Source organism: Melanostigma gelatinosum (genome assembly GCF_949748355.1).
Source record: "Melanostigma gelatinosum genome assembly, chromosome: 6".
NCBI classification, from domain to species: domain Eukaryota; kingdom Metazoa; phylum Chordata; class Actinopteri; order Perciformes; family Zoarcidae; genus Melanostigma; species Melanostigma gelatinosum.
In genome coordinates, this window is record NC_136639.1 from 28,404,711 (window position 1) to 28,476,799 (window position 72,089).

Here is a 72,089-nt window from a genome sequence, read left to right on the forward strand (position 1 = left end):
CTCTCTCTGTCTGTGTCTCTCTCATACAATCATTCAGGTCTTAGAGACTTTTAGAGGACCCCCCCACACACACACCTACACACACACACACACACACACACACACACACACACACCCCATTTCAAAATAAAAGCCCCAAAGAGTGAATTCTAATTGAACTGCTTGTGATGAAGCCAGGCATTTAATAACCTCTGTTTATGTGTGTCAGACATTATGATTATGTCTCCTCTCCCCCCCACCCAGCACCACCCTTTCAAAATAAAAGCCCCATGGATTAACTGTATTTAAACAAGCTCAAAATTAGGCTTTTTTGTTAAAAAAATAAATGCTCTTACTAATACTGCGACAACTACTACTGCTGCTGCTAATATAGTATTACTACTACTGCTACTACTACTATAACTTTTGCTGTTGCTACTATTACTACTACTGCTACTGCTACTCCTGCTACCATCAATATTATTACTACCACGACTGCTATTACTTATACGACAACTGCTACTACTACTACTGCTATTCATGCTACTAAAAGTAGTAATACTACTACAGCTATTAGTACGACTGCTACTAGTACTACTACTACTGCTACATCTTCTACTGCCATTACTATTACTACTACTGTCATATTAAATACTACGACCAATACTATAGCAATTTTCAGCAATGTTTTTGCGATTAATTTCAGTTTTCAGCATTCCAACGCATTTTCAGCAGGAAATGCTTTTTCTAGTTATTTATCACATCCTTTCAGAAGAACTGAGCAGCTGTGCTTTCTGTGGGACCTCTGACCAGGAAGAACTGTCGTAAAACAGCAGCAGGGATTCCCAGCCTGCTTAGAGACGTCTAGAAGGGCACCACACGCACAAAAAGGTCTGAGGTCCACTCAGTGGCTGTTGTGGAGCTTTTGATCATATCGCATCGTCTTCCTCAGCAGATGGAGTTGCCCTGTTGTCAAGGGAACGTCAATGAAGTAAGGGCGTCATGTCCATGTTGGCTCAGCAGCTGGTCTGCAGAGGCACAGCTTAGACTTCTGAAAAGAAGTCCTTCAAATTTCCAGAAAGCAATGGAGATTTCAAAGTCTACATTATCTCACTTGTGTCACTCGATCGATTGAGGAAGATCATGTGATGAGATGGACTTTGTGGCAACATGGTTTTAAACAAGAGTCAAGGTCAAGAATGAATTTCCAGTGGCAGAATGATATTGATATTGATTATGTTGTGACTGGATCCTCCCTAAAGTCTGTCATAACCCATCGCATGAAACGACCCCAAGCTGGTTGAACTGCTCACAACTCTGAAGAAGCAGAATCAATCAAACTGAATTCACAACATATTTGTGTTCAGCAAGTGACGTGTCTGTCCCACCAACACCATCTCCAGTCAACATAGAAGCTGCAACATAGAACATGCAGATGCAGAACCTGTACAGCTGCATCGATCATTCGTCCCTGTTCATCCTGGATGTAGCTCAGCTGTTTGCGAAGATGACCTCATTACAAATGCTGTCCAGTGCTTCAAGTGGAAGACAATCAGTGGCAGTCCTGCTCTTAATCACATCTTTGCATGTGTATCATTATTAGCCTACGTTCTACAGATATTTCTATAGTAAAACATACTAAGAGATGTTGGGGTCAAAGGTTTTTGGACCGATATTACTCGGCCTAAATAATGGAAGAAAGCTTCAAGACAAAATCATTATTCTACTACACATACCACAGCCTTCATCGGAACATTTCATTCTTCTGGAAATACAGAATACAGGAGATACAGAAAACTTCTCAATAAAGTTTCATTGCAGCCTTCTGGTTCATAGATGGGACAAACAGTATAATAATTATTTCACAAAAAGGACGTGAGCACATTTCTTATGTTCATACGGCTTGTGAGGTTCTGCGCGTATGATTATGAATCGCCCACAGAAGCTGATATGGAGAGACAGAGAGGACGAGCACTGATGCGGTCTACTGAGCTCTAATTGGTCAGTTGCTCCCCTGACTTGGAGGTCTGAAACCAGCCTATGAGGAGTCACACGGACACATCAGGAAGTTAGCATCAGGCTGTTCTTCAAGCCCCAAGTCATCCATGCTGGGTGAGGTCAAAGTGTGCTCTGATGTACCATGACCACACCCAACAGTGACGTCACGGTGCACTGACACACCTTTGAGTGCACATCTACATCGTGCAGCTTTCATTTGCTGTTAAGTTGCTCTTTAAACCTGAAATCAGTTCTTTTTGGGCTGCTTCGTGGCAGCGAAAGACATATTATCACTTTTTAAGTTGATTTGGAGAACTTCTTGCTGAGGGGCCACAAACCACAATGTGTTGTGACTATTATCACCATCAAAATATGTTGCAGGTAGTAATATCTTTGTGTATTTCAATAAAGAATTTGAATGCCCTATATTTCACAAGCACTGCCACAGTCACTGGTATTAAAGAGGTCACATTTAGAGATGGAGGAAGACCGGCCTCCGACCCCACAGCACACCCTGAGACCTTCATCAAAGCTGTGCATGGCCTTGAGGTTGAGTTGGTACAACTACACACAGCTCACTTCCTGAGGGCAGGTGTTGTTGTAGCTCCAGACTGTAACTCTGATGTTACTGTGCAGCAAAAACACAACATCAAACCACATGCAGGCAGCCAGACACCAGGCCGGCTCGGCTGTAAAACCACTGGGACGCTGGGGTGAGACGGGATGAGAGGGAGGTGAGGGGAGAGCACCTTGTTGGGCAGCAGTCTGGATTCTTGGAATTCCTGGCCTACAAAGGCAGGATGTGTGCACACTGATGGAGGAGCGGGAGGAGGAGGGAGTCGCAGAGGGGTGGAGGGGTTGCCAGTTTGGCAGCCTCCTGCCTGGCCATGTGCCAGCCATTGTTTGTCAGCCGGGCAAACATTTACAAAACACATGGAGGTCAGGAGGCGGTGGCGATTCATCACGCAGCTCTCAGCTATCCGACACCATCCACCAGTCCACTGATGAACATTTTCATACAAAACACAAACAAGGAAACTTGTTGCTGCAAGAACCAATCCTCAATGATTCTGTACCCATGGACGCGACGAGACTCTTTCCACTCTCGGGTTTCCTTGAAATGTAAGAACGGAAATGGCAAATCCTGCTGAACTACTCAGATTCAAACTTCCATAGAACAAGAAGTGTTTGCAGCAGGAGGAGGTGCTGACGCTATAAAGAGCTCACAGACATCCAGGCCGGTGTTTCATCACTGAGCAGCCAGTTCAACACTGAAGAAGGCCATTTGGATTTTGCACTTTTCAACTTGTTAAAGGATTTTAGAAGTTTAAGGAAGTTTAGAAGATCTTTTTTCGCAGCATAGATGCCTTTTTAATGAAATCACAGATCGTTCACTGATTGTTAAGTGACTGCAGTTTCAAGATAGTGTCATAACCAATACTGCGTGATCAGTAGCAGGGAACACTATCTTTCTACTGTATTGTCTTAAAAAGCCTTGCATCTTATTGAGTTCATGATTCATACAAACCCTAACCGCCTGAACACGGCCGCTTCTGAGTCACTTTGTAATCTTACTTCCGTTATAGAGTGGAAGCGTGATTACTCTGCCCTCATACAGCCAGAGTCCACCTCTGTGCAGTCAGGTACATGTACATGTGTTCAGCGTGGAATCAGCTGTGTGAGAGCATGTGAGGTGTGTGTGTGTGTGTGCCTGTGCTGTGAGGTGTGTGTGTGTGTGTGTGTGTGAGGTGTGTGTGTGTGTGTGTGTGCCTGTGTGTGTGTGTGCGCCTGTGCTGTGAGGTGTGTGTGTGTGTGTGTGTGCGCCTGTGCTGTGAGGTGTGTGTGTGTGCCTGTGCTGTGAGGTGTGTGTGTGTGTGTGTGTGTGTGTGTGTGCCTGTGTGTGTGTGTGCGCCTGTGCTGTGAGGTGTGTGTGTGTGTGTGTGTGCGCCTGTGCTGTGAGGTGTGTGTGTGTGTGTGTGTGCGCCTGTGCTGTGAGGTGTGTGTGTGTGCCTGTGCTGTGAGGTGTGTGTGTGTGTGTGTGTGTGTGTGTGAGGTGTGTGTGTGTGTGTGTGCCTGTGTGTGTGTGTGTGTGCCTGTGCTGTGAGGTGTGTGTGTGAGGTGTGTGTGTGTGCCTGTGCTGTGAGGTGTGTGTGTATGTGTGTGTGTGTGTGTGTGCCTGTGCTGTGAGGTGTGTGTGTGTGTGTGTGTGCCTGTGCTGTGAGGTGTGTGTGTGTGTGTGTGTGTGTGCCTGTGCTGTGAGGTGTGTGTGTGTGTGTGTGCGTGTGTGCCTGTGCTGTGAGGTGTGTGTGTGTGCCTGTGCTGTGAGGTGTGTGTGTGTGTGTGTGTGTGTGTGTGTGCCTGTGCTGTGAGGTGTGTGTGTGTGTGTGTGTGTGTGTGTGCCTGTGCTGTGAGGTGTGTGTGTGTGTGTGTGTGTGTGTGTGTGCCTGTGCTGTGAGGTGTGTGTGTGTGCCTGTGCTGTGAGGTGTGTGTGTGTGTGTGCCTGTGCTGTGAGGTGTGTGTGTGTGTGTGTGCCTGTGCTGTGAGGTGTGTGTGTGTGTGTGTGTGTGTGTGTGTGTGCCTGTGCTGTGAGGTGTGTGTGTGTGTGTGCCTGTGCTGTGAGGTGTGTGTGTGTGTGTGTGCCTGTGCTGTGAGGTGTGTGTGTGTGTGTGTGCCTGTGCTGTGAGGTGTGTGTGTGTGTGTGTGTGTGTGTGCCTGTGCTGTGAGGTGTGTGTGTGTGTGTGCCTGTGCTGTGAGGTGTGTGTGTGTGTGTGTGTGTGTGTGTGTGTGTGTGCCACCACCATTACATATCTGCTACATTCCTCATGCTGGTGTCCTTAAAAAGCTCCTGGTACACTGCAGTCATCACTCATCCCACGTATCCCGAATGGGCTCCATTTTCCTTCAAACACTTCCTGACCACAGTGTACACACTGGTCACCAGCTGAGAATGAGAACTCATAGATGAGTGTGAGCAGATTATGTCATGAGCTGTGGTGCGTTTGGATGCCCATGACTGTCAGCAGGCCATGTCTGCCCATCAGCCCATCAGCCGTCTGACATGAAGCTCAGCTTTCCGTCATCGTGGGCATTTTCAACGACCCCTGAATAACAGGGCTGCTGTGTTGACATGTAGCCCCACTGTGGGCTCACGTTACATGCACCTGAGGCATGACTATGTTAGCTCAGGTTAGCTACACATGTATGACACAATCTAAAACACATCCCATGTCGTTCTTAAAAAGAGACTCCACGACACTAACAACATGAGAACAAAGTGAAGTGCTGCTATATTTAAAATCATTTTGACAACAGAGCAGTCAACTTACCTCCATGTCACCGTAACACCGTCCGTGTTGAGATGACGCAGATACCGAGAGACAAGTCAAACCGACCAATAGAAACTCCTGGCACATTCAGCAGCGTATGCCCCGCCCACTACACCCAACTCAGCTTTTCGTTTTGAAGTTGTTTTTTTTAACCAAAGATTTTTTTTTTTAACCAAAAATTCTAGTTTCATCAGCAAAACTAACAAATAAATTATTCTCAGTTTATATATTTTCACTTACAAACTTGATTTTTGATTGCAGTGCGAGAAATTTGCTATTAAAACGTTTTATACCTTATAAATATACCTTCATATCTCTGTGCTATGACGCTTTCTCTCATGAAGCATCACTTTGTCTTTGTCGTTTTTACAACAAATGCAGTCATCTCTGCTGTCTAAAACCTTCTCCAGCGTTCACTTTTCTCTGTCCTGCTGTTTTTACACACATGGAAATGGGGGTTTGTTAAAGGCCTCTAAAAATACACACGACTGAATAAACATCATCATTTATTTAAAAAAACTATCACCCTTACTAGAGAAGCAAAACAGTCTCCACTCAATTGATTTATTTTATGAACATTCACATTTTTTTAAAAGTTCAATGTGGGGCCCAGTCCCAATCTCCACACTCACGGAATTTGAGGAGTCCGTGAGGGTTCAGGGATGTCCCACAGTCAAATCATCGAGTGTTTGAGGCTCTCTAGCAGACGTCTTGAGCCCGTTATGAACACTTTCTATAAGGCAGCATTCAATGCAAACTTTGATTTCATTTACTTTTCCCAAATCAAGCATTAGGGTTCACGCCTTCATTAAGTAATTGCAGTAGTAGTAAGTTGCAGTTTAATATTTGAGCTTCTGTGTGTTGACAATAAAGAGAGGACCCTCTTTAGATCAAATGTTGGTATTAGTTTGTGCATCTCTAGGATGTAGAAGCTGTTGGACCAGAATAATATTCTACAACTGCAATGTGTGAAAATGGAAGATGGATACTTGCTCAAATGTAAAAGCACCCGTTTGGACGAGTTTGTTACAAAGAACTATTCCCATGATCTTGAACAAGGCTTTGATTGGCTGGGTTTTCATGAGCAGTCCCACAAACTCCTGGTGAATAAAAGCCAACGATGAAGGAGGCTGGTCGTGTGTGTGGTGGATGCAGAAGGGAGCCATGAGGTGAGCTGGCAGCTGCCCGAGCAGCAGGCAGAGGGAAGCTGTGGCCTGCACATTCCTCCAGGCAGCACCGAGCAGCAATAACCTGGCCGCTGTGTGTCTGGCATGAGCAGGTGTGCTGCAGCTACTGATGGACACATCCCTTCCACAGAGACGCTGAGCTGTGCATCAAGTGGGTTTAAAGGTGCCCTGTGGAGCCTTCTAGTGAACAAACTAAAATAATGTTCAGCTAGTGTTTCTCACCAAAACCCATCGTGTGTATCCTTGAGGTCCGATAGTAGTAGTGGTAAAGTAGTATTTGTACTTGAGCATTGTTTACATGTTTACAAGCTCCAGGTCTTCTTCTTCTCTTCCTGCCTTTGTCGGCACATTGCAGCCATCTTGGCGTGTTACCGCCACCTGTGGATCGGTGGAACAGTGAGACACCAGACTGTGTCAGTCCAGTCCATTTAGCAAAGCACGAATACTGACACGTGGTAGCCCAGGGGTCGGCAACCTTTTCTAACCAAAGAGCCATTTTGTTCTATTTTCCACCAAATAAAATTAGTCTGGAGCCGCAAAAGCTATTTGATATCACAGCTTATAAAGTTGTATATATCTAGTTATATTATATGTACAAAAACTATAGTTTGTTGTATTTATGAAAATATAGAACAAGAATAAAGACAATTCTTGACATTTTTTTGCAATTTTACCTGATACAACAATATCAAGCTCTTATGAAGAGGAGAGTTTTCTGCAGCAGCTGAGAGTTCACTCTTTGTCGCTCATCTCCAGCGTGACACTTTTCAGCACATGCTGTGTTTGTTCTGGAAGCACGCAGTAAACCAGCATCGTTGGCAGTGAAAGCAAATTAAGACGTCCACGCAGAGTTAAACTCTCTATTTTCCTCTGTGACTTTTCTTTTTTTGGATTTATCCATTGATAGTGTACAGAGGCCGGGTCTGAACATCATGATCAGCCACGTGCATGGGAAAGCGCTTGACAGGGGTAGAGGATTTAACTGCCTGTGGGAATAATTAACATAGAAGATTCTGTTCATTCATGCTTATAAATTATATTCTCTCTGAACACGTTTCCCTTTTTGGAGAGATTCATGTGAGATAACTTCTTCGATCAGCGCAATGTTCCTGCTCTTCTTTCTATTTCCTCGTCTCAGCCCCGTGTGTCAGGAAACTTGTCAGAATACTCATGTTTGATTGGCTGAGCTGCATCACGTGATGTGATTTGCAACGCATTGGTCGGTGTGTTTCCTGCACCGCCGAACAAGTGCTGTAACGGCTGAATAAGAGTCGCCGGTTAAAGTTTAAACTCGGTGCCCAATATGTAGAATTCCGAATTATCGATCGGTTTTTAGTTCCTGGGTCCAGATCCGGTGTGCCAGTTGGGGACCTCAGGGAGCCGCAACAGAGGCTAAAGAGCTCTTTAGCCTAAATAATCAACTCATGAGGATCCTCCACAGGTGTGCTCTCAGCAGGAGCCCACTGACGACATATCACACAGGTGTGCACCTCCTCCTGTGGAAGCTGTCACACAGAGACAGAGAAACAAGGCACACAGCATTCATTCTATGAGGAAACTTAAAAAGTGAATAAAACACAGTGACTCAGGGCAACCGTGACTGATCCATTGAATGAGGACGTGATCGATTTGTTAGGTTTCGACAACACCACACAAAAAACACAAGATTAAAACATGGTTTAAAAGCAGATCTAGGACACGAGTTTTACCCAAACGCCAGTCTAAAGAGGTGAGTTTTGAGCTGGTTTCTGAAAGTGTTCACAGAATCTGCGAAGCGTAGAGGTGCAGGCAGAGCATTCCACAGCCTCGGTGCTGACCTGACCTGAGAGCGTGGGCGGGTGAATTTGGGTGAAGTAGATCAGCTACATATGTAGTCTGACTGTGTAGTGCTCTGTAAGTGATGGTGAGTATTTTAAAGTGTATCCTAAATGCTACAGGGAGCCAGTGGAGAGACCGGAGTACGGGGGTGATGTGAGACCGTCGGTTTGTCCTGGTGAGTAATCTGGCGGCAGCATTTTGGATGACCAGCAGACGGTTAAGAGCAGATGCACTGAGTGATGAGAAAAGTGAGTTACAGTAGTCAATGCGTGAAGAGATAAATGTGTGTATGATCATCTCTAGTTCAGGTGTTGATACTACAGATCTCAGTTTACTGATATTTCTTATCATGGAAGAAACATGATCTGGACAGCTGCTTAACATGTTGGTCAAACGACATGGATCGATCACAGAAAATCCCAAGATTACGCAGGTTGCAATGGGCCGCAGAGGAGAGTGGACTAATACTCTGCCTGATCATGGGGACAAACTCCTCTGGAGCAATAACTAGGACCTCCGTCTTAGAGTCGTTGAGTTGTGAGCAGTTTTCTGCCGTCCAGTCTCTGATGGCATTGACACAGTCCAGGAGCCGAGTTAATGTGAATGCCTCGCTGGGTTTGAATGTCAGATGGAGTTGGATATCATCTGCATATAAATGATAGGACACATGCTAACTTTTTATAATCGGTCCCAAAGGTAACAGATGAAGGGAAAATAACCCCAGAACCGAGCCCTGCGGTACACCACAAGACAGTGGAGAGGTAACAGACACAAAATCACCCACAGAGACATTGAAACTTCTGTCACTGAGGTAAGATGTAAACCAGTCTAACGCTATGCCAGTTATGCCAACCCAATCACGAAGCCTCTTAATCAGGATGGCATGGTCTACAGTGTCAAATGCAGAACTGAGGTCCAGAAGAACTAACACCTGCATCAGAAGATGTACACTTTACATAGACCACAATAGAATGCAGACCATGTGGCCTTCGACAGTTGGGCAGAAATTGGAGAAGCTCTTCTCGTTGAGTCGGAGAGTTTGTTTCGTTTTTTATTGGCGTGTGTGGCTGAAGGCCTAAAGCTGAGGTCATCCGAGTTAAAAAGGTGGCCGATGGGTGGAGTCACCCTCTATAATAATATCCCACTGGATGGAAATTAAGAAACAGAAAGACAAAACGGAGAAAGGAAAACAGTGTTTGGAGATACAGAACCAACAAGAATGTTTGTATGAAAATACAACAGAAAACAGCAAGAATGAGCTGATGACAGAGGCCCGAGCATCAGCACAGATGCTGCCTGTCCCTCCAGGCAATCTGAGGGTTCTTAAACAGCACACTGCATATTTAGTACACAAGAATAAACAAACTGGTATTTCAAAGAGACTTTAGTGTGGGAGCTGGCGGTGTAGCCGACTGACAGAGAGTGTCCTGTTCGTGGACAGGGGAGGTGGCACCTCCACACAGCGCTGCCTGTGATTCAGAGGCAGATGTTATCACAGCAAGGCCGTCAACAGAAAATGTTCCAGCACTCCCCGACAGCAACTGGGACACAAACACATGAAGCTCACCGAGTCTGAGGCTGCTGGAAAAGCAATATACAGTCAATGGAAATGAAGTCACTCTTGAAATGACAGCACAGAAGGGATAGTATGTGTGAGTGAACTCCACCTTGATGTTGCTCACTGATAAATTTGGCGCCTGCAGCAAACTAGCAAGATCATTCGTTAGCTCAGCAGCTAGCGGGCTGCGCTAACACCCAAGGGCAGCTGTCCTGTTACTGGAGTCCAGAATGAGTGTTTGTGCTGATATTCAACTGGGGATCAGGTCATTGATTCAAAGAACTCTTTCTTGAATCGTCTTCAGGTGAACAAAACAAACCAACCTGAGCAGACAATATACAGCATCTAAAAGTGACAAATAAAGTTCCATAAGAAACACATTAATGTAGCAAGAGTCACCGGATACTTAATGTATGAGGGTCATTGACGAATAAGGCTTCTAAAAAGGTCATTTTAAAAATGATCTTCAAAATGGATGTAATGCATATTTTTGTGTCTGGAACAATGTGGTGAAACAAGTCTAAGTTGTGAACCAACTTTTCATAGTGTTTTAAATTGTTTTTAACAGTATTTTTTAACTTCACAGGCTAAAAAATGTCAGGTGGCGCAACCACGTATTTATAAATAAAATATATATTTCCCAAATATTTATTCAAACTGAAATTTCTGACAAGTATCCTAGAGTGTCTAACACATCGTATTTTGTGGTTGTGTTTTATATACACCCTACAGCTCTTAACTAAACCTGACCCACAGCAGTGACAGTCAACCCTAACCCTGACCCCCCCCCCCCAACCCTGACCCACAGCAGTGACAGTCAACCCTAACCCTGACCCCCCCCCCCAACCCTAACCCAAAGCAGTGAGACAGTCAACCCTAACCCTGACCCCCCCCCCAACCCTGACCCACAGCAGTGACAGTCAACCCTAACCCTGACCCCCCCCCCCAACCCTGACCCACAGCAGTGACAGTCAACCCTAACCCTGACCCCCCCCCCAACCCTGACCCACAGCAGTGACAGTCAACCCTAACCCTGACCCCCCCCCCAACCCTAACCCAAAGCAGTGAGACAGTCAACCCTAACCCTGACCCCCCCCCCAACCCTGACCCACAGCAGTGACAGTCAACCCTAACCCTGACCCCCCCCCCAACCCTAACCCAAAGCAGTGAGACAGTCAACCCTAACCCTGACCCCCCCCCCAACCCTGACCCACAGCAGTGACAGTCAACCCTAACCCTGACCCCCCCCCCAACCCTAACCCAAAGCAGTGAGACAGTCAACCCTAACCCTGACCCCCCCCCCCCCAACCCTGACCCAAAGCAGTGAGACAGTCAACCCTAACCCCCCCCCCAACCCTGACCCACAGCAGTGACAGTCAACCCTAACCCCGGTGAGGCCCACATGACACAGGAAGCTGACTCTCAGTGGTGTCACTCCAATGATGTATGACGAGAGGGCCGTCTCTTAACCCATCCTAAAGAGTTTCACATTAAGATTGTGAATACAGTATTTACTGTCAGCTCAATCCACCAGCTCATCTGAAACCCTCGCCGTACCTTTCACGTGTCTGTAGTTACAAATGTCCCCTTAACAGTCAGTCCGCTGTACGTAACGGTACTGGTCATGGCTGGAGCGGTTGTATTAGGGTTTGGAACACCCTGCTGGTCTCTGGCAGTCATCCCCAACATAAAGAATGCTTTGACCAACGGACACATTTCACTTAAGACCCTCATCAAACCCCATCTCCAGTATTTAAGGACACTTACATAATAAAGGATTTCAGCTTTCTGAGATGCTAACCTTGATACAAATGTTAAACCACCACACACACACACACACACACACACACACACACACACACACACACACACACACACACACACACACACACACACACACACACACACACACACACACACACACACACACACACACACACACACACACACACACACACACACACACACACACAGCCAAGAGCACAATCTACATGTCATTTATTTCATGGAAGGAATTTCAGGTTAGCAAAATAGTGTAAAAGTTCTATTCTTAAAGCAGCAAGCTAATCATTAAAATAACAGGATTCCTGCTGATTCGACAGACTCATCTGCTGCAGTGCAATGTAAAACACCAACAGATATCACATGACGAAAGAAACACTTGTTGGGATTCCTCTGTGAACTACAGGCTTGTTCCTGTACAGTCGACCAGAGGTGGACCGTCAGTCAGCAGGACAGCACACACCGTCCAACCAGGCTCCTCTCTGTTGGTCCTGACTGCTCCACCACACACAGTGTGTGTATTATGTCAGTTTAGCCAGTCCAGGTCATTATCCTCCTCATCATCACCAAAGAGAGGGGCGGGGGGGGGGCGCCCTTTCAAGCTCTGGACACAAAGGAAAGAGACGAGAACATTGATGCTGTCATACAGAACAGGCAGCCATCTTCTTAAAGCAGGATGATGTCGTGATGAAACATCCCCGAATGACTGAACACAAACTAAACACAAGGAACGGGAGGAGATCCTTCCTCACCATCTCATCCTCCTCTTCCTCCTCGCTGGGTGCTGCAGGGGGTTTGGCGGGAGTTGTGCCCTGGAAAAATGTCTCCTCTCCATTTTCCTCACCCATTCTCCCAGTCGGACTGAGAGAATGGCCGAAAAAGGGCGGGGTGGTACAGAAGGACAGCAAAGAGGAAGATGGGGATGAAGCAAGCGAGAAAGAGCAGCAGAGAGACAGGCAGTGAGTCTGTATGCTTCAGTAGAGACATGTTACAGTGAAACCTGGCCACTTGGAATGAAGTTGGATTGGCCTTCAAGACAACATGGGACCAGGTCAGCAGGCCAAAATGAATTATTTTTCTTCAGATTCACGTAGTTCTTTGTCACATGAATCAAACCTCACACTCCACACTCAAACTGGAGTGATTCTCAACTGGTGGGTGACCCGTTTTCAGTGGGTCGCAGACCTTTGCCTGACAAAAACAAAAAAAAGTGATTTTATTTTGAAGGGCATTTTTTATGCAGCGGAATTATTCCAGCATTTACGGCACTTGTTCAGCGGTGCAGGAAAAACACCGACCAATGCGTTGTGAATCACATCACGTGACGCAGCTCAGCCAATCAAATATGAGTATTCTGACAAGTTTCCTGACTCAGTGAGACGTACACACACCGTGACACACGGGGAGAGACGAGGACACAGAGACAGAGCAGGACTGTTGAGCTGTGGAAGTCAAATCATAGGACGATCTCCAAAAGAGAGAAATGTCCAGAGAGACCAGAGTCATTCGACTCTGACTGGACAGACTCATAGAGGTGAATTCTTCAAACACTAATTTCTCTTTTTAGAAGATGAGAAAAATATAATATCCTGGCTTTTTCACTTCACCCTGAATGAACTGAATTTAAAGCTACAGGACAATTCAGTGAAAATCATTTTCTAAAATGAAATTCGTTACGTAATTTATTTTTTAATCCAGCCGTTATTTTACTTGAAATGAGAAGAACATTTATTTATGTATTTATAATCCATCCAGTTAAATTTAAAAATGAGAATAATATTTGTTAAAATATAATGTGTTCTTAAATTAGATTTGACAGTTTACTACACAAACCTCCTATGTGGAAGTAGGGCCATGAATACGGCCGTAGACCGTAGGAGATGAGCACACTGCAGCACTGACTGCTCCTGTTGCCTTTATGAGACGTCACTGACAGACACCGTTGCTGGCCAGGTATAATGACATCAGAAGCGCTGATGCCAGGACTCACCTTGTGTCCTCTCTTGGGCTGCTTGGTGGTGGAGGTGGGTTGGCTGGGGGTCCGAAGGCTTCCTGAGAAGCCCCATGCATTTCTTCTCCATGTCTTCCTGACACAGCTTCCTGTCCGTCCTCAGGCGGTGGACTCTCATCTGGTTCCTCATCGAGATCTGCAGACTGACCGCTGTGCTTCTCCTCTGGAGAGATCTCAGGAACAGAGTGTCCTGCCGTCTCCTGCTGCACTTCACAATCTGCTGTCTCTGTGGGTTTCGGTTCAGTGGCCTCTACTGCTCCTGTGTGACTCAGTGTCTTTGACTCCATCACTGTCTCTGTCTCCTCGTCTGCTGCTGCTTCCTGATCCATCTGGGTCTCACAGACTTTGAGAGAGTCTGAATCAGCCTCATAATCGCTTTCCTCTCCGACTTCTCGGTCACCATTCACATGTACAGTCTCCTGTCTTTGTTTCACGTCGTCACTTCCTTCCTCCTCTTCCTCTTTGTCCTCACTCGGTCTCAGTGAAGCTCTGTCTCTGCCCCCCAGAAGCTGCATGGTGACATTCTGGAAGAGAAACATCCAGGTGATTGAGGACAGGCACTAGTGTTTTATAGAATATCAGACAGTAAGTATCATCTGCCTCGATTATAGTGAATACAGTGACGTACGTGTGTGTGTGTGTACAGTAGCTGGTATTGCTGCTGCCAGGCTTTTACACCCTGAGAAGTGACCACAGCATCTCTTCTCTGGTGACCTGGGCCTTCTAGAGCAGCTGGTTGTTAGAGGTTGGAGGAGTCAGGTCCTGCCTGTTTCAGTGATCCTCTTACTCCCTAGGGTTCTTCTAAGTCTCTCCTGAAACTCACTTGTTTATGTATTTCTCTGAATGTAATCATCTTGAAGATTGTCATTGAAATCAATGAGTCCCTATGTGGTGCTGGTCCACTGATGAAAGCCCGTGAGACGGATGGATAAGAGGATGATGAGCTGGATGTCTGTGGCTACATCCCCTGTTTGGAAAGACGCTCACCTTAATAGTGGTGACGATCACCCCCAGCACAGCCTGGCCACTGTAAGACTCCCCGAGCTCAAACTCCCCCCGCAGGGAGTGAAACACTCCGTTCATCACACGCTTCACCTGCAGGTACACACAGAGATGATGAGCACGACCACACTATCCATTACATCATCACATCCGTAACACTAGAATCCCATTCAGATTGAGTTCTGACTGGATCATAAAGGTGCTGGTTCAAGTGTGTGTGTGTGTGTTCATGGAGGACTCCTCACCTCTGCTGAAGTGTCTCCTGAGCTCTCCTCCTCTGCCAGCTTCTTCTCCAGTTCCTCCCTTACAGCTAGTCCTTGCTGCTCCAAGGCTGTGTACTTAAAGAGAACAACATGCAGTGACGGGGTGTGTGTGTGTGTGTGTGTGTGTGTGTGTGGAGGGAGGGGGTGATGTCATGAACAAATAGCAGTTAGTTGTGGACGTCCCTGCCAATGACGACCATCTGATCTAATTAGAAGCACGGCTGACTGACGACTTACTTTCTCCTGAAGGACCTGCAGCTCCTCAGTCTCCCTGCCGTGTTGTAGCAAAGCCTGTTCTTCTAAATCTCTGGACTGCTTCAGAACCGTAAACTGTTGAGAGAGGCCGTACATAAGGCAATCACAACTCATATATTCACATTACACAATACTGTACAAACAACTGTTTCTTCTTTCACATTACGGTGGATCTCAGTAAACAAACCAAAGGTACTTTATGGATTTGTTTTCTTTGGCAGCAGCTATTTGAGTGTTTGGTACATTCATAAATAAATCCTTCATGTGACCCAACAACGGTCCTTCAATGGAATGATTAGGAACATATTACTCCTTCATTTGTTAAAGCCGATGTAATGAACATAAAACATGAATGTAGTAAGTCTGCTCTGTATTATGATGGAAAGATAAAACAATCACACTAGAGGAACCGCATGATTCAAAGAGTTACTGCAGCATCACAAAGCTGCTGGACCTACATTTCCCATCATGTCATCTGTAGTCTAATAAAGTGACCATCATGTACAAAGTTGGACTTCCTCATTAAGTCAACAGCCAATGAGACGCTCGGGTGATACTGCTCGTGTTTTAACGTGGCTAGCTTGTCTACCTTGTCCTGTAGCTGCGTTAGCTTGTCCTGCAGAGCATCTCTGTGCTCCGTTAGCTCAGCCAGCTCTCGACTGTGCTGCTCTTTAGCAGAGGCCAACATCTGCTCACACTTCCCCTTCCACTCGTCCTCCCGCTCCGCCTGCAGCTGAGACAACTGTGACACATATATGGTATACGTTAGCAAAGCCATGTCCACAATGCAGCCACTTCAGGTAAACACTTCCATAGAACGGGCTTCAGTAAAGCTTTTAGAAAGAACTCTGTCTCTGCTGGAGGATCTGGGTCTGTCCACGGTGGACCGGTCTCTGCTAGAGCAGGGATTCCCAAAGTGGGGTGCGCGCACCCCTGGGGGTGCGCGAGCTGCCTCTAGGGGGTGCGCGAGAGGAAAAGTGTAATGGCGGTCTGATGGTGTAATAATATTAAATATTTTAAAAAAATGTCATTTTAATTTAAAAACTGTCAGGTGGGACATCTGAAGCTATCGGTCGTAAAAGAGGAGAGGGACAGAGAGAGAGAGAGGAATCGGAGGCGAGGGGAACGGAGAGGTGCGTTGGGGAGAGACCGGGAGAAGAAATCGAGCCAGAGTCAGAGGAAGATGAGACGGAGGAGACCGAAAAGGAGGAAGGGATAGCACAGACAAATCGGGAGCACATCGGCCCATCGCGGAGTCAAGGTGAAAAAAGAGGAAACGAGAGAGAGCATCAGACTGGGAAAACAAGAGGAAATATGATGAAAAGTATCTGTGTCTGGGCTTCACTTGGATTGGCAACGCAGATTGCCCAAAGCCACAGTGCGTGGTGTGCAGTGAGGTTCTGGCTAACAGTCTGAAGCTCTTATTTACGTCGCCACCTGAACACCAAGCATGCCAGTGCAAGTCAAAAGCCCCTTACATTGTTTATATCCAAATTGGAGGAGTTACAAAACAGCCAAAACAACTGGAGTCTCATTCATGTGTTGGGTCTATAAATGACGCACTACGGGCTTCATATCTGGGTACAGAATAGCGAGAAAGGGGCTACCGCACACAATCACTGAAGACGTGAGCTCGCCAGCTGCCAGAGAGATGGTGGAATGTATGATTGGGGAGAAAGAAGCAAAAAAGTTGGACATGATCCCGGTGTCCAACAACACCGTGTCGCCGCATCGATGCTTTGTCCGAAGACATCCTGGCTACATTAGTCGCTCATTAATTGTAAATGAAATGTGATAATCTGCCTCTGAGCCTGTGCGTGTGTGCTCGCATCCGTATTGCTCTTTAAAAGTGACGCCTTGTGTCACTGAAAGTGATTGAAACTTTGTTGCAGTGTTTCAGGGTGTTTTCACACCTTCAGTTCGTTTGCTTTGTTGCAGTTGCTCCTTTGTTCGGTTCGTGTTCACACTGCAACATTTAACAGCGGACTAAATCTTGTAAACAAATGCCACGCGCGAGCAAACTGTTCACTCATTGGTCCGATTCTTATGCGGCTATAAAGGCTTAAAAGGCTCTGTTGCTTCTTTTTTTTTTTTTTTATTAAGGGGGGGGGGGGGTGCGCGAACCCGGTCGGGATGTAGAAGGGGGTGCGCGGCCTAAAAAGGTTGGGAACCGCTGTGCTAGAGGATCCGGGTCTGTCCACGGTGGACCGGTCTCTGCTGGAGTCTGAGCTGAAGGAGGTTCTGGTGAACCTGCATGAGTTCATCTGGTTTCACCAGAATCCGACCCGGTGGCCCCGATGACGAGCATTAAGAATAACTCTACAGAAACAGACCATCTTTACTGACGGCGGTCGTATAGAGGCATTGGTTTTATACTTTCGTTAAAGGTTCCTCACTATAACTTCACCTGATCCAGGACTAATTGAGAGAGACGTTATGAACCCATCCCGTGACCCTTCACATTCCTACAGTAGAGCCCTGTCATTGGACGCAACCTGTTCAGATGCAGCGTTGTCAGTGCTGGTCCTGGCATTGCGGAGTTGAGCTCGAAGGTTGTCCACCTCCTGCTGGCTGCTCTTACGGAGCTCCTCCACCTCCTCATCCCGACGCTGACGCTCAGCCTGCCACTTGGTCTTCCTCTCTGAGAACGTCTTAAAGGAGGGGGAACCATCCGTTAGTCAACATTTACACAACAAGTCTTTCACTTTTCAAAGACTCCTGCGTGAGTTCTTTCTCGATCTGAACAGTTCTTAAACATGTCATCCTTGTCACCATGTGGTCTTCTGTGCACTGATGTGAAGTGGCTGCCCTCTGGGGAGAACCAAAGTCACTGACAGAAGGACCAGAGCATGATGCATACGTACTCGTTCGAGGCTCTCTTTATCAGTCTTTAGGTCCTGCAGTTCCTCCTCCATGTTGACGACTCTCAGCTCCATGTCTTTGCGTCTTTGCTTCTCTGAGCGGTACCGAGCCTGAGTCCTCTCTGCTGCCTCCTTCAGCTCTGGCACATATAGAGCAGCTGTCTTTACAGTTATCATGGACCAACATGGCCTCTGCTCAGTTCGTGAGTAACTGTATTTTCAGCATTTCTTTTGTCTTTTATGGATTTTTTAGTTCTTCAAAATGCATCTGGAGCTGCTACCAAAGCAACATGGACGACGACATCTAGTGCTGTAGCGCTGCGAGTGGTCAGAAGACTAGAAAAGAACTATACAAGTACAGTCCATTTAGCGTGCGTTATGACCAAACAAATCAGAACTTTCATGAAGGCAAGACGTGCTGCAGGACTCTTCATCAACACTAACCTCCCAGCTGGGTTTCCAGGGCAGCGATGCGTTGGCAGTGCCTCTCACTGTCATGCAGCGCTGAGCTCAGTTCACTCTGCACCACCGAGGCCTTCTGCTGGTGAGCCGTAGCTTCTAGCTGCAGCTGAGACAGCTGGGCCGCGGACGAAGACAAATCCTCCGTCAGACGGACCTGATGGAGAAGCAGGAGGACAGGGGGAGGGGTGATGTACCAGTGTCTGCAGTAAAGGAAAACCCCGGCCGCACAGACAGTGGAACAACAGAAGGACAGCCGAGATGAATGGCTACTGGTGCTAGTGGTGTGAGCAGCGTGACCCTGTGGGAGGAAGATGGTGAGTGATGGCTGATGGAAAAAGAAGGAACGTTAGTTCAAATGTCTTTGAAGTATGACATGAGGACGATGATTCCAGCAGCAGCGGTCAGATCTGGGCCAAACAGTAGTTCCACAGGATGCGTCACACTTTGAGCACCTTTGGAAGAGGATTGTCAGATGTTCCAGTATTGCATCCAGAGTGAGTTTGAAATTGTTTGCAGAGTGTGTAAACTCACTATTGTCCTGTGACGTGGACATGCTTCTGTTGTGCTCTCCACATGGGAACCATTGAAGGGGTTTCTTCCTGATTCTAAACTGTCAATGACAAACTGAGGAGATGCCTTTGCTTTGTTTTCCAGGTTGATTTGGAGCGTACACAATCTGACTTCGCTGTTTCTTTCTTCTCTTGCAGATACTGTTTGACCCGGTCTGGTAGCGGTACACAGAGAAAACAGGCTCACCTGGCCGGAGCCCAGGTCCTGAGGCAGAGCATGCTGAGGAGAGAGAGCAGTAAATGCTGGATTGTTCTCAGAGCAGCACTGCAGCGCAAACAAGCAGGCAGAGAGTGAACACCTTGTGTTTAGCATCATGTGTGACAGGTAACAGACAGGAAACCATTGAATACATATTAAGTGTATTACTCAAGTGAAATTCACATGGAGTAGAACGGAAGATAATGACGTACGTACTCTTTACTATTCACAATGTACCACTTATCTCTACAACAGTACAAAGCACATTACTGATCACTTTGTGTTGCAATGTCATTCTGCCAAATGTCACTGTCCTGAACAAATCATTTAATGAGGTGAGGAAACCATCTGTTTTCAGCTTTGAGACGAGATAGTGCTTCTGATTGTCAAATGGGTAGTAAGAGTTCACTTAAGAGAACAGTCTCAATCCACAGAGGAACTTCTGATCCTTCAGTCTATCTGACAAATTCACACACATTTGAGATTCAGTTTTCACCAAAAACATGTAAAAACAATTTAAAGCCAGTTAGACACATGTGATGTAAAGATTGTAGCACCTTTCCTTGTTTGATTTGTCATTTGAGTCCCGTATATATAGTGAACGTACAAATGGTGCAATAGTGAATAAATGTTTCTTTTACAAGACAATATACACCTTTAGAAAAACTCGATATGAATGAATACATAGTCATATAGAGAGACATGTGAGCGACTGTGGCTCAGTGGAGAGCAGGGCCGTCCTATCAGAGGATCGGCGGTTCGATCCCCGGCTCCACTAGTCGCATGTTGATGTGTCCTTGAGCAAGACACTTAACCCCAACATTTGCTTCAGTGCTCTCTGCTGGACAAACGTCACACCACAGACACCATTCCCAAACGACGCCTAACCCTAACCCTACCCCCAACCCTACCCCCAACCCTACCCCAACCCCACCCCTACCCCCAACCCTACCCCTACCCCTAACCCTAACCCCTACCCCAACCCCTAACCCTACCCCTACCCCTAACCCTACCCCTAACCCTACCCCTAACCCTACCCCTAACCCTACCCCTAACCCTAACCCTAACCCTACCCCCAACCCCTAACCCTACCCCTACCCCCAACCCTACCCCTACCCCCAACCCTACCCCTACCCCCAACCCTACCCCTACCCCTACCCCCAACCCTACCCCTACCCCCAACCCTACCCCCAACCCTACCCCTAACCCTACCCCTACCCCCAACCCTACCCCTACCCCCAACCCTACCCCTACCCCCAACCCTACCCCTAACCCTACCCCTAACCCTACCCCCAACCCTACCCCCAACCCTACCCCTACCCCCAACCCTACCCCCAACCCTACCCCTAACCCTACCCCTACCCCCAACCCTACCCCTAACCCTACCCCTACCCCCAACCCTACCCCTAACCCTACCCCTAACCCTACCCCCAACCCTACCCCTAACCCTACCCCTAACCCTACCCCTACCCCTACCCCCAACCCTACCCCTACCCCCAACCCTACCCCTAACCCTACCCCTAACCCTACCCCTAACCCTACCCCTAACCCTACCCCTACCCCTAACCCTACCCCTACCCCTAACCCTACCCCAGGCCAGCTGTGCTGCATTTCAGGCTCAGATCACAAAGGTGTGTCAATACTGTGGTGCATGTGATGGTTTAGCGCCATGATAAACTACTATCTAGTGACTAACAGTGTAGTCTGTCAGCATAGCAGGAGAACTTGGAGCAGTCTCAGGTGTTGCCCTTTCCACCAGTGAAGACGCGTCCTCACCTTGTCCTGCTCAGCCTGCAGTAATCTGGCCTGGCGCTGTTCACTGGATGACTTGAGGGAGTCGTTCCTCTGTTCCAGCAGCAGGTTACTCTGCTCCACGTACCTAGACCAGCACAATCACGTTACATCCACCTCAGACACAGCACTTTGTGATACTTCATCAGTCAGACTGGTGACGCAGTGAGGAGGAGATATGGACGACTCAATCATGTAGAAATAGTCATGTGTGCGATCAGATAGAGGCCGATACACATCGTTAAGTTCATACTTTACTGATTATTCTTACCAGTTACATTGTCATTTTACTTCCACACTGAAGTATGATGGGACCACAGAGATGTGTCAAAGGATCTCATAAAGATCATATAAAACAGCATGTTGGAGATTGATCTTTGTTCTATCCCGACAGCTATGTGAAACAAAACTAAATAATAACACAAGTCACATGATTGAGCTTGACACAGAAGAGCTGCACGTTATCATACGTCCATCTCTAGATGAACTAGTGGTAGGACGTGATCGTCTGGCCGTCTGTCAGACAGAACTGTTGGACACTTTCTGACTCACCTCTGGTTCTGGTTGATGAGCTCCCCAATCTTATGGTTCTGCTCATCAATGCGAGAGCTTTTCTCAAAGACTTCCTTTTTTAAACATTCATTTTCCTAAAAATAAAACAAGTTTTTAGAACACGATATGATCCCAGTACACCGACAGATGTGCTAAGAGAAACAGTATTTGTGTTATAGAGGCGCCAAAGACAAGCACCGTACCTGGATGATTCTCTGGATGTTGTGCATGATCATGGAGGTTTCCATTGACATACTAGGAACACCCATGGAGAGACTCCCCTGCCTCTGAAGGTCATCTATCTGTTCAAGTAAAACAAAAGACAAGAGCCACATGCATCTCTTTTCTGTTAAAGGACCCGTGTGGAGGATCTATTAGCCAGCGTAGGTTCTTGGAAGGGGAGGTGTGGGAGTTCACCACCAGATGCCACTAAATCCTACACACTGGTCCTCTAAAGCCTCTCAGTCAGCATATTCTCGCACAGAGAGTTTGTACCTTTGAGGCGAGTTGATCAACTTTATCTGCTGCTTTTCCGACCGCTAACCGGATCTCTGTGTTGTGTTGTCGGGCCTCAGTCATCAAGAAGGACGTCACATCACTGGAGCCTGAGAACCGCAGTCAAAGGGTTTCAGCATTTAAATCAAACTCAAAACGCTCTCACAGCCGAATCATGTGTTGCTCAAGTGCACAGCTTTACTAACAAACTGCACTACCTGTTAAACGTCCCTCCGTACAACCCTCGACATCAACTGATCATACTGGCTTCTTGTAACGGAGTTGAACGTTGTTTCTTACCCATGTATGGGATGGTTTGTGCAGGGTAGACCTGGCCAACAGGCTGCAGCTGAGAGCTCTGAGTGTAGGAGTAAGGCTGTGAAACAACACCATGCACTGCTGTTAACACACGTGTCCATGATGATGATGAGTCAGTACAAAATGTGGATATAATCTCACCTGAAAGGCATGGCTGCTGCCCGACAGCCCAGGCTGTGGGGCAGCCGCGGTCATAACAGGAAGTAAGGCAGCAGACGGAGCAGTGTGAGGATGAGGATGTACTGCAGGAAGGTACATAAAGGAATAGACCAAGAAACAGTAAAACATACTGTGTTCTCTGTAATCTAGAGCTGCTGGAGGAGGAATGCACATACCAACAAGTGGAAGAAGTTTACCGTGTGACGAGGCTGGAGCAGCAGAGGACATCTGCACCGGAGACGGAGCTGCAGGCCGGTCCTTTGCTCTGCTGCCACCGGTGTCCTGCAGATCAACCCAATAGTGCCACCAAGTCAGTCATGACACCACATCTGGCAGACAGCCATTTTGAAGGGCACTCAGATGTTTTGTATTGCAGTCCCATGAAAGCAGGGGATTTGAGAGACAGATTGAAAAACAGAGCCGGCTTGATGAAACTCCTCCTTGACCAGTCAGGTCTGTAGCGCACACATTACAAAAGCTTCTATTGAAGTTTTCTAATCAAACTAATATTATTTTATCTTTGAGCTTGTGTGCAGATGGAGGCAGCTGGCTTTCATATTTCTATTTATTATTTTTCTTATCGTCAACAAATCCCAGTAAAGTTACAACAACGTTGATTTTGCGACTCACTGTGGTAATGTCTGTGAGCACCGGTCCCGTTAGGAAAGCTCTGATTTGACGACCGCAGGTGTCTGACAGGCTGCTCCAGTCAGTCCTGGCTCTCCGGTGCCTCCCTTCCCTCCAGCGAGCTCAACAACACGGCCTGGGTCTGCAGCAGCGCGGTGCCGGCGGACCAGCGAGGCCGCTACCGCGTACCCGGAAGCAACCATGACGAGCATAAGACCGTATGACGGTCACATAGATCCATTAGTATGAGTAACCAGTTAAACGTTCCTCAAAACCAGCAATGTGAGTTGGTCTCTTTGTCTTTCGGACTTCTCTACCCCGTCTAACGTCGAAATACGTTTTCTAACAGATTTGTAATTTATTTCTCATAAAAAGTTTACAATATTCCGAAAACAGCTGGTCACTCTAGTTATTAATCAAATGCTACTCAAAGAGCAGGAAAGTGTATTTATTAGGGACTATTTTCAGCGGCGGATTAATCCACAAATGGTGCTCTAGTGAGTATTTGTGGCAGCAGGACGGTGTGTGTAAACTAGTGTGTGTGTTCATGGTGATGAGGCTCACTGAGGAAGAAGAGACATCAACTGTTGGTCTATTTACGGAATTTGTTGACGATAAGAACCAGAATTACCATCTTGAGGTTGTTTTCCTCCACCAACCAGTTTACATCCATGTCCTTACAACATGCCATCACTTGATAATGCCATTAGTCATTTGTGTAAAACTGTTGTAATTAGCATCTGAATGCTTGAGTTATGACCAAAGGAGACATCTGAAGACCGTCCCTCAGGGCGTTCCTCAGATATCGTGCTCACAAGAATAAGACGGACAACCCGAGAACATTGTAGAATATTGCGAGACGCATTCTTTAAAGTGGGCAGTAGAAGCTGCAGACCCACCTCCAGCTCAGAATCACTGGACTCGGGCTGGCTGGACCCTCCGGTCAGAAAGGGCAACATGGGCTGGCCCATCTTTGCCATGCGAGAGATCAGCTTGGCCTTCGTGGCGTCTGGGTTCTGAGGTTTGAAAGAAAAAAGCTTCCATTAATACAACTGAACAGAATGAATATCTTATTCAGTTGTTGCTAGGCCGTGCGGGTCCTTACTGCCAGCTGCTCACTGAGCGAGTTTGACTTCGCACGAAGTGGTGGCTCGCTGCAAAAAACACAAAAGGCCGGAAACAGATCATCTTAAGTGACAAACAAGTTCAAGATGATGCCGTCAACTATTCCCAGAGGTTCAAATCTCACCCTGGTCTGCCGGGACCAGAGGTGGCTGTGTGTACCGGGGGCTCCGAGGCCAGATTCTCCACACTGGGGGCTGGGGAAGGATCGGGGGAGCCAGCGGCAGAGCCTCTGGAGCTGGTACTGCCGCTAACGGAGCCGTCGCCCTTGGAAAACTTCACCTAAGGCACAAAAAAGAAAATCAGAAAAGGCTTCAGCTTACTTCACAAACATTACAAGCAACGAGCAGTAAAGAGGTCCGACCAGAAGGCGCAATGGAATATGTGTGTGGCGTTAGACCGAGCAGGTATATCAGAAAAGGCCAAACACGAGAGCAGATGATGTTACCCGTCGAAGCTCCGTTTCAAAAACAAGAGTGCTGTTCGGGGGGACGCGGTTGGAGACCCCCTTGGACCCGTAGGCCTGGCTGGGTGGGATGACGATGAGACGCCGGCCGGCCTTCTTCAACCCAAGCATCCCTTCCTCCCAGCCCTGCTCACACACGGACAACGTCATAATCATGTATGGACAGTGAACTATAATGACATCATATGATGATGAACATGATGCAGTCAGCTCAGGCACATGAAATGACACATGTTGATACTGAACCAGATTATGATCGGAAACATCTAAAAGTAATCTGCTGCTAAAGTACGATCTGTACAAATAGTTTGATGTACAAACATCATGCAACACTTGTGAAATATAAAGGAATCCAGAGCGGATCACGAGATAGAGATCAAAGAGATATACAGCAATAAAGAGGAGCAGAGCATGTGACAGCATGAGCCTGCGACAGCATGAGCCTGCGACAGCATGAGCCTGCGACAGCATGAGCCTGCGACAGCATGAGCCTGCGACAGCATGAGCATGCGACAGCATGAGCATGCGACAGCATGAGCATGCGACAGCATGAGCATGCGACAGCATGTGACAGCAAGAGCAGTGCTGTGTCACGGGGACTGAACTTGGACTCACTTTAATCACTTTTCCAGCTCCAACCTTCAGTCGTAGAAACTTGTCCTTGTTCTGGTTGGAGTCAAACATCTGCAATGATTTCAGTACTCAATGAGCCGAGAGCCATCAGAGGAGTCAAAACCACAGGAATCAGAGACAACATGACGAAAGGAATTCAATGATGGCAAAGTGAGCGACCTGGCCGATGGCGTGGTTCTGCAGGAGCCAGCCTGTGTACACCACCTCCAACGAGTCTCCATTCTCCACCGCCTGGCCCTCACCCAGACTCAGATCCTGGACCACCACAGCATCTAAGGACACCTCGCTGTTCACTTTGGCCAGACACACCTGATGCATATAAAAGAAGCCAATGTCTAATAAACAACAGAACTCGTGCGATTTGGCCAAAGCATGCATGTGATGTAGGCAAGAACAATACACGGGTGCTGCAGACCCATCCTGATCAACTCACCTCTCTGCAGAAGTCCCACAGAGCCCTGTCTGACTCAAACATCAGGGACCAGTTCTGTCTCTGCTCATCATAGAACGTGCAGTAATTGTTTGGCTGCACCTGCAGGAGAGAAACATCATGTGATCATTTTTATTTTATTGTTTCTCTTCATTTCTGCATATACTACAGTAGTGTCACTACTGTACTACTGTTCTGCATCGGGGAGCTACATCCAACTATCAGATAAATAACATTATCTCAAAGAATATCTACGGCAATCTTAAAATACATAAAGAGTTTGTGATCAAGCGTTGGACTTTGTATCAGTTCGGAAACATTTTCAGACAAATGATTCAAAAGTTGTCCATACGTTGTTGTGAAGTGTGATATTCCTCTAATGTAGCGGTTCCCAAACTTTTTAGGCCGCGCACCCCCTTCTACATCCCGACAGGGTTCGCGCACCCCCCCCCCCTTAATAAAAAAAACAAAAAACAGAGCCCATTTACAGCCGCATAAAAATCGGACCAATGAGAGAACAGTTTGCTCGCGCGTGGTGTTAGTTTACAATATTTAGTCCGCTGTTAAATGTTGCAGTGTGAACACAAACCGAACAAAGGAGCAACTGCAACATTGTATCATATTAATCCCTGAATCAGAACAAAGCAAACGAACTGAAGGTGTGAAAACGCCCTGAAACACTGCAACAAAGTTTCAATAACTTTCAGTGACACAAGGCGTCACTTTTAAAGAGCAATACGGATGCGAGCACACACGCACAGGCTCAGAGGCAGATTATCACATTTCATTTACAATTAATGAGCGACTAATGTAGCCAGGATGTCTTCGGACAAAGCATCGATGCGGCGACACAGTGTTGTCATGTCCAACTTTTTTGCTTCTTTCCTCCCAATCATACATTCCACCATCTCTCTGGCAGCTGGCAAGCTCACGTCTTCAGTGATTGTGTGCGGTAGCGCCTTTCTCGCTATTCTGTAACCAGATATGAAGCCCGTAGTGCGTCATTTATAGACCAACACATGAATGAGACTCCAGTTGTTTTGGCTGTTTTGTAACTCCTCCAATTTCAATATAAACAATGTAAGGGGCTTTTGACTTGCACTGGCATGCTTGGTGTTCAGGTGGCGACATAAATAAGAGCTTCAGACTGTTAGCCAGAACCTCACTGCACACCACGCACTGTGGCTTTGGGGAATCTGCGTTGCCAATCCAAGTGAAGCCCAGACACACATACTTTTCATCATATTTCCTCTTGTTTTCCCAGTCTGATGCTCTCTCTCGTTTCCTCTTTTTTCACCTTGACTCCGCGATGGGCCGATGTGCTCCCGATTTGTCTGTGCTATCCCTTCCTCCTTTTCGGTCTCCTCCGTCTCATCTTCCTCTGACTCTGGCTCGATTTCTTCTCCCGGTCTCTCCCCAACGCACCTCTCCGTTCCCCTCGCCTCCGATTCCTCTCTCTCTCTCTGTCCCTCTCCTCTTTTACGACTGATAGCTTCAGATGTCCCACCTGACAGTTTCCCCGATTTCAGCCAGTTTAGCATATTTAAATTCATGTTGCTGAATGCATGAAGTTCGCTGTTAGCTGATGTTAGCTGCACAAGCTAGGCTGGCTAGTGTGTACGACTGGCGGCAGGTGGCAAGTCTGCCAGAAGGAGCTCAAGTGCATTTATTAAATTGTAAGTTTTTAATTTTAAATCTTACAAAGGGGATTTTTATAATTCATGTTTTTATTTTGTGAAAAATCCCACTTTTTAAATTAAAATTAATTTTTTTAAAAATATTTAATATTATTACACCATCAGACCGCCATTACACTTTTCCTCTCGCGCACCCCCTAGAGGCAGCTCGCGCACCCCCAGGGGTGCGCGCACCACACTTTGGGAATCCCTGCTCTAATGCATCACATCATCTGTCCAGATATGTATTCAGCGTTCTTCACGTCTCCACTCACCGTGAACACAAAGCCCGCGGGGATCTTGGCAGCGGTCACTTGTTTCTGTTGGCTCAAGTACAGCAGCAGCTTGTACTGTAGAAGACAAGAGGAGCATTATTCATAAAAGTCACACCAACAATCTCAAACACGTGACCAATTAGCAAACCTCCGACCTCTTTAGTTGTGTGGTTGCCCAATACGGCTGCTCCCAGCTTCCCCTGCTTCACGTACTGTCCGTTAATGCTGCACATGGGACAAGAGTGGCAGAAAGGGTCTCAACTCACTTGGTACAAGAAGAGAGTCGTCATTAACGATGCAGTTTTTTTTACATTTACAAAACACATGAGAAGCTTTCAAGCTTCATTCCAATGCTTCACACATAAGAAGACGTGTCTCCTCACTATCTGAAGGCTTGGACTGCTGTGGCAAACAGCACTGCAGGAGCTGGAGCTGGTTTCTGGGCGGCTGGTGCTGCAAACAAACAAGACACATTTCAGTTGAGCCTCCACGTCACGGCTGAATCTGGAGTCACCGACGTCTCCGATGGTCTCACCTGAATTGGAGCTCTTTCTGGGCTGCTTCGGTGCCGTGTACTGGAAGGACTCGTTCCCCTGACTGCCTTGCTGGTCTAGTCCAAACAGGGAGGCCAACTTGGCCCTGCAAGGAGAACAAGTGTGAAGATCATCTTCATATGGTTATTGCCAGGAAATGTCTGACCCGCTCTGTGGCTACAGATGGCCTCAGATACAAGAGGCGGCGTGTGACGCAGCCCTGCAAGCCTCTCCTCTCAGGGGTTACCGGCCTCACCTCAACAATGAGGAACATTTAACACATTTAACTTTCCCTCAGCAGATGAAGCTTTCCCTGCATCGGGGAGCTACATTCATGGTCAAACTACTGACTCCCACGTCGTCCTCAATGCTCTCAGGGTTCGGCTCCAATATGAAACAGAGAGAGGCAGTTCATCCTCACGTCTGACCAACCGGAACCAGCAAACATTTGACAATTCTGGTTTGAAAGTGTCCAACACTTGATGAAACATTAAAAAAGATTGATGGCATTCATTTTCTGACAACAACTGTAGTAAGGAAGCCACTATATCTGGACCACATAACTACAGACTGCGACATAGACAGAGCTACTGCCGCCATCAGAGGCACAGATCTCAGGGACCGAACCGGGGCGGCGGGATCAGAACCTCTGCAGACTTTCTGTGCCATTGAAAGAAGATGAACGTTGGAGAACTGCCCAGCTGACTTGTACTGACCCCTGGAACTCCTTCCACTGGTAGTCACTGGTATCTTCCAAAGCAGACATGTTGGAAGCCTCGAGGCTCTCATCTCCCACGGTAAGGAGCTGGGATGAGAGGGGGCAGTCCGTCTGCATGTGTGAGTCAAACTCCTTCTACTGGAGGTTCCAGCCCTCCGGTCCCAGGCTATCCCTGACTTCTCATCCCCCCGTGCACTCACACCTTCGTGGTAGATTCACCGGCACAGCGGAGGAAGAAAACGAGGAGCAGACTGGGTGCTGGGTCCCGGCTGAGCAGAGCTGGGCTTCGCCTTGCTCCTCTAACAGGCAGCATGTGATAGGAATTAGCCGCCATAAGCACTCCTCCCCCCAGAGCACGCCTACACTGGCTGCTTGTTCCTGAAACATCCATTTAGAAATACATAACCTACACATGTAAACACATTATCTTCATCCTTTCTAATCGACCATCTGTGAGCGAGATCTAGAAACCTGCGTTTGACAAACCTTTAGTAGGTCCCAACATTCACTCACAGCATGAGCAGCTTCTGTCTCATCTACTGAGGACACATGAAGGCATGAGATCATCATCAGACACGGTGTCCAGAATAACTCGCCCCTGTGTGAGTAATGCTGTTAGTTTGTTACAGATGTCACATGGTACAAACAGCCGTGAAGTGAGCCAACTAACCCTAACCTGCAGTATAGAGTGGTCTCACCTACTCACGATCTCCTTAGTTACGAGGTCTGTCCGCCATGTTGGAGTACATACAGAATCTACATGGCGGCGAGTAAACAAGGAAGTTTCCTTTTTAAATACTGTTCACAAACGAATTTGTAAATAAAATCACTGACCACTTATAAAGTGATCCGCACATACTCTAGAGCAGGGATTCCCAAAGTGGGGTGCGCGAGCTGCCTCTAGGGGGTGCGCGAGAGGAAAAGTGTAATGGCGGTCTGATGGTGTAATAATATTAAATATAAAAAAAAAATGTAATTTTAATTAAAAAACTGTCAGGTGGGACATCTGAAGCTATCGGTCGTAAAAGAGGAGCGGGACAGAGAGAGAGAGAGGAATCGGAGGCGAGGGGAACGGAGAGGTGCGTTGGGGAGAGACCGGGAGAAGAAATCGAGCCAGAGTCAGAGGAAGATGAGACGGAGGAGACCGAAAAGGAGGAAGGGATAGCACAGACAAATCGGGAGCACATCGGCCCATCGCGGAGTCAAGGTGAAAAAAGAGGAAACGAGAGAGAGCATCAGACTGGGAAAAAAGAGGAAATATGATGAAAAGTATCTGTGTCTGGGCTTCACTTGGATTGGCAACGCAGATTGCCCAAAGCCACAGTGCGTGGTGTGCAGTGAGGTTCTGGCTAACAGTCTGAAGCTCTTATTTACGTCGCCACCTGAACACCAAGCATGCCAGTGCAAGTCAAAAGCCCCTTACATTGTTTATATCCAAATTGGAGGAGTTACAAAACAGCCAAAAACAACTGGAGTCTCATTCATGTGTTGGTCTATAAATGACGCACTACGGGCTTCATATCTGGTTACAGAATAGCGAGAAAGGGGCTACCGCACACAATCACTGAAGACGTGAGCTCGCCAGCTGCCAGAGAGATGGTGGAATGTATGATTGGGGAGAAAGAAGCAAAAAGTTGGACATGATCCCGGTGTCCAACAACACTGTGTCGCCGCATCGATGCTTTGTCCGAAGACATCCTGGCTACATTAGTCGGTCATTAATTGTAAATGAAATGTGATAATCTGCCTCTGAGCCTGTGCGTGTGTGCTCGCATCCGTATTGCTCTTTAAAAGTGACGCCTTGTGTCACTGAAAGTTATTGAAACTTTGTTGCAGTGTTTCAGGGCGTTTTCACACCTTCAGTTCGTTTGCTTTGTTGCAGTTGCTCCTTTGTTCGGTTTGTGTTCACACTGCAACATTTAACAGCGGACTAAATCTTGTAAACAAATGCCACGCGCGAGCAAACTGTTCTCTCATTGGTCCGATTCTTATGCGGCTATGAAGGCTTAAAAGGCTCTGTTGCTTCTTTTTTTTTTTTTTTACTAAGGGGGGGGGGGGGGGGGTGCGCGAACCCAGTCGGGATGTAGAAGGGGGTGCGCGGCCTAAAAAGTTTGCGAACCGCTGCTCTAGTGTACGCCAAATTCCATTCCTTTATATCTCGAGAGATGCGTGACAGCCATTTCTCGCGACGTCGCTTGGATAGCTCCTTCGTGTCATTTCCTTGATGTGTAATGACCGCTGGCAAACGAAAGAATGATTTCTTGTCTCTATCAGCTCTGCTGCCACAACCAAAGACAGCACAAAAGTTCACCACCGATAGGTTATGCGACTCAGCCGTGCATGCCAGTGGCTTTGTGTGTACTCCAACATGGCCGACAGCTAAACTGTGACGTCACACGAGACCACTCTATTCCAATGCAGCGATGCAGTCTCATATAGATATAGATATAGAGATATAGACATATAGATATACAGCATATGTGTTTAAACCAGCAGGAACATGTGTTCTTCTGAAAGAACTTCATTCATATCATCTATGAACTGGTATTTTAGTGGAAGAATAATGAACGATACAACTAAAATAAATCAAATACATTTACTTCCTGGTGCAACATGTAAACCGAACAAGAGAACAACTTGTTTTAACTCGCCTGGGCTTCGGGTTAATCTCTCACAGCCATTACTTGCAAATCATGTCACAATAATTTGCCAGATGTCACATTGAGATTTGGCTCATACCCGAGAACAGCTAGCCATGGCTAAATGGTGCTAAGCTAGTTAGCTCACCGGCTAGGAGCGTTAGCTTGCTGGAAACAAACAAACTCACCCTCCTGTGGGAGACAGGAAGTCCCCCTCTTCATCGTCGCCACCGAACATCGTTTGAGTCGGGAGCCTTTTCTTGATTAATAAAACAAGGGCACAAATGAGTTAGCTACTTTTACATGACTAGCTTGTTGAAATATGACTTCCTCTTCCTGTTTGTGCTGGAATCAGCTGACTCTCCACCTGATCCGAAGTCAATTAGCTCCAGCTACCACTGGAGGGCGCCAGAGACCACTACAGAATGTCCAATGACCCCACGCGCTCCTGCTTTCTTCTTCTTCTTTAAATTCCATTGGCGGCTCGCAACCATGCATAGGTGCCTACCGCCACCTACTGTACCGGAGTGTGCATTTTCAGGGTAAACTTTTCTTCACTGTTCTGATAATAAAATAAAATGAAATGAAATGAAATGAAATGAAATGAAATGAAATGAAATAATATATATATATATAAATAAATAACGAAATTAATAAATAAACCTAAACAACACATACTAACAACTAAATCCTGCGGTCTAATCCCGTTTCTTTAAGAAATCGCAACAGTGCTCTGCAGCACTCCCGCCATTCTCCGTCCACTGCCAGAACTCCCTCCAAACTCCACTTCCGTCCCAACTGACATATTTTTTGCTTCAAGATGTTCCTGTCTGAATTGTATCTTTGACATTTCAGGATAACATGCTCCACGTCTTCAGTAACATTACAAATAGTGCACTTATCTGAGTCCATTTGTGCCATTAAATACAGCGTTGAGTTAAGTCCTGTGTGTCCGAACCTTAACCTTGATATTATGACCTCCTCTCTTCTGTACTTCCCTTTGTATGTCTTCACATTTATGGATTTCTGAATGTTATAATAATGTCTTCCTTTGTTATCGTTGTCCCACTTCTTCTGCCATAACTCCCGTCCTGCCTCTCTTATTAATGCTTTAGCTTCCCCCTTTCCAAAAGGAATATTCAATATCTCCTCTTCTTTTAGTGTTGGTGCTCTCTTTGCAATCATATCTGCTCTCTCATTGCCCTCCACCCCTACATGAGCAGGAACCAGCTAAATGGAACATTCATTCCCAGTCTTTGAAGTCTCAACATGATCAGAGATATTTCCATCACTAAATCCTCTCCAATTGTTTGTTTTGTCTTCAGGCTGTTTAAAGCTGCAGCAGAATCTGAACAGATGACCACTCTCTCAGGCCTGACCTCTTCTACCCATTGCAGTCCCAAGATTATTGCAATAATTTCAGCTGTAAAGACAGACAATCTGTCATTAATTAGTTTACATATTGTCACAGTAAATTCTGGAATGAATACCCTGATCCCACGTGTCCATTCCCGTTATCTTTAGATCCATCTGTATAAATATGCAGATAGTTATAATAATTATTATTGATGTATACTTGAGTCTGATGTCTAATGTCATACAAGTTTCTTTCCATCCATTTCTTCCTCTCTTCTATGAGTGTTAAATCCACATTGTGCACTGGTAGTATAGGAGGAACATTCCGCCTCATTACATTGGGCCCATACTCGAACCAGTTAACCCGTATTCTTTGGCTGTTGCACTGATTGTCCAACCAAACCCTTTGCCTTTACTTTGGGTGTATTCCCAGCATTCATACAGCACATTTGTTGCGGGAAGTTCCTCTGCAGATCCCTTTAACTTCACCCAATATGCCAGAGCTAGTTGTTGACGTCTTAAGCTATTATATATATATATATACCCTTATATATATATCACCTTATATATATAAATCACCTTATATATATAAATCACCTTATATATATCACCTTATATATATATATCACCTTATATATATATCACCTTATATATATAAATCACCTTATATATATATCACCTTATATATATATCACCTTATATATATAAATCACCTTATATATATCACCTTATATATATATATATCACTTTATATATATATATCACCTTATATATAAATCACCTTATATATATCACCTTATATATATCACCTTATATATATCACCTTATATATATATCAACTTATATATATATATCACCTTATATATATAAATCACCTTATATATATATCACCTTATATATATATCACCTTATATATAAATCACCTTATATATATCACCTTATATATATAAATCACCTTATATATATATATCACCTTATATATAAATCACCTTATATATATCACCTTATATATATCACCTTATATATATCACCTTATATATATATCACCTTATATATATCACCTTATATATCACCTTATATATATCACCTTATATATATATCACCTTATATATATCACCTTATATATCACCTTATATATATCACCTTATATATATATCACCTTATATATATCACCATATATATATCACCTTATATATATATATATATATATATATCACCTTATATATATATCACCTTATATATATATATATATATATATCACCTTATATATATATCACCTTATATATATATCACCTTATATATATATATATATAAGGTGATATATATATATATATATATATATCACCTTATATATAAATCACCTTATATATATCACCTTATATATATATCACCTTATATATATATCACCTTATATATATCACCTTATATATCACCTTATATATATATCACCTTATATATATATCACCTTATATATATCACCTTATATATATCACCTTATATATATATATATATCTATATATATCACCTTATATATATATCACCTTATATATATATCACCTTATATATATATATATATATATATATATATATATCACCTTATATATATATATATAAGGTGATATATATATCTATATCACCATATATATATATATCACCTTATATATCACCTTATATATATATCACCTTATATATATCACCTTATATATATCACCTTATATATATCACCTTATATATATCACCTTATATATATCTCACCTTATATATATCACCTTATATATATATATCACCTTATATATATCACCTTATATATATATATCACCTTATATATATATCACCTTATATATATCACCTTATATATATATATATCACCTTATATATATCACCTTATATATATCACCTTATATATCACCTTATATATATATCACCTTATATATATCACGTTATATATATATATATATATTACCTTATATATATCACCTTATATATATATCACCTTATATATATCACCTTATATATCACCTTATATATATCACCTTATATATATATCACCTTATATATATATCACCTTATATATATCACCTTATATATCACCTTATATATATATCACCTTATATATATATCACCTTATATATATCACCTTATATATATCACCTTATATATATATAAATCACCTTATATATATCACCTTATATATATATATATCACGTTATATATATATCACCTTATAGATATATATATATCACCTTATATATATCACCTTATATATATATATATCACCTTATATATATCACCTTATATATATCACCTTATATATGTATCACCTTATATATATAAATCACCATATATATCACCTTATATATATATATCACATTATATATATATCACCTTATATATATATCACCTTATATATATATCACCTTATATATATAAATCACCTTATATATATCACCTTATATATATATATCACATTATATATATATATATCACCTTATATATGTAAATCACCTTATATATATATATATCACCTTATATATGTAAATCACCTTATATATATATATATCACCTTATATATCACCTTATATATGTAAATCACCTTATATATATATATATCACCTTATATATCACCTTATATATATATCACCTTATATATATATATCACCTTATATATATCACCTTATATATATATATCACCTTATATATATATCACCTTATATATATATCACCTTATATATATCACCTTATATATATATATCACCTTATATATATCACCTTATATATATATAGATATATATATAGATATATATATCTATAGATATATATATCTATAGATATATATATCTATAGATATATATATCTATAGATATATATATATATCAGGATGAGATAACTTCTGCTCCTTTGGTGGAAATGATGCTAAAACATAATTTATTGTTTTCAAAGTAGAATAATTAAAACGTGTTTAATGCCACCATATGTTAGTCATATTTGATACTATGATAACATATGTACGACTTTAGAATATGTTATTATTGTATTCATTAATACTTAAAAAAATACTTTCATGGTGTTGATCATCGTATCGGCTCATAAACCTCCTGTATGTGATACACATATGTGATAAGTGCAGTTTATGAAATGAAAGTATTTCCCAGTGAGTCTGTGGAATGTAATGCTTTGTATAACTGGAGTAAAGAACAAAGTGTTGGTGTACTCCACCAACCTGATGTCCGATCATCATCACTGTAACAATAGATCTCATTACGGCCATAAACAGCATTAATTAGTCTCAGGCTGAAGTTCATTAAAAGAGCTCCATGGCTGAACTCCAGACAGCATTTAGATGTGTCATAACACTGTGTGGGTCCACTCATAGATCTATTGCTGTAATGGGATGTGTGATGGGAGCGTCAGCGTGTGGATGAACTCCACCAGCGCTGTAGATGATGACCCGCCCCCTCCTGCCCTCATTCTTCTCATTCTATCTTCTGATATTCAAGTCGGTCTTCCAGCACCACCATGAGGTTCAGTGAGTCCCACAATCCCAAATCTGCTGGTGATATTTTAACACTGAAGTAAATAAAATAGAAAATAAAAGAATAAAATCCATATTTGCCTTTTGCAACTTCCTTCAGGTCCCTTTTATAAGATTTTATGTCTTTTCAACATTGGATAAATATTCATAAAATATAAGGTGAACACTGATCTTGATAATCATGAACATATTAGAGCACTCATACTGTACAGGGGACAGACAAATGAACATCATTATGAAAACAGCTGATGACCAGAGGCTGGCTTATTACAACAATGCAAGCTGTGTATGTGTTGGACATGACATGATTTTTTAAACTGTTGCCTTTCACAAATGCACTACTGTGGACTTCTTTGACTACGCTGAACTGTTCCGTGTTATGAATCACACAATGAAGAACCGATTGACAGGTTGCACTTATGGCTGCAGACCAATCGGCTTCTAAGCAAACCTGGCAACTGCTTTTAATTCACTGCTCAGAAGGGTTGAGCATCGCTTTGTCTCCCGCTGCATTAATGTGAGATAACCACGGAGCAGTGGGAACCCTGCGTAGCACAGTGCACGATGTGAAGCTCAACGCTGAGGATGCTTCTTACTTGTGTCATCGGTGTATTGTGGTACACTGTTTGAGCCGCATGTTGAATCCGTTGAGCAGATTTTTAACCGTAACAATGGAATCGGCCCGTATCACACTCGAGTCCTGATGTCCCTTGAGCCTCTCCACCCGCCAACACAGAGACACCATTACATCTAATCCATCTTCTTTACGCTCTGTCAGTATTTACACATCATCATTTTACAGCAATATTACTTTAGATTTATGGAATTTTAACCATCTTCTGACTATCAAAAATATACAAAAATAAAATGGCATCTGTTTCTTCCTATAGCACAACTGTCATCAGTCCATTTTCTTGCTGCATGTTAGGAAGAAGTATGTGGTTTCCTGTTCCGCTTTGCTCGCCGTGTGGCCGGAAATCGGATGAACTCAAAGTGTTTGCTTTGGTCGGTGTTGGGGAAGGGGGGCGGGCCCGTGTGCAGCCTCTTGATGAAGTGGACCTCCCTCTGGTTCTCCCTCGTCCTGGAGGCTTTGATGGGCCTCCCTTTCCTGGTGAAAGCCACATACCAGCCCTCATACTTGGCATTCTGGAAGGCGGTGTAATTGTTCTCCAGTACGATCTCTGTGAAGATACAATCCCTGCTCCGGCCGTTGGGCTGCATGAGAAGACAGAAAAGGTTTCTGTTATTAAAACCTGAGAGGCTGCATAACACACTGATAGAAGCATTCATACAGTTTCTACATCATAAACCATCTGGAAGTGAGACTGAACCTTTAGAAAAAGGAAATGACGCATCCTTTCTGTTACAAATGACAAGTGGAAGTTGAAGGCAATAAACACGGGTTTATGGAGGAAGTTCTCATGAAATATCCAAAAGATTCTTTATCACCAACAACACCATCAATATGTACAATATCCATTGAACCAGAGAATAATGCAAATCATTCAAACGTATTCTTGTTCTGCCCATCACCAAAAACTAATTCATTCATTAAAATCACTACCGGGAATATTACACTGGAACCATAATGTATTATTCTATGTGTATCACCCCCCCCCCCCCCCCACCCCCTCCATTTAACACACGGATTCTACAAACCGATTTGTTGTTGATATAATAAATGGATTAAACACAAAGTATCATAATTAACAATTTATATATATACATAAAATGTAGTAATAATTATGAACTAATTATGATCTAATATATACAAATGTAAGTTTGTGATAACTCCTGCATACGGTGCTACAGTCTAAAGGTCTGGGCTCTGTGCAGGCACAGGTCTCAGGTCCGCAGACGCGGAGCAGACGCAGATGCGGAGCAGACGCGGAGCAGACGCGGACAGCCGCAGATGCAGAGCAGATGCAGAGCAGACCCAGACATGGAGCAGACGCGGAGCAGACGCAGAGCAGACCCAGACATGGAGCAGACGCGGAGCAGACGCAGAGCAGACCCAGACATGGAGCAGACGCGGAGCAGACGCAGAGCAGACCCAGACATGGAGCAGACGCGGAGCAGACGCAGAGCAGACCCAGACATGGAGCAGACGCGGAGCAGACGCAGAGCAGACCCAGACATGGAGCAGACGTGGAGCAGACGCAGAGCAGACGCGGAGCAGATGCGGAGCAGACGCGGAGCAGACACGGAGCAGACGCAGAGCAGAAGTGGAGCAGACGCAGATGCAGAGCAGAACCAGATGTGGAGCAGACGCAGAGCAGACGCAGAGCAGACGGATCTTTAGTCAGCTATGTGGAAGGTTCTGTTAGCTGTTAGCCAAACAAGTGTTGAAATGTTTTTTGAGAAAGTGTGAGTCACGCAACCACCAGAGGTCCTTGAGCATGCAGCCGAACTGGACGCCAAAAATATGATGCAGTTTGCTGCAGCAGAAAATTAAGATTTGCCGTGGACAGACACAGAGGTGCTCACTCACTTCACACACTTGCATGATTCAGCTGGCTGAGATAATAATGAAAGGTTTGAATATATTAGTGCAGGTAGAGCACCAACTACGAGGATCCTACTGACCCAGAGCAGCGTCTGACAGGTAGAGGACATTCTACCTAGAAGACCACAGCAGTGTCTGACAGGCACAGGACTGACTACTAGGATCCTTTTGACCCAGTGCAGCGTCTTACAGGTACAATACCAACTACAGTGATCCAATTGACCCAGAATAGCGTCTGACTGGCAGAGAGCCAACTACCAGGATCCTACTGACCCAGAGCAATGTCTGAAAGGCAGAGGACTTTTTGTAAGATATCATATGAATCGTATGAGGATACATTGAATGACAAGTAGCTCATGGTGGCTAATGTTAGCTCATGTTAGCAAACTTTAGATAGATATTGCAGTGTAACGGACCTTTGAAGTTATTGTTCTTTATATGTGTCTGGACATTTTTATTGCAACGCAAACTAAAGAAATGTCTGTTTCTTGAGTTAAATTCTGTTTCAGGAATAGTTTGACATATTTGAAGTCGCTTGTTTGCTTTGTTGAAGAGCCGATAACACTATTGTTTTGGTCCATGGAATATGAAGCTACAGCTAGCAAGCAGTCGGGTGACTTGGTAGCCTGGCTCTGTCCAAAGGTAACATCTGTCGACGAGCATCTCTAAAACTCACTCGCTAACACATTCTATCTCAAGTTTTACATTATTTTCATGTAGCTGACATTGTTTTTCCAAAGCGACTTACAAATTCTTACAAATATGCTGAGCTGCTTCAAGTGCTGCATTTAGAATCATTCATTTAACATAAACAGTTTGGCTTATAATCTTCCCATAAAACCATGAGATGTGCTGTTTTTTAACACAATTTGTTCGATGAATATTGTTACATTCTAACAGAACCAGGCTAGTTGTTTCCCCCCATTAAAAATGATTTATGCTATGCTAACCACCTGCTGGTGGTAGCTTGTTATTTACCCTGCACACATCATAGTATCTATCGATCTTCTCATCTAGCTCCTAGCAAAACGCAAATAAGGCCCAAAAAATACATGCATAAATGAATCGTATCATCATAAACATATCACAGAGATGTAAAAAGGCTCATCTCTCTCCTTGAAGTCTTCCGTGTACTGTAGATGATATCTGGTATGTGATTGACAGGTCAAACCTGAAGCTAAAGGAAACTATCACAGACAATGTCACAGCTACAAAGTTCAGCATTGTGAAGTTGTCAACTTTGAACTTTAATGGCTCGTCAGTTCTTGTAAAAAAAAATGTTTTTCTAAAAAGGAGTAATGTCGTATGAACTTATGTACTGTCTCTCAGGTTCTCCGAGTCAAGAGCTGTTGGGCAGTGTGTACTTGTTCTGTTTTAACAGACATTACAGCAGCCAGTGTCTACACCTCTGAACCATGATGTCACATCATGTCAGCCAGATGTGTGAATCCATCTTTTCCATTTCCATGAAGGACGTGGAGAGTCGACTTTAAGACCAAACAAGACTGATGGACTTCCATTCGGCCCTCTGACAATTCCTTTTCCCAGCACACCATGACAGGGTGACTGACAGGTTATGAGACTGTGACAGTGGATTGGAGCTTATAGGAGCTACATTGTGGGGTTGTGTGTGGATCTGATATGCTCAAATATGGATTCAGGTTTTAGATTTTTACACCCTCAAAGTACATTTTATCTGTTGGGCAAATAGTGCAATTCTAAATGAAATGCTACCTTGTGAATTACATTTTTGCCATAATATGCAAAGATGACTTGATATAAATCCTGCTTGCAACTAGAATTTGACTGCATAATAGTTTCATACTATAAGTTACTGAGCACTAATTCCATGGCATCTAAAATCAATACAAGGTTTCTGGCCAATAGTCATCTCGTTTTATAAATGAAAGGAAAATATATATCGTACCTTTCCAACAAGTTTCCCCTTCCGGTTCATGCAGAGGTAGCGCCCACTTTCTGCACCTCTGATTCTCACTCGACTGCCAAAGGTGTCCGTCTCAACAAAGAGACGAGCTGCCAGAAAACAGAGGAGGAAGTCAAGGAGGGGAAAACAGCGTGAAGCAAAGAACACAAGAACACAGTGACATCACCAACCGCTGACTCATCTCTTTGTCTTCGTTTTGAATTATGTTTTTGTGTTTTCAAGGCTTCGCTGTAACATCCCATACAAAACATACAGCCCCTTGATATGAACAAATATCCTTCTGACTCGGCATTACCTGAGATATAGACAATGCAGTCGGTGTTACATGCATGTCAGCTGGTTATTATATCGCTCGAAGAATTTGCTTTTACTTTGGAATCATAATTTAGTGAATGAATTGTCTGTTTTCAGTGGATGATGTCTCTGTTGAGCTGAAACTGACCAGAAGCTGTTGAGTCAATAAGAGCTCAGGTTGCCTCTTACAAATGATTGAACAAATGTTATCACGGAACAGTAAAGAGCAGAATATACATTCTCAATTGAATTTGTCCTGTAGTTAATTATGGCTATTGGGCGTTGCAGCAGCCTTGTGTATTGGGGCTGTAGAGACAAAGGACTTGTCCTAATCAGCCGCTTATTCGCCAGACGAGGACTTCATGGATACAGCAGGGAGGCTGGATTAACATAGAAGCCTGAACACAGCTCACAGAGGGAGGGGCCAGCAGGCCGGAGAAACTGCTGCTTGTGCCTGAGGACATGGTTCCCAGCAGGGGCTCTGAGGCTCTCCTGTCAGGGGCCATATACTGTCTTCCATCCTCCAAAGAATCTCTTAAATATTTTGCCATTTACAGCAGGACAATCTCTGTTCCCCCAGATATAGTGTTTGTGTGAAAAGCACATCAACATAAACAGCAAAGAATGAGAACAGGTTTGACATGCTGCCAGTGAGATGTGTCCATAGTGCTGACTGCCAGGTTAGAAAACGAAATGTTTGAACCTCTACCGTTACCCACACGTCACAGAGCTAACGCATTCTCTGAAAAATGATGAGCAGCTATATCGGTCAGTCGGCCAACTATCAGGATGAAATAACAGTACGTCCACTGTCATTTATATTGGTGCTTGTTGGTTTTACTGGACAATATGTTGTATTTTCATGAACATAATGAGTTATGTGATTGTGAGATTGTGTTGTGTCGTTTCCAGCTCACTGGGTTTTGATCAGTTGCAACTTGAGAAACAGGTTAAACTATAACATCTGTTGTTTTGAGGTGTTTTGAGCCCTCTGGGTTTTTCAAAGATCATTTTTCACAAAGTAGGACACTTGGCAGTGTGACTGCAGTTGACTGAGGCACAATCTGGGGTCATAGTCCCAAATAGAAATACAATAAGGAAACCCCTCTCTGGATGTACAACTCCATAGAAGAAGATGCGTGCTCCAAGGTTAACAGCGGGTCTCGGGTCAGCACTTACCGAACATATTTCCATCCTCAGCTGTGGCGGTGACCCTTCTGCCCTGAATCTGGACGTGTTTCCCGCTGGTGCGGCTGTAGAGCTGGTAAACCCTGACCTGCCTGCGGCTGAGCTGGTCCGTCACTGCGCCCTGCGTCCTCACATACTGGTTAAAATTAGGAGACGGGTGATTCTCCCCCTTTTTTATGTAAAGGGAAAAATGAAATACATAATGTTTGTCTTTCTAATCTGATAATCTGGGATAATGAAAAGTAGAGCCGATTTTATAACCACCTAACTAGGCTGGATAAATCCAATGTTCTCCACAATTAGATTTGAGTGATATCCATAATATTCAGAATTTAGTTATTACTTTTGTTGTTAACTTTTTTCTACTTCGTCGAGCATTTCTAACATTGGAAAGTCTGAAGTGCTCTTACCTGAGCATGGCACCACAGCACGAACAAATGAAATGATCTGCAGAATAATAAAGAGTTGTTATTGTGAAGAAGTCATTATGTGGCAGTCACACAAACACAGCTCGATATTCCGTCGTCTTACATGTAAATACAGCGCTGGTTTATTCCATACATTCTCCTTTTTATTTCATCCGATGAAGAAACGGGTTCTCGAGGCACATAAATCCCAGCAGGATGCGGTGAATAAATCCAACGGAGCCACAGTGTTGCACACGCACTCCTGACCTGTCCATCCACACCAACAGAGGAACAACCACCTCGGACTTATTTCACCTCACATCTAACAAAAAGCTGCTCCGGCGGTGTGAGTGGTGAAGAGCTTTCCAGAAGATCCGCGCAACGCACTCCGAGCAGATCCATCCATCACACGGAGCGTCGGTGACAGAGCGGTGCTCGGCTCGGCGCAGGGCTGCTTAGGCTTCTTCTAGCTTTTGAAAAGCCCTCTGTCTGTCTCAGCGGGATCAGGCTGCTCACTGGTTAAATGTGGAAGGCAAAGTCCCTCCCTGAACTCTTTCTGGTGTGGGTGGACCCTGTGAGGATCTACTGTAACGGGGAGACGCAGATGTGCAGAACAGGGTATCTGAACATCTGTAGTCAACAAAAGTAAAAGGAAAGAAAGAATTCCAAATATCCAAATCATAAAGTTACAAAAAAACCAAACCGAGACTGAAAGAGTTTGATCTCAACTTTCCTTTGTCTGCCCTGCTTTCATGTAGAGCGTTACCAGAGCATTGTATTTAAAAGTGAGTAGCCTAATGGCACCTTATGGGTGTGGCAATTACGTGTTAAAGAGCCCCCCCCCCCCCCCCCCCACACACACACACACACACACACACCACCACACTTTCCTTTTATCTTATGTTAACTGGTCACACTTTCAGCTCATGTTAAAGGAGGCAACAACAAATCATGTCGACAAAAAGGCCTGTTTCATCTCTACATAATACACAAGCAGCATCAGAGATGAGCAGCATCCTGTCCTTCCTTCTATTCACAGAGAAGAGAGGAGAGGAGGAGAGGAACAAAAGACAAGCAAAGAGAAAAGAGAAGCAATAGAAGTAGAGAGGAGTAACACAACTCTGTCTACGTTGTGGGAGCTTGTGAGTCCAGATGAGACTTGGTTTGTGTCCATGAACAGCAGTGTAACCTGAAGCTTCACGTGGTCCTTATCGTCCCCTTCTCGCCTTCTCTTGACCCGCCGCTGCTGTCCGGGCAATAAAGTGGTGAATCGGCAGCATCTCTGACATGTTGATTTGCTGTAGACTGGCTCACAGGAGGCAGCAGCTATGAGTCCACTTGTTGATGTCACTTACTGTAAGATACAGTCATCTCATCATCAAGAGGTTCTCCTCTTGTTCTGCACTGAGGGATCCAGGTACGGCTCGAGAGCATGACGGTGCATAAACCACATGTCACTATATGATGCAGCAGACAGGCTTCACATCTGCTGGATAACATGAGATACCTGCTGACCAAAGAGAAGGTGACGGGCACGGTCATATCTGATTCAGTGTCATCTGTCTGTATATAGTTAATGTCACAACTTAATGCTCTTCTAATGTGTCTTTATGTTCAGTTAAGAAATAATGAAAACGGAGAAATTAAAAGAAAATATAGCATTGATGAAATTCAAAGATATCATTTCCAAATTGTCAAATTTGGCTATTTTGTCAACCTGTCAAGAGCACATTATTGGTATATTTTTGTGCCAACAGGAAATGAGGAAAGCTGTGCAATAATGTATGACATACAGAGTTGCAGCTTCAGAAGACCACCAACAACAGCAGACATTTAACATGTCGAAGACAACAAAGACACGGTCTGAATGAAGTGTCACAGTTACTCATCATCACAGTCAACCAGGATCACAATGGGTCCTGGAACAGGCTCACCCAAAAGGAGTGCACTTATGACTGATGTTATTAATTACACCTGTACTTTTCCGGCTCTGAAATGTAATATTAGAACATCATAATTAGCTTCACGTCCTCAGTTTATGAAAGTGTTTTAGTCTGCTCGTTGGTTCTTTTAACCTAAAGCTTCTTAGTACTTGGGACTGCAGTTTTTGAGAGTGAATTATGGTAATTATGAAATGACTAAAATTACAATACAATAACATATATCAACTGGAAACAAACTTCCATGGCTTCTGCCATTTCTAAAAACGTCATGTCACAACTCAGACTTGGAGCTTTCTGAAAATGCTAAAGCCCAAGAATACCACAGAAAGGGGGCATTAATATGCAAAAACGGCCCCATTGAAGGCATCATGGTCGTTGTGTTTAGCAGCAGCAGTGCCAGACTTCATGCTATCACCTAGATCCTTTGTTGCGACCAGCCTTTTCATTGGGCTGCAGGCCAACATGTTGGAAAGCTGTAAAGGTGGATAGTCTTCCCTCTGGATGACATGTTACCATCAATTTGTTCTGGATTTCAACAAGTGGGACACTTGGCTGTGCTTTTTCAGCTAATAACCAGCGATGTGACATGTAATTAGCATGGTGACAACATTCTAACAGAATTAAGCAGGATTCATAGTCTTGCTTGGACAGGCCTATAGCCGAGCTCTTGATTCCTATCTGAAGTGTTGTATTTGATCAGGCCATTTCCTGCTTTGTATTCAGACTTGGCTGACGTTACTTTTGATGGTGACGTTAGGCCTACAGCGTTACCCACTGAGAAAAAGCTTGTAACAGCACTTTTGCGTGACCAAAAATGAAAACCTCTTTGCGATTCCCTATGCATTTTGGTAATATTGCTCGGAGGGTGCGTAGCCTACTGTACATCTACTTTCTTGACCCTACCGTCTTTGCCTCGTCTACGGCATCTGTAGGGCCCTATGATTTCTGTGAGGCGGAACACACAGACGGAAACCAAGAATTTAATGCTAAAAATCACTTTCTTTGATAACAAATATTGCATTCAATTCCTTGAAATTCATCAAATTCTGAATATTTTCTTGTAAATTGTTGAAATTGAATTCATCCGCCACATGATTAGACACTGGTGACAAAAAATTCCGACAACACACATCATCTGTATTTCTGCAGACAGAAATGACGGTCGCAATATCCCCTTCACAGTTCTGTATTATATCAAGGTATAAATGTTTGTTCCTGTCACCTTGTGCGTCAGAGGGATGGGGCGGGACTTACAGGAACACTTTCTCTGCACAAGAGAGCTCGACACGACCACTGCAGAGGACATCTTCAGCTCAGCTTCAAACTGCTCCGTCTTTACAAGTTGAAAATGTTCCTCGATTTGGGTCGCGGGGGTGATGGTGGCCAGACCAGTTGGGAACTACTGGTCTAGAGGACCCGGGGATCAACATTTCTGTTTCAACATTTCTATAATATTCCAACACCAGTATGACATGTACATAATCTGATATGCATATTATGATAGATAGATTTGACCCAATTAACTGATGAAGCTGCTGACATTAGCTGATACACAGTGAACATAGCTGTATGTTGAGCAAAGAAAATGTGAGTGCTGTCATCGCTCCTAACGAGACGAGCTGCGGCACAGTGTCGTAGTCTGCTAGATGTAGAAACATAGCAAGATGACATCTTCAGGAGCTAAGAAGTATATGTTGTGATTTGAGGGTGGTTGGCTGTTTAGGCAATGCAATATAAAAAGCAGAAAAAGACGAGATAGGGCCTCGAGAAATGGTGCATATCTAGCCCCCCTACTGCCAACTTCAAGTATATAAACACACTGTGATCAGACACCTGTTAATACATACTGTTCCTCTACTGTGAGCAAACAAATCAAATGCTAACAAGACATCCCTGTTGGTAATCGTTGTCCAGCATTAGAATATGGCTATATTTGATCTAAACCCGACATGTAGCACCGAGACAAGTGCAGGTGGAGAAGCCACCAACAGCGCAGGCCAAACATGCCTTTGCTTACTGTGGGTTTTCTCTGAATGCTCCCGTTTTTTGACCACATTCCAAAGAGTCTTTAAAAGTATTTTAAATTCTAAATAGCCCATTTATTGTTTTGCTTCCATCCATTTTCAGATATATATGTAATCCCTCCAGTGTATTCTCAGTCTTCCTCCTTCATGTGATCTCATCATCAAGGCACTCAGGGAGCTTCCTGGTCAGATGCTTCTGCACTGCCGGATATGACGCCAGCTCATACCAGCCACTTGTATCCATGATCGTGATGTCTGCAAAAGGTGTGTGGAAAAATATCAATGCACTTGAGTATTGCGATATTATGTTTTGTGATGCTGTATTGATTCTCAAAAACACTGCACTGATTTTTAATTGAAAGTTAACATGCAAAGGTTGGTGGCAGACAGACTCAGATGCACTAATGATGTTGGACGTTACAGCGACGGTGATGAATGGAAATGCAGATCTTACTATTGTTATGCAAAAAGGTCTTTACTCAGATTTATAAGGCGTGAGGCAAATACACCTACGATTCCTATAATTCCTTAGTTTACATTTACTGTAAGAAGTAACATTTGTACAAACATGCACAATTGACTTCTCTTCATACCGACGATCATCTTGGGGGCCATCCCAAGTTGTGATGGAAACAAATAGTTCAGTAATTCCAAACTAATCATCACAATAAATAACTGTTTATGAAATTGAATTAATTAAATACATGCTAGTTGTGTCAATAAATGCAGGAAAAAGCACGCTACTGACTTTTGAGCAATTGCCAAATTTCAAAGACTTCAAACCAGTGAAATGCATAGAGCGAGGGCCTTCCTCGGGCTGCTTCAGCTCCAGTGACAAGTGAAAGGAGAACTGGTGGTCTCCAAACAGCTCTGACCACATCGTAAAATCTCCGCCATAAAGAGCAACTGGCCACTCTTTCTGACCCTGCAAAAATAGAGGCAAGGGTTCAGAAAGTGGGTGGTCCCCTTTATGAATGATCAAAAGAACAGAAAAGCAGAAAAAAAGATCGAAGGCTTCCCTTGGACGAGCAGCCTGCTCTTCATCAGCAGCGGCGCGGCTCTTCTTGGCCTTCATGCCACCCGAACCCGAAATCAGGTCAGTCTTCAGAGCTCTGTTGACTGATTCAGCAGCCTGGGAATGTTACGCTCAGTGTGAACACAACGGTCATCTTTGAATGTACTCGGGTACTTCTTTTATGTAGATGAACACTCAACTTACACACTGAGAGGTGAACATGGACAACTCTGTCTACAAAGGCTGCTGACCCTTAGGTATCGGCCGGCCATTTGCAAGCTGACCATTTGAGCTTGCCAAATTTGACACAGCTGACGCAGGCAATAAATTTGAACTGGTTTCCCCACCCCCTTTATCCATAATGAGTGCTGCCCTGAAAGGCCTTTGAACAGACACACGAACACACTCATGCACACATACCAGCAATGATGTGATCATCATGGGATAGAGTTGAATTATATGATGAAAGACACGAGAAATCTCCAAAATCATAAATCTGCAGAAGAGTGAAAATGCGTAGTGATGTCTAAAAGTTCACATTGCCGGTCAGAACGATGTGTAGAACTGACGAGCATATGTAAGAGCTGTTGGGTGACAGACAGTCTCTGAGCGCTGCGACGTCCAACAGGTGAAACCCAAGTTGCTGATCCGTGATTAACGCTCGCCAGTTGCAGACAGGCTCTGATGGCTTCATCTACAGGCCGAGAAGCCGAGAACACGTCAGACTTCAAAACTAATAAAGCGACTCACATAACTGCCCTTCTCAGAGCCGCAAGCAGCGAGAGGGAGAGGGAGAGGGAGGGGTGGTAATGAAAATAGCCGGACGTACAGATAGGCCGACGCTACAGGGCCAGAGTCAGACAGGGCCTAGCATCTGTGTTATTGTTCAGGAGCAAAATGTCACTGAGCAATGAACATACTCAAGGCACATATCTACCAGGGTTAGATGCAAGGTCACGCAAAGCCAGATCACTCTGAAGACAGATGCTATTGTAAATGGTGGAGACACACATGCTACTGCTTTGAAGGCGTAACCGAAGCTTTTGAAAAATTCACTGTTGGCTTTTAATCAATTGTACTGGTATGTGCACATGTGCCCTCTCTCAGTTTGCAGAATAAAGGAGCTGTAATTATCACCGAGAGCATTAATATATCAGTAAACAACGCTCCTCTATGCAAAGACGTAGAGGAGCAACGTCTACCTGAGCAGAGGATGAAGTCTCTCTCCCTGTGTGTCTTGATATTACAGCTTCTCCTGTCTTTGTTCACATAGGCCGCATGCCTTTAGTGCCGTTAGCGTGCCCCCCTGGTTAGCTTACGGCTGCCGCTCTGCATTCTCATATGACGGTAACAGCTGATAACGTCGTCCTGATCGTCAGCTTTGTCGGGGAAGCGTAGCACCCGCCCTCCAGTTCCCCCTCAGGTAAAGAGCTCTGTGTAGTTAGCACCGTTAGCACCGTTAGCACTTCTTAGCACCGTTAGCTGTGAGGCGCTGCCTGCATTGCCATGTTGAGAGCCGTTGAGTAGCAATTGAAATGCTCCCAATGTCGGATCTTGCACCTTTATAGGTCAATTGTGGTTTCGTCAACCTGGTGAACATTGGTGAGATTTCATCATTAACATACTCCAAGTCCCTAAATGGTCACATACGACTACCTGTTCCACTCTGTGTGGGGTTTATTCACAAAAATGGTGCCAAAGACTAAAAAGAAGAATGTATCTGATCCAATGGATCAGATACATGTGTCATGATACATGTTGAGGAGCTGACTCTGCACTGTCTTGAAGGAGCTTTCATTTGGTTAAACAGCATTTCTACAATAAAATCAAAGTTCATTTTGAACAAATTACATGATGTTATAACTTGGGAATGCAATATTGTAAAAGTGTATCTTTGAATGGCTTTCTGTGTAATTAAATTGTTAATATGTTCTCATGTTATAGAGCACCAATGTAATATGAATAATATAAAGCAATAAGATATCAGAGTAACCGTATACATGTCAAATATCTCAACATGTTTTTACTCTGTTGAACAAAAAGCACTCCTGGAATCTGTGGCCAGCAAAAAAGCATGCAAACGATTTGACCTCTGAACACCAGCATTGGGAAACTGGCCATTTATTAGAAATTAGTTATGGATGGAAAAACATGTGACCTCCTGCTCCCAAAGGACACATCAGGCCATTATACTTGACTGGTTTGGGATTTCAAGGACTCATTGATGGCCATTTTCAAGATATATTCTGTCATCAGTTGACGGCAGGACTACAGGCATGTGTTGCTGATGTCACTGGGCCCTGCAGTCAAAAACGGCAAAGGAATTCTTCAGAGAAATCTTTTCAAATCAGAAAAAGTTACAATAAAACTCCAGCTTTAGTTTAGGAATAAAGACCACGGTAATGACAATCCCATAGAGTTAGACATAGAAGGGCACCAAACAGACATTTTAACAGTTGTGAAAGATCAGAAATGTGCAGATCATTTATCAACCTCGTGTGCTTTACCTCACCCTCCGGCTGACATTCATTAGTTGGTTGAAGTTACCAACAGCAGATTTACAATCTCTTTTTGACTATCACGGTGGTGAAAACTTTTTCTCACTGAATATTATGCTCGTCATTGTGGAAATCTCACTAATAGTAAAATTGCAAAAATAATACAGAAATAATCTGATCAAAATGTGTAACATTCAATTTATGTCCCGGTCATTGCATATCGCCCCTAAGCTAAGCTCCGCCCCCCACCGCTGTCTGAGCTACGTTACCATAGAGCCACAATGTCACTAACTGCACTTCATGAGTAAATATTATCTAACTTCTGGAAAACTAAAAATTGATTTCAGAGAGAAGAAAGCAGAAGGATATGCCCAGGATGAAAACGGCTTAAAAAGATGAAGTGTAAAAGTGAACCACCTGCTAGCGTAGCATAGAAGTGCTAACGCTAGCATATGATGTGCTAACCTACTCTGCTGATGTTAGTGCCACAAGTTTTTAGGTAGAAACGTAACGTTTTGGAAATGTATATCTTTCCGTGTAACGAGTATCACTGTCACACGTTTAACCAGGATGAGCTCCAGATCCACTGAAGCAGCCTGAACATGAAGAACATCTGAAACCACTGATGAGTCTGGAGCAGAGCGGGCTGATGCTATGCTGTGATTGGACGGTGGGATTTAGTGAAGGGTCAACACAACAAACATATACATTATGTAATCTGCATTGAGCGTGGATGATACTGACTGCACCATATCGCATTATAAATCATCAGTGGCTAATGTCAGCCTCATGCTTCTGTTGTTTAACCGTAAAAGAGCCTTCAACAGGTTGTAAACAATGATGATGTTCGTAACTCTGCTCACGCAGTTTGGCAACAGAAGTAGAGCGGAGTGCAACAGCTTGTCAAGCTGAGATTAGCCAGCAACAAATGCAACAAATGCAACATAGACAAGTTGTTAGCCGTTAGTGAGTGGACAGAATACGTTTCCCAGTATTCACACATGTATTTGGTTGATTTACTACAAGAGACCACGGACACATTTGGGTTAAAGTCAACAGTTAACATGGCCACTGGTTCACCTGAAACACCTGTTGCTCTGAACGGTCATGATCCTGTCAGCATTCTGTAGAACTGGAGTCGAGTCTGACAACCAAACATGCAACATTGAGACACTTTATACAGTATAATGCTTACGATTGCCTTCATGGAGATCTCTCTCTGCACGTGTGTAACTCAGTGTTACATCCACAAAAGCACGTATTTGTATTTTATTCATGTGGAATTCAATTTTCGCCATGTTTGGTTGCTTTGTGCTGTTACAGAGCTGCAATACAACAATAATCATTGTCATCATCTTTTAATGTGTAGATTATTCTGTCGTGTCATTGCTTGGGTCAAATATGACGCATGTTTCTTCGTCCGACCACAGATACTTTATTTACTTTCACTTAACAGCACATTCTCACAATTTAGAGGCTTGAAATAGCAAAAGAATCAAAACAGTTGGTCTTCTGTATCCCCCCCCCCCCCCAGCATGGCTGCCCCGGCTGGCGTGGCGAGAGCTGGGCCCACGGCGGTGAGCGCCGGGCCCCCGGTGGCGAGCGCTGGGCCTCAGTCCCAGCTGGTGTGCTGTGGGGCTGCAGCAGCTGTCTGCTCCCTCCGCCCCTTCCTGCTCTGATCTCTGCTCTGCAGTTCACACCTGATCAACAATGACTGCACTTCACACAGGAATTTTCCATTTTCTATTTTCTGTCGCCCTCCACAGCTCACCCCCACCACACAGCGGCCCCAGACCAACGGCAAGACAAGCGATGCCCTACAACTTGGTGGCGACAGGGACATCCACAGCAGCCAGTGACACAGCAGCAGGCCTGGTATCAAGGACTCGGTTGCTGTGGTGGGAGAGTTCCAGGTCCTCCATCCGCTTCTACAGCCACCGATGTTTTGATTGGTTTGATTTGACATGAAATCTACTGGAAACAACCAGGATTCACGTTAACCAACCAATCAACCAGGATTCAATTGCACGTTAACTTACCTGTTAGCATGGGCTTTACTTTGCTGAAACAAAGACTAGAAATAACACCTGTTAAAATGTAAAGATGTTAGAATAACATTAACCTTTCTAACTTTTAGGTAAAGAGAATACTGGTGTGTCCAAATGTTCCCTATTTAGTGTTCTATGACACCAGAACACAACAGCATTGATCATTTCTTTGAATGCCTAAGATGACCTATGTTTATGTTTTCCTGACAAGCAACCTGTTGTGGTTGCACAAGAAAAGATGCTCTTATTCTGAAATAAAGGTGGGTGCAGTGTGATGTTGGATGGTGGATGTCTGGGCTCCTGAAGCATCTCACACAAGCCCGTTTCAAACATGCACTGCAACCCTGAACTTATCAAGACATTATCTTATCAAGGAGCTGGATGTGAGAACGCAAATGATTCAGACGGGACATTAAACAGACGTTACCCTGTCAGCCGACGAGTGTCATGTCCAATTGAGCCCATGTGTGAATAGTGCCACTCGCTGTCTGGAGAATTCAAAGCGAGCGAGTGGGCATGTTGATGACGTTTCTATCATGTGACTGGCAAGACAACAAACTACCGAGAGTGAAGAGAGGTCGTTTACGCAGACACCAAAATTGTCTAACTGGAGAGAGACGAGATTTGGTAAGTGTGCCGACGCCGAAATCATCTGACAAAGATGATAGATTACAGGCTCCACCACTGGTTTGAAATGGTTTATACTTTGCATAATCTTCTCATATTTTCTGTTGCTAACATCAGCAAATGATCATATCTAGCATACGGAACATTTCTTAGACTGTGTTTGGAAACATTAGTTGTCAGATCTTGCAAGAGTGTGTTGCAGAGAAAAAGAAAGGTTCATTTTGTCTGGATTTCTCGATTTAAAAAATGTAATTTCAGGAGCAGAATGTTGGTGGTTTGTGAAAAATGGGTCCAATATTTAATTTGGTGACTATGGAGCAAAAGAATCTTTGTTCACTTTCACTTCTCCCATTAGAGTGAATAGACTCAGGACCTGCCCCTGGTCTCCTAAAGTGGCAGGGCAGGCGTGAAACCCATGTGACACAGAAACAGGAAACTGTCTGTTTGTTTATGACACAATTACGAATCGACTACAAGGCCGATCAGTAGAATACGTACAACACACAATGCAGCGGCTGTTGCATTGTGTGTTGTACGTATTGTTTACAATATGATGAGGAGTTATCTTACAAGGTGATACAGTTGTTGCTCGGTGGCTGAGTCATGTTGTAGATGCACACAAGGCTGCCCTCTTACCTGGCTGTGACCTCAGCAATGGCTGCCATCAGCCCCTGTCAATCTCTCCCTGCTCCTCGTCTCTACCGGCCCCGTGGTCCTCTAAAAGGCCCCTTCACAGCCAATGGGGGCCTGGGCTCAGTGGCCCAGCTAACTCTGGTTCTGGGCACAAATGCATAGAGCCTCTCAGAAAGCCATCAGTCACATGTTCCACAGACATAATGACATAAACAAACAGGGCCTGGTGTTACTTCAACAAAGAGGAGGGGAAACTGCCATTACACGGTGGTAGCGGTGATGTGGGGATCAAGACAAGCAAATGTCTATTGTCATTGTGCTCCCTGTTTGTCTGTGGTCTTCAGAATAAAAGCAGAATTCTGAGCTACATGAGACGCTTACGTTTAGATAACTTTCGGTGAAAACCATTGAAAATCTTCTCTATAAAATATATTTTACTGCAACCTATAGAACGACTATTACAGAGTAAAGGGAACACGTTTCTTACCTGTGCAGGAGGGGGGGTGGGGTCAGGTGGTCATGGAGGGAGCAACGTAACAGGATACTTTCAACGACAGCACTTAAACACTTAAAAAAACACAAGTGCGTCTCCTGTTTCTGCTCACCTGCAAAGCCCCGGCATCAGACCCGAGCAAGTCGCTACAGAGCCCATCGCTGCGGAGCGCCGGCCTCCATATCAGCCCTGGTTGTCTCCATTAGGCCTGAACAGGGTGGCATTAATGCTCTTAGAAGGTTGGATCTCACTTCTGCAGTTTGTGGTGGTCGAGTGGCCTCTATCTCTGGGTGCTCTGATAACAGCGTTTGATCTTCTTTGGTTGAGTAGGAAGCAAACACTGGTGGAGGTCAAAGGCGTTTCATTAATGCCATTAGCCCCTTCTGGTGGGTCACAAGTGCATGAACTAATGCGCTGATGATTCAAACAGGCTTTAGCACACTATTATGCAGCGAATAATTGCTATTTAATTATACTCTAATTGGGCACAGCTGTTTTTCATGATAAACATGTCACCTGGTGGGGGGGGTGATTAAGTACCATGTATCTGCCAGGAGAAAAGAGGTGGTTAAGGTGACATGCTTTGTCAGAAGAGAACAAAGGGTTTCATTTTAGATTTGAAGTGCTGACACAACTAGTAAATAAATTGCATCAACAGTTTTGATGATGAAGTGGTAATGCGTCAGCATGCCGTTAACGCATCAAAATTGAGTCATAAACCAAACTAAAACGTTGACCTGATGATCCTCTACATCCTCTGGGAAGCAAGAATGTCTGTACAGGACTTCATAGTAATCCATCCAATAGATGTAGAGATATTATGGTCTGGACCAAAGTGGTGCTGGTGGTATAGTCATTTACAGACATTTTTATTTCCTTTTGTATTAATGACAAATTTTTGTCCATCGCTGATATTTTTTAAGAAAAACTGAAAGACAGTTGACAGATGAATTGATACTGAAAATAAACATTCATTTCGAAACATTTCTGTTTTTAGTGGGACCCCCTGAAAGCCTCCAATAGCCGGTTCACACTACACACCTTTGAAAGTGATCAGATTGCTGTAGGCTACTGTTCCCACTCCACAACTGACTGTCTTGTTATCGGGAGTGTTGAAGTCGTGGTTTTCACACAACATGACGGAACAGAGACCCTAAATTAAATATCATTTAAACAGGATGTAGCGGGCTGTAAACATGTTTATTTCTGCTGTAAAGTTCTAACATAGAGGACTATGGGGATTGACTTGCTTTCGGAGCCAGCCTCAAGTGGCCATGTGATGAACTGCAGTTTTGGCACATGGTTTGGCACATGATTTTAAAGAAGTCGTCGGCACACGTGTTCACATTGTACCCTGTTTCCTCACGTTCCCCTACTCAGATCAGTCACTGTGGTATGTTTGTTCATGCAACCATCCAACATCCTACGAGCAACAACAACAACTGCAAATGCAACACATCGCGCACACAGGTAGGCTATAGGCCAGGGGTTCTTAACCTTTTTGACCTCGGGGCCCAACTTTTCAAGTACAAAGTGTCCCGGGGCCCACTCTGACTATATGCATCAAAAGTGTCAGACAACCTGTAGGTCATACAGAAACAGAGCAGTGGGCCTTTGGAGTCAGTAAAAATTTAAGATTTTTGTCCGCATAAAATAAAAAAGTATCTTTCAGTATAAATAACTGCCAGTGGCTGTATCTGTACAGGTAAAGGACAGTATAGGGCTGTAACTACACTATCAGTGAACAACTGCCTCAAATTTGAAGAAGATTGGACAAAGTATGACCATTCTACAGAGTTTCTTCATGAAGAGATCCAGGCGGAGCTCTAAAAGGACATTTGGAGACCCAAATGGACACATGGTAACCACATGATATTCTGACACACTAAAGGTGTTTCTCCCTTTATATTTTGATATTATATTATTTTCCTTTTATTATTAGCCTTTGCAAATTCCAAAAACGATGTATATATGGTCGAAGACTTGGTGTGTGAGTAGCGGACTTGCTGTGCTTAATGGCTGCGACCGAGCACACGATCGAGTATGAGAATAGCTCAGTTACGCAAACGTTGTTTGACGGATTATGGAAGAGGAGGATAAGGTTTGTACTATAAGTACTAGCGTTTTCTGAAGGAAGTAGCTCCATGGTAACATCCGCTAGCACGTTGTCGGGTCTGTAATGTGTCTTTTTCCGTCGAAATGCTGCAAGATACGATTTGCAGCGGTTATGGCGACTTTGGACAGTGTGTGTGGGCTCCTTTTGTGGAGAAACCATAAGAAATGAAAGAAAATCTATGATTTCTTTGCAAAGATGAGGATTTTGGGCATGCTGGGATACCAAACACGGACATGTTTTGTGACGTGTTTGCGCAAACAAGCCGTAGGAACGGAAGGGGAGGGGATCGAGGATGCCAGTGTTGAACAGGCAAAACCCTTGTTAAATAAATGAGATGATAGAATGTGATGATCACAAAGACATTTATTATCATGTGTATGTAAACCTGCATACACAACAAGAAGCCCAACAGACTTTCCCACGAGCGTTGGATGTTTCGTCGCTACGTGTCGCTTTATTTCTGAAGGCTTCAGTGCTTCGTTTGATAGCATTAGCTCACATTCCACACACTGAGCACTCGGCTCTGCCTCGTTGCCTCCGTTCACAAAGCCGTACTTAAGAAAGTCAGGGTTGTACTTGCGCACACATTTAGAGTTTTGGGGGGTATGGCACCACTGTCATCTTCATTTTTTCTTTTTAATAACTTATCCATAACTTTCGCTACAGGCTAGCGGCTAGCTGAGTGTCTTCTTCTGCTTATTGCAGCTTGTTAAACAACTGACTGACGCATTACCGCCACCAGGTGGTGGGAAGCTGTATCGTAACTGAGCGTCTCATGGATAACAGTAAGATCTCTGGTGTCTTCAATTGATAACCTATGCGGTCCCGCGGCCCTCGCGGCCCACAGGTGCAAAACTGAAAGTTTTTCGCGGCCCTCTAGGTGGCGCTCGCGGCCCAATCATGGGCCGCGGCCCTATGGTTAAGAATCACTGCTATGGAGTGGTCTCGTGTGACGTCACAGTTTAGCTGTCGGCCATGTTGGAGTACACACAAAGCCACTGGCATGCACGGCTGAGTCGCATAACCTATCGGTGGTAAACTTTTGTGCTGTCTTTGGTTGTGGCAGCAGAGCTGATAGAGACAAGAAATCATTCTTTCGTTTGCCAGCGGTCATTACACATCAAGGAAATGACACGAAGGAGCTATCCAAGCGAAGTCGCGAGAAATGGCTGTCACGCATCTCTCGAGATATAACGGAATGGAATTTGGCGTACACTCGAGTATGTGCGGATCACTTTATAAGTGGTCAGTGATTTTATTTGCAAATTCGTTTGTGAACAGTATTTAATAAAGGAAATATAAATTAAACTTTGACATGAGAAGGTTACCGAAGCTTCATCGGCCCGTGACAGCAGTCGGTACCAGAGACGTGTCGAGCGCGTACAACAGGCGAAACACAGAGATGCAGCCTCAGCATTGCTTGATATGAGTTTAACGTCGGATCATATATATATATATATATATATATATATGTGTGTGTGTGGGGGGGGTGACGTTAGGAGTTAGTTTAAAGTGAATTCCTGCACACAATGACATGCACGTACAATGTAAACAAACACACGTGTCTGTTTGCGCTGAGTAAACATAGAATATTGCTAAATATCGGACGAGATCTGTATATATTTACCCTTCCAATGACGATATGAGAATTCTCGACGACCGTTGCTTTTAACGTCTCGGACCCATCCACTGACAAACTGATTATAAGCGTCGAGCCCTTTGTAGCACTCCAGCTCGTCTTTTGTGTAAGGACTGGGGGTGTTCACGAGATACGTGTAGATGTTGGCGTAGTTTACCGATGGAAGATAAGTAGGATCGGCACTGAAACGATCTGCACTCATCGTATAGGGATCCAAGTTACCAATAACCTTCAATTTGGCCAGGTAGCGAACCTTTGATGCACTATCCAGTGATTCAAAGTATGGTATTTTCGCCGCACTTCCTTGTTTACGCGCCGCCATGTAGGATCTGTATGTACTCCAACATGGCCGACCGACCTCGTAACTAAGGAGATCGTGACGTCGGTGAGACCACTCCATAGGCGATGCAAGCCCTCTGCCACATTTCCCTGAGCGCTCTTATTGGCTGTAGCCCGACAGTTCCAGATATTTAGCACGCTAGATATCTGGAATACCTCTGTGTGAGGCACTGGAGAGACACTAGACTCGCATCTTTGGACAGTCCACACATCACAGAGCCAGCGCGGAAATGGTTCTGATCTTTGTTGGGTAGTTTCAAGACTGTCAGGGAACAGAAGATCAGAGCTAAAGTTGTGTGAAGAAGCCATAAAGTAGCCCTGAATATCCCCAGACCCTTAAGAGCTGCTGGAGCAGTCAACTGTACTGAAACCACAGGGGTTCTTACAAATGTTTATTCATCCAAATGTCCTTATCAAAATGTTCCTAAAAAGGATGAGCTCCAGGCAAGGCTCTCCGGTTCAGACAGGAGGCCTCAGCAGACTGAGGGAGCAGTCAACAGCGGAGCAGAGATAGAGCCTGAGATCTGACAGCGGATACGGTTACATGTCACTCTGATAGCTCCCAGCATTCCTGAGAAAATGTCTGCCTATACCTCACTTCAGCACTCCAGCCCCCTCTCCCTCCTCCTCTCTCAGGTTGACAGGCTGAGCAGCAGACACAGGTCCACAGCAGGGTGTGTGTGTGTGTGTGTGTCTGTGTCTGTGTGTGTGTGTCTGTGTGTGTGTGTCTGTGTGTGTGTGTCTCTGTGTGTGTGTGTGTGTGTGTGTGTGTGTCTGTGTGTCTGTGTGTGTGTGTGTGTCTGTGTGTGTGTGTGTGTCTGTGTGTGTGAGTGTGTGTGTGAGTGTGTGTGTGTGTGTGTGTGTGTGTGTCTGTGTGTGTGTGTCTGTGTGTGTGTGTGTGTCTGTGTGTGTGTGTGTGTGTGTGTGTGTCTGTGTGTCTGTGTGTGTGTCTGTGTGTGTGTCTGTGTGTGTGTCTGGGTGTGTGTGTGTGTCTGTGTGTGTGTGTGTCTGTGTGTGTGTCTGTGTGTGTGTCTGGGTGTGTGTGAGTGTGTGTGTGTGTCTGTGTGTCTGTGTGTGTGTGTCTGTGTGTGTGTGTGTGTGTGTGTGTCTGTGTGTGTGTGTCTGTCTGTGTGTGTCTGTGTGAGTGTGTGTGTGTGGGTGTGTGTGTGTCCCCATAACTCACAGTATAGATCCAGTCACACTCCGGTTGAAACAGAAGCAGCTCCCTGCTCTCAGAGCTGGCTGGGTGCAGACAGCAGGTCAGACACTGACACCCAGCCCAACAGTGTTTGTCTTTTACACCAAAGAAGAAGAAGACGTCTCTGATGCATCATGGCTGTTTGGGGTTTTTGGAAGAGAGGTGTTTCAAAATAGACAATGGCGCTTCTGGCAGCGATCATAGAATTTAAAAAATTGTTTAGCGTATTTTATTGTATGATTACAGGTTTTACCTATAATTGTGCTGCAGATGTTATTATTTCATGAAATATGTATTTTTTTATGATACTAGAAGAGGTGGTCTTTATTTCAGAAGAGAAAACTACAAGAGCCTAAAAAGGAGGGAGATTTCCAATTCCATCAGGATGGATAAGTGCTCATATTTGCATCAACACACACGGAAATCTTAAATGGTGACTATTGTGTTCGTAACGCTCCTCCCACTGTGACGGAGGAGTGGTGAGCTTAACGGTCACTGTGTTTATCCTGCAGAGCAGCGTGGGAGCACAGGTTATGGCTGTTTGCCAGCAGTATGTTTGATGATTTTAATGTCTTAGCGCTGACCACATTTATTCAACTGATGTTTGATCAGTTTGTTCCTGCAGGACGTCTCTGATCAACACATCAATAACTCTCTAACTCCAAAACATCCACTGCTGCCATGACAGATTATGATTGTACAGTCTTTAATATGTACATATTCAGTTTATATATTTGTTTTTCTTTACAACTTACTGAAGACTTGTTTATAGACCTTTTATTCTTATCTTAATGTTGATCATTGGTGATTTTTATATACTCACTTTATCTGTCCAGCTTTGTTTCCTTCTCTCTGTTATTTCTATGTTGAAGTTTATCCAAAGAGATTAAAAAACGGAATAAAATTCTTTGTATGTGCAATAAAGCTGATTCTGAACATGGAGCAGATACTGTACTCTGAATGAGAAATAGGACCACCGCACAAAACCTCTTCCCTGAAATCCTGATGAAATATTTTCAGAATCACAAATTCTTCAAAGAGTAAGACAGACCCATCCATTGTCTTCACACTGTTGACAGCACTAAGGCCCTCCACTGCTGCTCGTATGTCAGTGCAACAGGTCCTGTTGCAGAGGGCGGAAGCTAAACTCACAGTCTGGACATCTGGACACTTGCTGAACTCTCCGATAAGAATTCTTGCATTCCAGGTGCAGCACCTGGTGGCAGGTATCGTACCAAAGATACTCAGGCATCCTTTGGGGAGCTGTTGAATTGGTTTAGTTTAGCTCTATTTATTTTGTCCACCCCATTTATATCAATGAGGGTGGGCTAAAAAAACACTTCTCAATACAGTTCAACAGCACCACAAACTACATCCTCCAAAATGATCATAGACGCTTGAAGCAACACTTCTCTGAAGCAGCTTTCCTGAAGACATCTACATATCAGAATTAATGGGTGATATCATTGCCTTTGAGTGAAAAATAAACAGTTGCAATGACCAAACAACAATATATTTTATATCATGGAGGAATCTTCATAATATTGGCAGTTAATAGCATTGACTGGCTTGCTTTTGTCCAGCGTATACTAAACGGTTAACACTACCTGCAATAGCAGAAAACTGCTTCGGTCTAGCCCTAGACCAGAAGACAAGACCAGAATATTTGCGAGAATAAAACGGAAGTGAATATTGCCGCTCCGTCTTTAGAAAGGTCATGCATTTCATGTCTTGATAGTTGTATAAGCCCCCAAAAGAGTGCGGAAAAGGAGAAACATGCAGGACAGTGGTAAAATGCCGACACATGCATACACACCCTTTCTAACACATTCTGGAAGCCTCCGATGAATGACATCCTGTGAGGTACTGTATCCGTCAGGCCAACCCACCCACTGCAAATTCTGACCGCCTCAATACACAAGCACACCTGAACCGTGAAAGGAAGGTGAAAATGAAGTCTACTTTGGGGCATTAAAAAAAAGCCTGTGGCTTATCTCCCGGCTGGAACGATGCCTTCCCCTATCTGACACACAAGGAGGCAGGGAAGCTGCCCTGAATGGGAAACAACATGGCCCTTTACAAAGGCCTGTTAGAAACAATTAGTCTTGAGTGCCAGGGTTTTGATTTGACCGTCTAATTGCCGGTTCAGGGTTGAGAGAGTGTGTGAGGTGGCTGGGAAGGCCGGGGAGCTGTGAGGGCCCTGGGGGAGAGAAGCTGTCACACAATAGCAGCCTTTATTTCACATTCAGCTTCCACAAAGTGGGTGTGCTCAAAAGATTTCATCCCACATTCAGCCCTGACAAGAAAAATCATTCATATTGAAAAGGTGGGTACAACACGGTTTCAGGTACAACACGGTTCCAGGTACAACACGGTTTCAGGTACAACACGGTTCCAGGTACAACACGGTTTCAGGTACAACACGGTTTCAGGTACAACACGGTTTCAGGTACAACACGGTTTCAGGTACAACACGGTTTCAGGTACCTCCCGGCCTTCTTCCTACTCTTACCCCCCTAAGGAAAAAAAATAACTCTAGTGTAATATTCAATAGTTTTTTCTTCTAGAAATGAACAAGGTGGAGAGGGAACCTGATCCTTGTCAGGATCAACTCCGAATCCTTCACTGGCACTCCCCTCAATGGGCTTGCTTTTTCACAGAGGCCAAATTGAGCAGGATACCATTCCTGACTGCAGTATGTGTGAGTGATGAGTGGCTGACACAAATAACAGTAGGCCATGCATGTAAAAGGATGGCACTGTGCTATTACAGGATTATAGGAGCCCCATCCACAGTGGTTTGAGCCTCATACTTTCACCTCTTAACACGGCTGGGACCCCCCCCCCCTTCTGTTTCAAGAAGTCCGTCCTCACATACCAAATCCCCCCTACTCTTAAACATCACCTGCTTTCTGCTCCTTTAATCACCTCAACAGGCATTCCTTCATGCAGTTCACAGCAGTCTGTCGTGCAGGTAAAAGGTGAAGCCATCATGCAAGCTGTAACTGCAACCACTTCTGGACTAGAACACTTCACTTTGAAAACATGCATGAAATAAATGCATTAGTGGAAACCAAACTGATTCACCGATCTTGATGTAAAATACATGCATTTACATTTCATGCTTCCTTCATATTCAGGTAATATGGTTTTGATCAGTTTGGGTCTTATTTTTGTAATGTTTTGTCAAACAGACCATAAAGCATCCCCTGCTTTATGGTCTGTTTGACTCTAATTGGAGATAAAACTTAGCTGAATTTCAGGAGCAGGACCACACCTCAGCCACTCGCCCACTTCCGGCCACACTCCTATAACTACCTACCCACTCTAAGCCTCGGCACACTCGCGTTTCCTGCACTCGCAACCGGAACACCACACAGAGGACGCCGCCAAGCGCATCGAGAGGGTCCGGGCAGCCAAACCCGCGACCTCCACCTCGCCGACCAGCTGCATCCACCTGCCAGCATCTGACAATACGAAGAGTCGGACTCACGGCCGTCCTCCTTTAACTCACATCTCGGTGGTAGAGGGAGACCCGCTACCTCCAGACGTAGACAACGGAAACGTAAATCCAGCTCTCTCCTTCTTCGCTCGCTCCAGACCCAGCTCTGACGACTCTGGCTACCCAGCACGCAGCACTCAAAGACGCCGCCACCCCTCCACGCTCCAGCCAGGTCCCCCATCGAAGACGCACCAGCTGATATCTCCAACTGGACCACAGTCCGCCCGCTAAGAGCATCGAAGCAACAAAGCAAACCGTGCCAACTCCTCACAACTTTCCCAAAATCACGTTAGGAAAAAGAAACAAACAAACGTACCTACATCCAAACACACCGGCGTGACGCCAACGACCGTGACGCCACCACGCACCCCGAGCTCCGCCCCCCAACCCACAAAGTTCCGGGTTGCCAGGTCGCAGCGCCTCACCTCTCATCCCCCTCCACCACCTCAGGCAAACTCAACCTTCCAAAGCGGCAAAGAGATGCCGACTCTATCTTCCTCCCTTCCATTTCCACAGCATTCCATCCCACCTTTTGGCCGGATTGACCTGTCTGTCCCTTCACCGTTCCCTTACACCACCTTTCTTCTGCCGTACCTCGGCACCGGGTTGCCAGGTCTTCTTTCCTCCGTCCCCCTTTCTAAGCTGTCCCCCCCTCTAAGCTGTCCCTTCACTGTTCTCATACACCACCTTTCTTCTGCCTGTACCCAGGCACCGGGTTGCCAGGTTTTCTTTCCTCTGTCCCCCTTTCTAAGCTGTCCCTTCACTGTTCTCTGACACCACCCTTCTTCTGCCTATACCCAGGCACCGGGTTGCCAGGTTCCCTCTCCTCTGTCCCCCTCCCCTATCCTGCTTTTCCTACTACGCATGCTCTTCCCACTATGCAGGTTCCTGGCACCGGGTTGCCAGGTTCCCTCTCCTCCGTCCCCCTCCCCTATCCCGCTTTACCTACTACGCACGCTCTTCCCACCATGCAGATTCCTGGCACCGGGTTGCCAGGTTCCCTCTCCTCTGTCCCCATCCCGCTTTTCCTACTACGCACGCTCTTCCCACCATGCAGATTCCTGGCACCGGGTTGCCAGGTTCCCTCTCCTCTGTCCCCCTCCCCTATCCCGCTTTTCCTACTACGCATACTCGTCCCACTATGCAGATTCCTGGCACCGGGTTGCCAGGTTCCCTCTCCTCCGTCCGTCCGTCGGTCTGCAAGGCCCGGGAGCCGCAGTGGATCCTCAGCTAAGCCTCCCCCAAACCGCATCATTTTCTCATAGACTTCTATACAACCAGAGGATGGTTGATACTAGAGAGAATGCAGCTTTAAGGTCCTTTTGCATTGGCTTCACCTCTCAGACTGTGCTGCTCCTGGTCTGCTGAATGTCAGTTAGTTTGTAATAAAACACAATTTAGTTTACAAATATGCAATATGTACACATAATATCAACTGAAATGTTAAAGGTTATAAAGGGGCCATCCTGATATTTGTATTGACATAAAATGGGATAGGAACTTCTGAGTGACATATGAAAATGAAAAAAGAACTAGCCTCTTGTACAGGTCCAGCCATCCATCCATTTTCCTCCGCTTAGCCAGCTGGGAGATATAATCCCCCCAGTGTGTTCTAGGTCCTCCCAGTTGGACGTGCCTGGAAAACCTCCAGTGGGAGGCGTCCAGGAGGCATCCTAATTAGATGCTGAACCACCTCAGCTGACTCCTTTTGACGCGAAGGAGTATCGGCTCAACTCCAAGTTCTCTCATGATGACCGAGCTCCTAACCCTATCTCTAAGGCTGGGCCCGGATACCCTACAGAGGAAACTCATTTTGGCCACTTGTAGCCGCGACCGAAAGGACAAGGTTGTGACTTGTCCGCCAAGATCGCTACGCCGCGACTCGCCACGCCGCGACTCGCCACGCCGCAAATCGCCACGCCGCGAATCGCCACGCCGCGAATCGCCACGCCGCGAATCGCCACGCCGCGAATCGCCACGCCGCGAATCGCCACGCCGCGAATCGCCACGCCGCGAATCGCCACGCCGCGAATCGCCACGCCGCGAATCGCCACGCCGCGAATCGCCACGCCGCGAATCGCCACCTTAACGTGGTGGAGGAGTTTGAGTGGCTCATTGATCATGGGCGCTATGTTGTCCGGGGCAGTCGTCCCTGGTAGGGTCTCCCAAGGCAAACAGGTCTCAGGGGAGAGCCCAGACTAAGAGTGGTTCAAAATAACCCTGATAATAAGCAGCCCCAGGGAGCCAGGCCTAGGAGGGGAGCTCGTCGGCGAGCATCTGGTGGCCGGGCCTTCGCCCATGGGGCCCGGTTGGGCTCAGCCCGAAGAACGAGAGGGTCTCCTCCATGCACCTACGGGTTGCGGGGAGCAAGGCTCTGACTGTTGTGTGTGCTTATGCACCAAACAGCAGTTCAGAGTATCCGGCCTTCTTGGAGTCGGTGGGACGGGTCCTGGGACGGGTCCTGGAAAGGGCGGCGCCTGCCGACTCCATAGTTCTCCTGGGGGACTTCAACGCTCACGTGGGCAATGATGGAGAAACCTGGCGGGGGTGATTGGGAGGAACGGCTTGCCCGATCTAAACCTGAGTGTCTCGTTATTGGACTTCTGTGCTTGTCACGGTCTGGCCATAACGAACACCATGTTCAAACATAAGGTGGCTCATAAGTGTACCTGGTACCAGAACAGCTTAGGCCGGAGATCAGTGATCGACTTTGTAATCGTATCATCTGATTTGCGGCCGTATGTCTTGAACACTGGTGAAGAGGAGCAGAGCTGTCAACTGATCACTACCTGGTGGTGAGTTGGTTCAGATGGCGGGGGAACCGGCTGGAAAGACCCGGCACGCCCAAACGTATTGTGAGGGTGAACTGGGAACATCTGGCGGAGGACCCTGCCCAGGAGTTCTTTAACTCCCGCCTCCGGAAGAACTTCTCACACATCCCGAGGGAGGTTGGGGACATGGAATCCAAATGGACCATGTTCAAAGCCTCTATTGTGGATGCGGCCACTAGGAGCTGTGGCCAGAAGGTCATCGGTGCCTGTCGTGGTGGCAACCCGAGAACCCGGTGGTGGACACCGGAGGTGAGGGAAGCCGTCAAGCTGAAGAAGGAGACCTTCAGGGCCTGGTTGGCTCAGGGGTCTCCTGAAGCAGCTGAGAGGTACCGGCAGGCCAGAAGGGCTGCAGCTGCGGTGGTTGCGGACACTAAAACTCGGGCATGGGAGGAGTTCAGGGAGGCCATGGAGAAAGATTTTTGGTTGGCCTCAAGGAGGTTCTGTCAAACCATCCGACAGCTCAGGAAGGAAAAGCAGGGCCTACCCCAGGCTGTTCTCAGTGGGAGGGGGGACAGTGCGGATTCTGTCCCGCCGTGGAACCGTGGACCAGCTCTTTACCCTCGCAAGACTACTGGAGGGGTTCTGGGAGTTTGCCCAACCAGTCTACATGTGCTTTGTGGACTTGGAGAAGGCTTTCGACCGGGTCCCTCTGGGGTTCTTGTGGGGGGTGCTGCGGGAGTATGGGGTGCTGGACCCATTACATCCGGTCTCTGTATGACTGCAGTAGGAGCTGTGTCCGCATCCTCTGCAATAAGTCAGACACGTTCCCGGTGGGTGTTGGCCTCCGCCAGGGCTGCCCTTTGTCACCGGTCCTGTTCGTGTGTTTCATGGACAGGATATTTAGGTGCAGCCTGGGGGCGGAGACCGTCAGGTTCGGGGGTCTCGGGATCGCCTCTCTGATGTTTGCAGGTGATGTGGTCCTGTTAGCCTCCTCGGATCGTGACCTCCAGCATTCACTGGGGTGGTTTGCAGCCGAGTGTGAAGCGGCGGGGATGAGAGTTAGCGCCTCCAAATCTGAGGTCATGGTGTTCTGCTGGAAACCGGTGGATTGCTCCCTCCAGGTGGGGACGGAGTGCCTACCTCAAGCGAAGGAGTTCAAGTATCTCGGGGTCTTGTTCACGAGTGAGGGTAAGATGGAGCGGGAGATCGACAGGCGGATCAGTGCGGCTGCAGCGGTAAAGCAGGCGCTGCACCGGACCGTCTTGGTGAAGAGGGAGCTGAGCCAGAAGGGTAAAAAACACGTAAACTCTCACCACGTAAAAAACATGAGGCATCAACCTACCCTGTTATTGAGGTGCTCAGTACATGTACAAACAAATTGTTGTAACTGACTATACTGAATCACCGATGTCATTGACTGAATCAGTAACTTCTACCAGTGGAGCTCCTCACCGGTGACTGACAGCTGTCAGCCCAGCTGTAGATTACTTCCTTGTTTAAAGCTCATTAAAATACAGATAAAGCCTATCATAGTCTGATGTAATAGGCCGCTGAACTGTAACCTTAGGGACATTGCTTGTATAGGCTTGTTGTGTAAATAACCATGCCATGAAAAAAAATCCCTTTGATTCATATGAAGTGGTGTCATAGTTACAAAAGGTTTGTGAATCACTGCATTAGTTTGTTTATAACCCACCTAATCTGATTGCTCATGCTTCTTGTCCCATCTGACTATGTTGCAGCGATAGCACCATGTTCCCAGATCTCAGCACATTACTGTAGTGTTATTATCACTGATAGAAATAATTACTAAAATATGACCCGTGTTGTAATAAAAAGTCCAATAACAAGCTCCTTACTAATTGCGAGACCTGTTATTTGACTGTTCATTAATGTAATCAAATTAATATCACATTAACCCTTACCTCTCTTTAGATAATCTCATTCAGGTTCACACTGTTTCCTTGCAGGCCATATGTCGCCCAAGGTGTGCTGCATTCAAAGTCACAGAGAAAACCTTAAATTTCTTCATCACCTCAATGGACAGAAAAGGTCACTTCAAAGCAGGGACTGAGTCACAGGAGCAATAGAAGCCTGGGACCGACAAATGCACCAGCTGTAAAACGCAACAAGGTGTGAATGCCCTCTGTGTGCCCTGATTCTTCAGTATGCAGGGCAGTCTGTGGAAGTTCTAAGGGCTTGTGGTACACTGCAAAAAATGTTGATTCTGACTCGATGTTGTGTTTCCAGTCGTAATGATCTATTTGATGCACTCCAATTCACATTGGGATTTACACAATTTACATCCATTAAGCCAAGCTTTTGAAGGTCTTGTATTCTGAAAGCTTGGCTAAATGGATGTTTCCCGATCAGATGGAATGCTCAAAGGATGTCAACTAATCACATTTAATCATCAATTCACATCTTGAGCAACACAATTAACAAGTGCTTTAGGTCAATTGTTATCTTACCGGGATGATCGACTGGTGAAAACCATGAACCTGTGAACCAAATTGTTTTCAACAGCTGTCGAGATATTTCAACTGCAAGTATTAACCTCATGGTGGTACCAGAGGAAACTTCAAGGGAACACCAAAGTAAGTAATATTCAGGTTCCTCCTCTGGGGAACCTGAATATCTGTACAGACTTTAATGGCAATCCACCTCATAATTGTTGAGGTATTTTAGTTTGGACCACGGTGTTTATCACACTGACCGACTAACATTGTCATCCCTGGAAAGGAAATGGAAAAAGAAGTATAAACTGGTTCAGGGTTGGTGTCATAAATATAAACTGGTTGACGATAAGTGTCAAATTAAAAAATTGTAAATTTAAAAAGCGATTCAACGTAAACAAACAGAAATATATTAGTTAACAGTAAGTGTCACAACTATAAGCTGGTTAACGGTGAGTGTCATGAATATAAATTTGGGGCGCCCTCGTAGCTCACCTCATAGAGAAGGTGCCCGAAATACCAAGGCGGAGTCCTTACCGCAGCATCCACAATCTACATTATGCCACCATTAGCTAACATTAACCACTTTAAGCTACTCGGCATCAAGACAGGCTGTAGCAAAATAACCCCTCGTTGAGCCAATGTTTGTTTCATTGTTCATGTATACAATTTCTTCATTTGCAAGAGGATGAATGTGTTATTTCCTCTTTCAAAAGTCTTCTAGCTTTAACCAAGGTAGCTTGATATGTGCTTCAATGTTACAATAGCTGAGGTGGATCTTTTGTTTTTACAGTGTAGCAGCTCCTGGGGGAGGAGCGAGTGTTTGGAGAGGAAACATCAGGTGGCTGGTTGGACCACTGGGCCTGGACACTTCTGATTTATCTGTGTATTTCAGAATTATGTTGCTGACCTCTTCACCTCACTGCCATTTGTGTCACCCCCCAAGTTCTGTTCAGGCAATCACCCCCACCCCCAAACCCTACCAACCACAGAGAATACCGCCCACTACAAGCTGCAGCATTATCTACAATGCAGTAAACACACACACACACACTTGGTCAAGATAAATACTAGTCATGCGAATTCTAGTCACACAGAGAGTCAGGCTTTGATTCACCTCTATTCTTAGCAGCTGAGGAAAGTGCAACACGCTTTCTCTCTTTTGTATTGTGTTGGGCTGTATGACGCTAACCATTGAAACACAGCTTCCAGCATCTGTATTATATATGATGATGAAATGCCTTTTAATCACAGATTCAGTGTGATCTCTTCAGTGTAGTGGGAGTGCGTGTTCTTCTGTTATGTTGTGTTGAATAAAGGAACAGTTGTGGCCTTCTTCAACATGGAGTTTATGGAGTTGCATATCAGTAAACTCATACCAAAATATTTTAGGAGAACTTGAAAACAGTCAATTCTCTGTCCTGTAACAGCCTTTCAGAAACTAGACTATAGCACACTCTAGTGGATGTATATGGTTAAGACCACAAGGTCTCAGAAAGGAGATACTACCCATGACATTATAAACCACCAATACCTGTTTTCATCTGAAACAGAATGTAATCATACTGTGATTCGTCTGCATATGAGTTGCTTTGCAAGGTTTCAGAGTTGCATAACATGGTGTGAGCCGGTGGTGAGAGAGAAGAGACACCAGCCACACCCTGTTTACCCTGCACACAGATACAGAAGCATCAGAGAGACTCCTGAGTTCATCCTCCACATATAATGTCCCTTCTTTTTCTCTGTGTTTGGGTGTTTGTTGTACAATGACAATAATATGACATTTTAACCTTATAAAGAAAGCCACGTTTGGTTGGAGTAAAAAAGAGGGGGAGAAATAGAAGACATGTAATATAAATAGTGGAAGTTGTAGCAGACTAAGCACTTAAATATCAATGTTGGAGGCAGCTAGGAATCGACCTCAGCACACCATCGTCAAACAGCCAAAGATCTAAAAGAAAAATAACTCAATCTTACTTTGACACAAGACAAATCCTCACAACTAAGAAACTAAAGGGGGAATTTCTGGCAATATCTCTCCATAAAATGGCAAATAAATAATGAAGAATCAGAGTAGTCAAGCCCCTGGCATTCACAGCATACACATACATGCACATGCAGGTCAAAATCATTTTTTCAAAATGCTTGGTAAAAATGTATTAGCATCAAAATGTACTTAAGTAGGTAAGTAAAATAACTCATTATGCAGAATCACCCATTTCAGAATAATATATATCACGTGACTGAATTCATTATTATTGATCGTGGGAAGTTTTGAAAAGTGGAAAATAATTACGGTTTAAAAACAAAAATGAAAAGCGTAATAGAGTTCTGGGACTGAAATCTGAAAAGTGTTTTCTAGTTCTCGGTTCTTTGGCGAACATCATTGTTCTGTCTGAACTGATGTGATTTGTCGTGCACTGGTGTGTCCTCTACCACTTTCTTGTGACTAAAATGACCTGGAGTCAAAGAAGACCTTTGCAAGTAGCTGATCTGCTGCCGTGTGTATGTCTCTACTCTGCAGCCGTGGCACTGGAGATACCAATGATCCTGGAGTAAAAGATTTACTTCAAGTTGTTCATTTTTTGTAGTGCAGACTGTATATAAGAGCACAGCAGAAGAAAGTGAGTGGGAAATATGTGGCGGACAGGAGGGATGAGTATGTGGGAAATGTAGTCTTCATTACAGGGAACTAAGTCTGAAGAGGAACTGAAGAGACTCTAACATTGTAACAATGTAACAATGATCTGTTATGAAATGTCACATCATCCGTAATGTTATATTGATATCTCATTGATTCTAGAAATACTGAATAATACTGAAAGCTTAGAGAGGATTGAACATGTCATTAGACAATATGATGTGCCGTTATGAATTACTAAAAGACTTTTGCATGATGACGTTTTGAAATAAGAAAACTGAAAATGATAATTGTGATAGATGATAAATAAATGACTGAAGAAAGTATTGTTTCACTTACAGAATGTGTTCATGTGATTATTCATGTCTGAATGACTCCATACAGTACAGCCCAATCTCAAACACATCCATTCGACTCTGGTGTGCACAAGGGTGCGTGCAGGGGTGACAGGAAGTGGCACATCTTACCAAACAATTTGTGACAACTGGCCGTCAATTTCTCAGTGTCCGCCCTTTATTTCCCCACTGGCATTCAGTGCTCACGCACCTTTACACAGAGCTGTCAGGGCCATCCGAGCAAACCGTCTCCAGAATGGCGCTCCGCTGCTGCCACACCATGCCTGCCCTCGGGCTGCTTGTACTGGCAACAGTTGGGATTCTGCTGGTGGTCCTTCCAGCTAGAGAGATGGAGACACCACCTGAAAACACGGTAACGAAAGAATGATTGAAGTTTTGCACTCATCTCATAATCTTTACTGTATTATGGACTGAACAAAAATTGTAATTTTCTTTGGCTGAAGGTGGCTTTCTGAGGAGAACATCCTATATTTCTGTGCAAGCCTTCCTCTGCATACACTCACCATGATCTGCACCGTGGTTCTGTCTCTGCCTCAGGCTCTGTAGTCATGTACACACAGAGTTATTCACAAGTTACAGGAAGATAAGACACTTTAGATCGGGGTCCACGGTTTAAAAAGGTGTTCCAATGTAATCGTGTTATACGATACTATTTTAAAATGTAGCTCAGCACATTCCCGCCATGCGATGCATGTTAGCCGCAATAATTAAAAGGTGCTTGCAGAAACAAGACAAGACAGAAAGAAACAAAAGATGTGAGGTTTGTGTGCTTTTTGAGATTCTTTCTGAGAACATCATTCATGTGCTCTTCCTTTGGTTCATAAACACTTTGAAATTGATTTCAAAAGGGTCGGAAATG

The 72,089-nt window shown here is 44.8% G+C and overlaps 3 protein-coding genes across 4 annotated transcripts in view; 1 reads left to right on the top strand and 2 right to left on the bottom strand.

The window, feature by feature from the left end:
- Positions 1–11,246: 11,246 nt before the first annotated feature.
- fkbp15b (FKBP prolyl isomerase family member 15b) lies at positions 11,247–32,031 on the bottom strand. Of its 2 annotated transcripts, none has more exons than XM_079270947.1 (29): positions 31,893–32,031; positions 28,350–28,453; positions 28,198–28,267; positions 27,970–28,039; positions 27,815–27,889; positions 25,867–25,965; positions 25,593–25,742; positions 25,416–25,484; positions 24,783–24,926; positions 24,462–24,616; positions 24,318–24,366; positions 24,112–24,228; positions 22,783–22,867; positions 22,568–22,668; positions 22,409–22,484; positions 22,109–22,218; positions 21,817–21,915; positions 21,614–21,708; positions 21,047–21,149; positions 18,485–18,656; positions 18,044–18,180; positions 17,675–17,830; positions 15,769–15,921; positions 15,162–15,254; positions 14,907–14,999; positions 14,647–14,754; positions 13,639–14,183; positions 12,401–12,509; positions 11,247–12,252 (listed from the first exon to the last, which is right to left on the bottom strand). In XM_079270947.1, exons 1-29 carry the CDS (start codon positions 31,940–31,942, stop codon positions 12,175–12,177), a joined length of 3,465 nt encoding a protein of 1,154 aa, XP_079127073.1. In that variant the 5' UTR covers positions 31,943–32,031; the 3' UTR covers positions 11,247–12,174. The 2 variants fall into 2 exon arrangements, with proteins under 2 accessions (XP_079127073.1, XP_079127072.1); XM_079270946.1 differs by having other exon boundaries at positions 22,762–22,867.
- Positions 32,032–37,516: 5,485 nt separating this feature from the next.
- fgf17 (fibroblast growth factor 17) lies at positions 37,517–43,088 on the bottom strand (the record flags this gene model as incomplete). Its single annotated transcript, XM_079269759.1, has 5 exons — positions 37,517–37,807; positions 41,026–41,132; positions 42,517–42,694; positions 42,936–42,972; positions 43,057–43,088. The coding sequence occupies 5 exons, from the start codon at positions 43,086–43,088 to the stop codon at positions 37,517–37,519; spliced, it is 645 nt and encodes a 214-aa protein (XP_079125885.1).
- Positions 43,089–71,465: 28,377 nt separating this feature from the next.
- LOC306779295 (ectonucleoside triphosphate diphosphohydrolase 2-like) overlaps positions 71,466–72,089 on the top strand; it is a gene marked incomplete at its 5' end in the record, with an annotated part of 7,558 nt that continues 6,934 nt past the window's right edge. Inside the window, one exon of the mRNA XM_079271160.1 lies at positions 71,466–71,582. Within this exon, the coding sequence (XP_079127286.1) occupies positions 71,466–71,582 (117 nt within the window). The remainder of the gene's footprint in view (positions 71,583–72,089) is intronic.

Excerpts from the sequence above, each read along its gene's own strand:
- fkbp15b (XM_079270946.1), bottom strand. The coding sequence starts at position 31,942 with ATGTTCGGTGGCGACGATGAAGAGGGGGACTTCCTGTCTCCCACAGGA. Across the intron at positions 27,890-27,969 it reads GCAACCACACAACTAAAGAG|TACAAGCTGCTGCTGTACTT; the intron begins GTCGGAGGTTTG and ends TGTCTTCTACAG. Across the intron at positions 21,150-21,613 it reads CTCATCAACCAGAACCAGAG|GTACGTGGAGCAGAGTAACC; the intron begins GTGAGTCAGAAA and ends GTGCTGGTCTAG.